Below are 72089 nucleotides of genomic sequence, written 5' to 3'. Positions count from 1 at the left end.
TTTAGCCAGATTTATAAATAAAGACACCAGGAAATGTTATCAGAGAAACCCGCTCAACGGCAGAACAATGTGAGGAAATGCGCCAGTAATGTGATATAATACAGCGCTCTCACCAGCTACGTTCTGCGCAACAAATCAACACTGACTGCATGGATGCCATAGACACCGTTTCCTTATCCTCCCTGCTGGACTTCTCTCCCCTTCCCCCTCTCCCCTACCCCTTACCCTCTCTCCCCATCCTTCTCTCCCCTATCCCCTACCCCTGTGAGGTTCTGTATTTGTTCTGGACCCGGGGTGGTGATAGGAGCAGACACAGAAGCAGACTTAAATGAAAAAGTAGAGTTTTTAATAAGTGACTTAGGGCTCTATTTACTACAATCCGCATATTGAATGCGGATTGTAGTGTGATATTACCGAGTGAATTCGCATTGCGAATTCAGGTAATATCACAGGGATTTACTATAAATCCCTTGCAGGGACAGAGCTTGCGATAAACCTCTGTCCCTGCGGATCCCATCCGCACTCTAGTCGCGGTATTTTCGGAAAAAATACCGCGACTAAGAGCCCGCGCATGCGCCGACCGACCACCGCTACTACCCCCCCACCGACGCTAAGCCTCGCCCCCGGCCCTAAGCCCCGCCCCCCGTGATTGCGGACCCCCGCGACCCCCCCTCCACCCCACGACCCCCCCCTCCCTTCATTACACTTACCTGCATCCTCCTGGCCTCCGGTGGTCTTCTCCGGGCTTCCCGATCAGGTGATCTCCCATACTGCACTGGGGCCCGATCACCTGATGACCGGGCCCCAGTGCACTGTGGGAGACCAGCTGACCGGAGAGGAGCCATCACCGGAGGCCCGATCACCGGTCCCTGCATTCAGGTGAGTAAAAAAAAAAATTTTCAATTTTTTTTTTCTTTTTTTTACAGCAATCAGCTTGCGGTCTATTTAGACCACATAGCTGATTACTGGTACCAGCTCCCGCCTCTGCTCTCCCCGTTAGAGCAGAGTGGGAGCCCGGTAACCGGGGGAGACCCTGGATAACGCCACCTCCAGGTGGCGTTATTATCACAGGGCTTCCCCCGGTATTTTTTTACAATTTATTTTTAGTAACTTGCACACAGATCACATTTCCCATTACAATTATGGGAAATGCGATCTGCTTTACTAAAAATAAGTGATACTGGGGGTTGGAGTAGAATTTTACTAATTCTACTCCAATTGCCCTGTAATAAATACAGGTGAAACTAAAATAATGTGAAAAGGGTGTGAAAACACCCTTTTTCACTTTATTTTAGTAAAAATAATGTTAATAAATAGAGTCCTTAGAAGACATGGGAATGGCAAATGAAAAAGTCCAGGTATAGCACTAAAGTGCACTTGATAACTGTAGTGGGGGTTAATGGGGAAATGTCCAGATAGTGACAGGTAGGAACAGTCCAGTAAATAAGTATGGTGAGCTGTAACAAATGCAGGAATGATGAGCTGTAACAAATGCAGGCAGAGGTAGTGAAGTCCAGCTGGGAGTGAGATAAAGCAAGGTGCAGGGAAACAGCAGGTTCAGGTACTCAGGCAGGTGGGAAGGTATATGGAGGGTGCAGGGTAAGTCCAGCAGGCTGGAGCAGGCAAGGTTCAGGCTAGTAGCATAACAGACAGGCAGGCAGGTAAGGCACAGGTACTCTCTCTCTGCCGCAGCTGAGAAACACTTTGCACTGGCAAAGGAAGGAAGGCTTTGGACCTTCCTAAATACTCAGTGCCGCACTGTGACTGGCTGGAATGAGCACATGACCTACCAGGATTGGACAGCTGGAATCACATGGCCTCAGGCAAGATGTCAGCGCCCATGCCAACGGAATGGAAACACCACCAGACCTCACTAGGCCTAGTGACAATGTGCCCGCACAGAACCATGCGCAGCCAATGCCCCTCGCCAAACACAGCACCGCTGCCAGAGACCCCCCGCCATAACGACCTTACAGATAATACCCGGTGACTACCATGCTGAGAAACCCTGGCCATGACAGTACCCCCCCCCTTATGGGTGGCCCCAGGACACTCACCAGGCTTCTCCGGATGGGCAGTATGGAACCTCTTGATGAGTGCAGGAGCATGGACATCTCGGGCATTGGTCCAACAACATTCCTCTGGGCCGTAGCCCCTCCAGTTCAGTAGATACTGCAAATGTCCTCTGCGGAGATGGGAATCCAAGACCTGGGAGACCTCAAACTCTATGCCCCTTTCAGTCTGGACACGGGGAGAAGCAGGCAGACTCTGAAATTTGTTTAGCACTAGGGGTTTCAACAGGGAGACATGGAAAGAATTGGGAATTTTCAGATAAGGGGTAGTTGAAGGTGATAAGCCATGGGGTTAATGACTTCTATAATGGAGAAGGGTCCGATGAAGCGTGGATCAAATTTCATGGATGGCACTCGAAGTCGTAGGTTCCGGGTGGACAACCAGACCTGGTCTCCAACTTGCATACGTGGTATTTTCCTACGCTTCTTATCAGCTTGAAATTTGTAACGGGAGGACGCCTTCTCCAGGTCAGTACGAACTTGAGACCAGATTGAAGCAAATTTCCGTACAGAGGGCCTGATTCAGAGCCAGACGCTATTAGCAGATGCTCGTTCTAAAAAAAGGGGCCGGCTATTTAAATTGAGCGCTCGCTCTTTGCGGTGTGTTGATGCCTCTATGTCTGAGCGAGCGTACGAAAAATGCGCTCGCTATTTTGTAAAGACGCCCCTATGCTGTTCGCATCACACTCCGGTATTTATTAGATTAATCGGGAACATCAAAAGGCATCTGAACTGCTTGCAGTGCTTGTGGTAGGATTTCTTTCCCCTAATACTGCGAGCAGTTCAGGCTAAAAGACAAACAAGTGACGTGGTCGATGACGCTCCTTTACTAATTATGCACTCCCATTAAACGCCCTTTTGACCCTTAGGCATGCCTGCATTCGGATCTCTACTCCCCCATTTTCAAGCACCTTCCCCTGTTACCACCCACAAACGGTACATTCTGTCAATCAAATTAGCAGCACCTCGCTGTTTTGCAAGCGCACGATTTCCAACCGCAATGACTATTTTGCGCATGTGCATTACGACCCATGCACATGCGCAGTTGTGCGAACATCGCTCAGAGTGAACGAGTGGCTGCTTACGAGCGGCTCTGAATCAGGCCCAGTGTCTTCTACAGCTGGAACATCAAAGATGGGCAGGCTTTGAAATTCAGGGACCCAAGGATGAAGGCCGTAGACCACTTGGAATGGTGTTTGGTTCGTAGAAGAGTGGTAGGAGGTGTTATGAGCAAATTCAGCCCTTGGCAGCAATGCAGACCAATTGTCTTGGGAAGATGTCATAAAAATCCTCAGGAAGGTCTCAAGGTCTTGATTAACCCTCTCAGTGGAACCGTTGCTTTGTGGGTGATAAGCCGTAGAAAAATTTAGCTTTACTTGCAATACAGAACATAAGGATTTCCAAAATTTTGCTGTGAACTGAACACCACGGTCAGAGACTATCTCATCTGGAAGACCATGGAGACGGAAAATATGTTGAACGAACAAGTGAGCCAGGTCAGGGGTAGAATGCAATTTCTTTAGTGGTATGTAATGGACCATTTTAGAGAATCAGTCTACTATGACCCAGATGGTAGTGAACCCTTGAGAATTCATCAGATCCATGACGAAGTCCGTGGAGAGATGCATCCATGGACATGATGGAATAGGTAGTGGCAATAACTCACCAGCCGGTGCCTGACATGAAGATTTATGCTGGGCACATGAAGAACATGAAGAAATAAATTCCGACACGTCTGCTTTCATGGATGGCCACCAATAGCCTCTCTTTAAAAATTCCAAGGTCTTCCGGGTACCTGAGTGACCTGCAAAGCGAGAGGAATGATCCCAGATGAGGAGCTGCTTCCTTAACTCCGAGGCCATAAAAGACTTCCCTGTAGGAGGCTGTAGCTGTAAGGTGGCGAAGACTCTTGACTCCAAAACAGGGGTGTTTTGTTGATTCTCTGATTTGTCATCACAGGAAAGATCTGGACAGGGCATCTGCCTTTTGATTAAGGGCTCCAGACCGGAAGGTCAGGGTGAACTGGAACTGAGCAAAAAATATTGCACATCGGGCCAAACGAGTACTCACGCACTGAAGATTCTTGAGGTAGAGCAGATTTATATAGTCCATGAAGACAGTGAAGGGAAACTTGGCCCCTTCCAGCAGGTATCTCCATTCTTTCAAGGCTAACTTTACTGCTAAAAGTTCTAGTTCACCAATGGCATAATTTCTCTCAGCAGGAGAAAACTTCTTGGAGAAGAACCCACAAGAATTATCGTCATAACGCTGGGAAAGAACTGCACCCACGGCCTCTGAAGACGCATCCACTTCCACTAGATAAGGCCTATCCAGATCTGGTTGTCGTAAGACCTGAGCTGAAATAAACGCCTGTTTTAAAAGTTGACAGGCAGTCTCTGCTTCAGGTGGCCATAGGGCAGGGTTAGCATCTTTTCGGGTCAAGGCGGTAATGGGACCCAACAATGATGAAAATCCTTTAATAAAGCGTCTATAGTAGTTGGCGAACCCAAACAATCTCTGGATGGCTTTCAACGTTTGAGGATGGGACCAATCCAAAATCACCTGCACCTTCTTGGGGTCCATTTCTAGACTGGAGCCAGAGATGACATAACCAAGGAATGGCACACTGGGAACCCCAAAGACACATTTCTCCAGTTTGCAGTAAAGGTGGTTCTTTCTTAGACGGGACAATACTTCCTTCACATGGTCATGATGTTTTGTTACAGAAGACGAAAAAATCAATATATCGTCCAGGTAAACTACAACCGAGATGTACAACAGGTCCCAGAAAATCTCATTAACAAAGCCCTGAAACATGGCAGGGGCATTGCACAACCCAAAGGGCATCACAAGGTATTCAAAGTATCCATCTCTAGTATTAAAGGCGGTCTTCCATTCATCGCCAGCACGAATGCAGATGAAATTATAAGCCCCTCTCAGATCCAGCTTTGAGAATATGATGGACCCTTTAACTCTGTCAAACAATTCTGTGATCAGGGGAGGAGGATACCGATTCTTAATTGTTATATCATTGAAGCCCCGGTAATCTATACAAGGTCTTAGGCCTCCGTCTTTCTTGCCAACGAAAAAGAAGCCGGCTCCAGCGGGAGAGGTGGAAGGTCGAATAAATCCCTTTGCTAGGTTGTCCTGGATGTACTCTGACATGGCTTGAGTCTCAGGCATGGATAGAGGATAGGTGCGACCACGGGGTGGCATCTTGTCAGGCAGCAGCTCGATGGGACAGTCCCATTCTCTGTGGGGAGGTAAGACATTCGCCTGTTGCTCGGAAAAAACATCAGAGAACATCTGGTACTCTTCGGGTATAGCTGGAGATGTTAATGAAGCTGTCTTACTTACAGGTCGTATTTTGGGAAGACAGGATTTCTGACAGTCAGTTCCCCATGAAAGAATCTGCATTGAACACCAGTCTATCCTGGGATTATGTTGGCGTAACCAGAATAGTCCCAAGATGATTTCTTGAGAAGCCTACTACTGGTTGAGTTTCCTTGGTGACCACTCCTTTAGCTAGAGGATGTCCATCTACAGAGGTCAGAGAAATTGCTTGCTTGAGAGATGAACAAAGAATCTGTAGTTTATCAACTAGATAGATAGATATATAGATATGAGATAAATATGAGATAGATAGATAGATGTGAGATAGATAGATATGAGATAGATAGATTACATTTAGGACAGGCATCGGAATCAGAAGTCCCTATCAGGAATCTGCGATGTGGAGAAAGATATCCCTTATGGAATATATCATAGAACATTTCCCTATACAGGTTGAGTCTCCCATATCCAAAGTGCTTGGTAGATAGATAGATTTTCCCCGTGCTGCTCCCGACTTCTGGAACTCTCTCCCTCTCCCCATCAGACTCTCCATTTATTTATAATCCTTCAAACGGGCTCTCACTACTTCATCACAGCATCATCCTAACCTGCAGCTCCATGCTCCTTCCTCACTATCTACCCCATCTGTGTCACCCCTGTCTGTCTACCCCTTCCCTTTAGAATGTAAGCTCTCACGAGCAGGGCCCTCCGCTCGTGTGCTTTTCCTTTTCTTTATTATACTATTATACTATTCTCTGCTCCATACTCCATACAACAGCACATATCCCTTGTCTTCTGCCACCCTGCTACTTATATGAGGGTTATGACGCTATTGCAGTAATGTTTATATACCCTGTCCTTGCTCTACATTGTCTTGTACTGTAAGTCACTGTCAGTGGCAAACGCAGGATTTTGAAAGGGGGGTTTTCAAATTCAGGGTTACCAAACCAATGAAAAAACATCTAGCCACAAATAAATAGACAGATAGATAGATAGATAGATAGATAGATAGATAGATAGATATGAGATAAATATGAGATAGATAGATGTGAGATAGATAGATATGAGATAGATAGATAGATGTGAGATAGATAGATAGATAGATAGATAGATAGATAGATAGATAGATAGAAAGATAGATGTGAGATAGATAGATCTATAGATATGAAATAGATAGATAGATCTATAGATATGAGATAGATAGATATGAGATAGATAGATAGATAGATAGATAGATAGATAGATAGATAGATAGATAGATAGATAGATAGGTAGAGCTTACACAGGATTTAGGACCACTACAGTAAAATATACCACTCAGCCTATGACGGGGTACACACACACACACACACAGACACACACTGACTGACACAGACACACACAGACACACACCTCTATCACTAAAAAACATGAATGCAGAAGGTAAATAAATACAGCCACATGATTTATTAAAGACCCACCTCCCCCCAGTTATGACCCCCTCTTTGTAGTGCCCACAGTAGTACCCCTTATGCAGTGGCCCCAGTAGTAACCCTTATATAGTGCCCACAGTAGTAGTCCCCCAGTAGTGCCCCTTATATAGTGTCCCAAGTAGTAGTCTCCCTATCCAGTGCCCCCATAATGGGCCACCTCCCTATTCAGTGCCCCCAGTAGCGCCCCCCCTATACAGTGCCCCTAGTAGTGGCCACCCCCCATACAGTGCCCCCCTATACAGTTCCCCTAGTAGTGGCCACCCCCCTATACAGTGCCCCTAGTAGCGGCCACCCCCCTAACCAGTGCCCCTAGTAGTGACCAGCCCCCCTATACAGTTCCCCCAGTAGTGCCCCCCCTATACAGTGCCCCTAGTAGCAGCCACCCCCCCTATACAGTGCCCCCAGTAGCGCCCCCCTATACAGTGCCCCTAGGAGCGGCCACCCCCCTATACAGTGCCCCTAGTAGTGACCAGCCCCCCTATCAGAGTTCCCCCAGTAGTGCCCCCCCTATACAGTGCCCCTAGTAGTGGCCACCCCCCCTATATAGTGCCCCCAGTAGTGCGTCCCCTATGAAGTGTCAGTGCACCTTACATATACACACAGACAAAAAAAATAACACAACTTAACTGAATCCCCACTCCTGCCGTGACCGCCGCTGTCTGCTGCGGGGGGAGCCGAAAGTTGGAGCTCATGAGTGAGCTCCAGCCGGCTCCCTCTGTTGACGCAGCAGCCAATGAGAGTCTGTCTGACTATTTGGCAGCTAAAATAAACACACTGCCGCTGGGTAGTATGAGTTTACTACCCGTTACCGGCGGCACCGCACTATACTTGTGATTGGCGGGCAGGGGGGCTATCCGGGTACTCAGAAACCCCCCCTCCGTGCGCACCTGACTGTTCTCTTGTTCTGCTCAACTGTTTATGTACTGCGGAAGCTTTGTGGTTCCAGATAAATAAAGGATAATAATAATAATATTCACTGCTGTTTACAGAACTGGAACATACAAAGAGCAAGGAACAACACCAACATCAACACACATCATAAATAACACTGTGGGCTCCATTTTATTTATTTTTTTAAAACTTATTTTTTTTCAGAAAGGAGCAAATAAAAATAATTCAGAGAACGCACAATAACCAATATAATGTACATAAAAAAAATACAATAATTGGCAAATACACAAAATCATAAAACATAATGAAAACAAAATAAAATATCTGGCAATTAAAGAAAAACCAGCAATGTATGCATTTGAAACAGTAAACGGGTTAAATAAATTATATCAAGATCAAAATCGACAGGCGCGGTCGGCAACTCTCCCAGATTGGACTGTAGAAGCGGACCTCGGCAAATTAATTGGGGCGTCTTCTAATATAAATCTAGTTTCATACTACTGAGTGGAGTGAAAACATTTATGTAGTTGAGTCCTTATATCCTCTGACTAGGAATCAATGAACCCCTCCCAAATATGAAAAAGTGTTTCAGTACGTTCCTCCTTATGTAATGAAGCCTCCAACCAGTCCATTTGAAACACATAACATAATTTGGATTTAAATAAATGTATAGAGGGAAGTTCTTTATGAATCCATTGGTGTAAAATACATTTACCAGCAGCAGCAGAAATGATAAGAATCAATTTTTTACTAACCAGCAACATTTGTATTGTAGAAGGTACAAACCCTAAACCTGCCCATTCTGCAGTCAAGGGTAAATAGTTAAGGAGGTAGGTTAATGCGAACCTCCCAACCTGTCTCCAAAAAAAGGTTATTAGGGGCAGTCCCACATGCATTGCATGAACGTAGCATTTGGACTATTACATTTAGGACAGGCATCGGAATCAGAAGTCGCTATCAGGAATCTGCGATGTGGTGAAAGATATCCCTTATGGAATATATCATATAACATTTCCCTATACAGGTTGAGTCTCCCATATCCAAAGTGCTTGGGACCAGGGGTATTTTGGATATCGGAATATTCCGTATTTTGGAATATTTGAATTAGGGGTGTGCACCGGCCACTTTTCGTGTTTTGTGTTTTGGTTTTGGATCTGGATCTTTCTTCGTGTTTTGGATCTGGATTGGTTTTGCCAAAACCACCCTTCCGTGTTTTGGGTTCTGGGTTTTGTGTTTTGGATCTGTATTTTTTTGAAAAAAAGCATAAAAACAGCTAAAATCACAGAATTTGTAGGTTTTTCTGTTCCTATGCTATTATTAACCTCAATAACCTTAATTTCCACTCATTTCCAGTCTATTCTGAACACCTCACACCTCACAATAGTGTTTTTATGTCCAAAAGGTTGCACCAAGGTAGCTGGATGACTATGCTAAGCGACACGAGTGGGCGGCACAAACACGTGACCCATCTAGGAGTGACACTGCAGTGGCAGACAGGATGGCAGTTTGAAAAACTAGGCCCCAAACTGTACATAATGCAAAGAAAAAAAAGAGGTGCAAGATGGAATTGTCCTTGGGCCCTCCCACCCACCCTTATGTTGTTTAAACAGGACATGCACACTTTAACAAACCAATCATTTCAGCGCCAGGGTCTGCCACACAACTGTGGCTGAAATGATTGGTTCGTTTGGGCCCCCACAAAACAAGCTGGCAATTAATGTGTCCCTGCACAAACTGGCTCTATGGAGGCAAGATGTCATCCTCATCCTCCTCATCCACCGATTCCTCACCCTCTTCAGTGTGTACATCCTCATCCTCACAAAGTATTAACTCGTCCCCACTTGAATCCACCACAGGTCCCTCTGTACGTTCTGGAGGCTGGTCTCCCTGGAAGAGCTGATAATTCATTTTGATGAACATCATCTTCTCCACATTCTGTGGAAGCAACCTCCTACGCCTTTCGCTGACAAGGTTCCCGGCTGCACTAAACACTCTTTCGGAGTTCACACTGGAGGGGGGGCAACTCAGGTAAAATAGAGCCAGTTTGTACAGGGACCTCCAAATTGCCTCTTTTTCCTGCCAGTACAGGTATGGACTGTCTGACATGCCTACTTGGATGCTGTCACCGATGTAATCCTCCACCATTCTGTCAATGGTGACAGTATCATATGCAGTGACAGTAGACATGTCAGAAATTGTTGCCAGGTCCTTCAGTCCGGACCAGATGTCCAAACTTGGTCCTGCCTGCCCTGCATCACCGCCAGCGGGTTGCTTAGGATACCTAAGTTTTTTCCTGGCAGCCCCAGTTGCGGGAGAAAATGAAGAAGGAGCTGTTGACGTGTCACGTTCCACTTCAGCTGACAGTGTGTTCACCAGCAGGTCTTTGCACCTCTGCAGGCTTGTGTCGGCCGGAAAGAGAGACACCACATAGGCTTTAAACCTAGGATCGAGCACGGTGGCCAAAATGTAGTGGTCTGATTTCAACAGATTGACCACCCTGGAATCCTGGCAAAGCGAATGAAGGGCTTCATCCACAAGTCCCACATGCCGAGCGGAATCGCTCCGTCTTAGCTCCTCCTTCACTTTCTCCAGCTGCTTCTGCAAAAGCCTGATGAGGGGAATGACCTGACTCAAGCTGGCAGTGTCTGAACTGACTTCACGTGTGGCAAGTTCGAAGGGCTGGAGAACCTTGCACAACACGGAAATCATTCTCCACTGCGCTTGAGTCAGGTGCATACCCCCTCCTTTGCCTATGTCATAGGTGGATGTATAGGCTTGAATGGCCTTTTGCTGCTCCTCCATCCTCTGAAGCATATAGAGGGTTGAGTTCCACCGCGTCACAACCTTTTGCTTCAGGTGATGGCGGGGCAGGTTCAAGAGTGTTTGCTGGCGCTCCAGTCTTCGGCACGCAGTCGCTGAATGGCGAAAGTGGCCTGAAATTTTTTGGGACACCCAAAGCGTCTCCTGCACGCCCCTGTCGCTTTTCAGAAAATTCTGCACCACCAAGTTTATTGTGTGAGCAAAATATGGGACATGCTGGAATTTGCCCAGATGTAATGCCCGCACAATATTGGTGGCGTTGTCAGATATCACAAATCCCCAGGAGAGTCTAAGTGGGGTAAGCCACTGGGCGATGATTTCCCTCAGTTTCTCTAAGAGGTTGTCGGTGGTGTGCCTCTTACTGAAACTGGTGATACACAGCGTAGCCTGCCTTGGAACGAGCTGGCGTTTCTGAGATGCTGCGACTGGTGACGCTGCTGCTGTTGCTGCGTAAGGTGATACATCTACCCAGTGGGCTGTCACAGTCATATAGTCCTTAGTCTGCCCTGTTCCACTTGTCCACATGTCCGTGGTTAAGTGGACATTGGCTACAGCGGCATTTTTCAGGACACTGAGGACACTTTTTCTGACGTTTCTGTACAGTCTCGGTATCGCCTGCCTAGTGAAGTGGAATCTAGACGGGATTTGGAACCGGGGACACACTACCTCCAGCAATTGTCTAAATCCCACTGCACTAATGGCGGATACCGGACGCACGTCTAACACCAACATAGCAGTCAAGGCCTCAGTTATACGTTTTGCTTCAGGATGACTGCTGTCGTACTTCATCCTCCTCGCTAAGGACTGTTGGAGGGTCAATTGTTTAGTAAAAGTAGTGGTGTTCCTACTTCCTCTCTGGGATGATGAACGACTCCCAGCAGCAGCAACAGCAGCAGCGGCAGCAGGAGGCGTAGCAATGCAGGATCCTCCGGAGGAATCCCGCATAGGAGAGTCAGTCATGCCAGTGACATGGCCTGCAGGACTTCTTCCGATCCTGACTAAGGAGGAAATTGACGAGGAGGGAGTTGACGGTGTGGTTTGCAGGCGCTTGGATACAACAGGACAACGGGATTTAGGTGTCCCTGGACTGCTTACGGTCTTAGCCAAAGTTTCTGAACTTGACAGTAACTTTTTATGAACGCGCTGCAGGTGCCGTATAAGGGAGGATGTTCCTAGGTGGTTGACGTCCCTACCCCTACTTATTTCACCTTTACATATGGTACATATGGCAAGACAGTTGTTGTCTGGATTTGGATAGAAATATTGCCAGACCAAAGAGGTGGAATGTTTGGTCTTCTGCCCAGGCATGACCGTGATGGGCTTTTTCATCCCACGGACAACAACTGTCTCCCCCGGAGCCTGATTTAAACAAACCACATCACCATCAGAATCCTCCTCGCCAACTTCCTCCTCAGCGCCAGCTACACCAGTATCCTCATCCTGTTGTACTTCAACAGTGACATCTTCAATTTGCATATCAGCAAGTGGACTGTGGGTGCTCCTTTCAGCACTTGCAGGGGGCGTGCAAATGGTGGAAAGAGCCACCTCTTCCCGTCCAGTACTGGGAAGGTCAGGCATCGCAACCACCACCACACTTGGACTCTCCTTGGGGATTTGTGATATCTTCTTAGAAAGCACAGTTCTTCACTGTGCTTTTGCCAGCTTAACTCTTTTGATTTTTTTAGTGGGAGGAGTGCTTCCATCGTCATGTGAAGCTGAACCACTAGTCATGAACATACTAGGGATCGACCTTAGCCGTTCCTTGCCACTCCGTGTCGTAAATGGCATATTGACAAGTTTACGTTTCTCTTCAGCTGATTTAAATGTCTTTTTCAAGGTCATTTTCCTGAACTTTGCCATTTGGGATTGTATGTGCCCTCTACTATGACATTGGGCATCGACCTTGGCAGACGACGTTGATGGCATGTTATCGTCTATGTCATGACTAGTGGCAGCAGCTTCAGCACTAGGAGGAAGTGGTTCTTGATCTTTCTCTATTTTATTTTTATTCAGAGAAAGTTTGGTCCTCCATTTATGTTATATCGATTTGATATATACGTGCGGCTAAACACAGAAAATATTTTTTTATTTTTGCTGGAGAGCAGTGCACTTTGTGGGTTACACCAGCCTTTAAGAAATGAGCCAGCCGGCTCTTTACTTATGGGACACAGGCGCACGCTTGGCACTACTTTGTTGATGCACGTGCGGCTACTGCGCACACAATTCACAAACACAGAAAATATTTTTTTTTTTGGTTTGGACTGGAGTGTACTTTGGGGGTTACAGCACCCTTTAACGGTCAAGCCAGCCGGCCCTTTACTTATGACACAGGCGCACGCATGGCACTACTTTGTTGATGCACGTGCGGCTACTGCGCACACAATTCACAAACACAGAAAATAATTTTTTTTTGGTTTGGACTGGAGTGTACTTTCGGGGGTTACAGCACCCTTAACGGTCAAGCCAGCCGGCCCTTTACTTATGACACAGGCGCACGCTTGGCACTACTTTGTTGATGCACGTGCGGCTACTGCGCACACAATTCACAAACACAGAAAATAATTTTTTTTTGGGTTTGGACTGGAGTGTACTTTCGGGGGTTACAGCACCCTTTAACGGTCAAGCCAGCCGGCCCTTTACTTATGACACAGGCGCACGCTTGGCACTACTTTGTTGATGCACGTGCGGCTACTGCGCACACAATTCACAAACACAGAAAATAATTTTTTTTTTGGTTTGGACTGGAGTGTACTTTCAGGGATTACAGCACCCTTTAACGGTCAAGCCAGCCAGCCCTTTACTTATGACACAGGCGCACGCTTGGCACTACTTTGTTGATGCACGTGCGTCTACTGCGCACACAATTCACAAACACAGAAAATTATTATTTTTTTGGTTTGGACTGGAGTGTACTTTGGGGGTTACAGCACCCTTTAACGGTCAAGCCAGCCGGCCCTTTACTTATGACACAGGCGCACGCTTGGCACTACTTTGTTGATGCATGTGCGGCTACTGCGCACACAATTCACAAACACAGAAAATATATATTTTTTTGGTTTGGACTGGAGTGTACTTTCGGGGGTTACAGCACCCTTAACGGTCAAGCCAGCCGGCCCTTTACTTATGACACAGGCGCACGCTTGGCACTACTTTGTTGATGCACATGCGGCTACTGCGCACACAATTCACAAACACAGAAAATAATTTTTTTTTGGTTTGGACTGGAGTGTACTTTGGGGGTTACAGCACCCTTTAACGGTCAAGCCAGCCGGCCCTTTACTTATGACACAGGCGCACGCTTGGCACTACTTTGTTGATGCACGTGCGGCTACTGCGCACACAATTCACAAACACAGAAAATAATTTTTTTTTGGTTTGGACTGGAGTGTACTTTGGGGGTTACAGCACCCTTTAACGGTCAAGCCAGCCGGCCCTTTACTTATGACACAGGCGCACGCTTGGCACTACTTTGTTGATGCACGTGCGGCTACTGCGCACACAATTCACAAACACAGAAAATAATTTTTTTTTTGGTTTGTACTGGAGTGTACTTTGGGGGTTACAGCACCCTTTAACGGTCAAGCCAGCCGGCCCTTTACTTATGACACAGGCGCACGCTTGGCACTACTTTGTTGATGCACGTGCGGCTACTGCACACACAATTCAAAAACACAGAAAATATATTATTTTTTTAGCACTTGGGGGGAGCACCCCTGATGGACAGAGCACCCCCTGGACAACACTACAGCACCCCTTTAGGACTGGGACACTGCACAGGACTTTGGAGTGGACACAGCCCCTATGGAGAACTGACTGCACAACACAGTCCAGCCAGCCCCTATGGACTTTGAAGTAGTGGACACAGCCCCTATTAACAACAGCAGCACAGCACAACACAGCCAGCCCCTATGGACTTTGAAGTAGTGGACAACAGCAGCACTACACTACACTACACTACACAGCCCTAACTCCCACCCTCCCTCTTCACTGTCCACAGCCGAGTGAGAAAATGGCGCCGACGCGGGTACCTTATATAGGATCCAAAACCCGCGAGACTCGGAAGGCGGGATGATGACGTTTTGCCTCGATTTCAGATCCGAGTCAGGCGGGAAAAGTCGAGCCTGACTCGGATCGGACTCGGATCGGGGGGGCTCGGGGGGGTTCGGATTTCAGAAATCCGAACCCGCTCACCCCTAATTTGAATACTATAATGAAATATCTTGGGTATGGGACCCAAATCTAAACACAGAATGCATTTATGTTCTATATACACCTTATACACACAGCCTTCCAGGTCATTTTATACAATATTTTTAATAATTTTGAGCATCAAAAAAAGTTTGGGTACATACATGAAATTAATTTACGTTTCATATACACCTTATACACACAGCCTGAAGGTTTTGTATACTGTATATTAATGATTTTGTGCTTTTAAAAACAGTTTGTGTACATTGAACCATCAGTAAGCAAAGGTTTCACTTTCTCAGTCATACTAAAAATATTCCGTAATTCGGAATATTACGTATTTCGGAATATTTGGATGTGGGAGACTCAACCATGGACACAGATAATGTTTGAATGGAATATGTGAATGTATTTAAAAGAAGGTCAATTGTTATATGTGGAAAAATTTGTGTCCAGGAAAATATACCAGTCTCTAATTTTGTCAAAACTAGGGGGTCATGTATTAATTGATAAAATATTGAAATAGTTTTCCTACCAGACGAAGACCTTGCTAGTGTAACGTCTAAGGGATTGGACCAATCTTGTGTGGATAAATGCTTACCAACTAACCTGGCGTAGTGTTGAGCTTGATATAGAGTATGAGAACGAGGTATCTCAAATTTGTCCACGAGTGCCTGTACTTGGTGAGGAGATTTAGCAGTAGTATCCACCAATGCACTGATATGGGAAATGCCCCTAGATTTCCAAGATAGAAAAAGTTGTGGTGCCCGCCCATGTTGAAAATCCGGATTAGCTCCCAGGGAAGAAATGGTGAGTGATGGTTATTGAGACCCTTCTTATGTCTGGTAAAATGCCAAACAGTCCAAGAAGACATTAAGAGTGGATTTTCGGATATTGAAGGGAGTATTTCTGGTTTATGATTGTGAGTAATGAGAGTAAATGCTGATGCGGTGAGAAGGACTGGTCTATGACCGCATTTGTGTGAAAATCTGTGCCGTGAATCCAGTCACGAATGTATCGGAGGATTCCAGAATGATTGTATAGTTTCAAATTTGGTAGGTCTACACGCCGTTGGCCACAAATTGCTGCATCTTGAGTATACTAATCCGTGGTCTTTCATTCTGCCTAATAAATTTACGAAACGTAGTATAGATTAATTTTTCGTCCGATGTGGATAACAGAACCGGGAGCATCTGAAGTGGGTAAAGAACTTTCGGGAACATGATAATTTTTAATAGGTGGATACGCCGCAAATAAGACAACATTAGGTGATTCCATTTATCTAATTCCCCTAGTGCTTCTTTTATTATTTTGGCTATATTAAATGTATACATATTATGAATGTTATGTGGGAGAAGGATTCCAAGATATTTAATATAGCCGGTAGCCCATTTTATCCGATAGCCTGAACAACCAGGAGGGGTGGCCTTGGGGACCCAGAAGCATACCTTGTGACTTGTCATGGTTAATGGTAAAACCAGAAACCACTCCATAGTCTTCTAATTTGTGTAATAAAGGAGGCAATGTGGTCTCCGAATACGGTAGGTCATCAGCAAAGGCCACAATCTTTGTTTCGTGGGGTCCTAATTTTATGCCCTGAAAGGTGGGCCAGGATTGCAACGATCTCAAAAGGGGGTCTAGGGCGATATTAAAGAGGAGTGGGGACATACCTGTCTCGTACCTCGTGGAATAGTGATCGGGGGTCCGCGCTCTCCATGAATTAATAATAAGGTAGAAGGCGCAGAGTATAAATATCTAAATAGTTGAGAGAAGACATTTCCAAATGCTCTGATCTGAAATATCCGCAATAAGTGATGCCAAGAGACAGTGCCAAAAGCCTTCTCAGCATCTAGGCTAAGAAGCTTAGTAGGAGCATCAACAGTATTATTGGAGGCAGAAATTATTGCAGCCAAGGCGGTGCGAACCCCTTTAACGGAGTATCTATCATGAGTATACCATAGCTGGTGTGGAGTTAGGATGTCTGGTAGAATAGACTGAAGATCGTTAGCCATTATTTTTGATAATATCTTAAAGTCCTGATTAAGTAGAGTTATGGGCCTATTAGAGGCTACAAGCTCTGGGTCTCTGTCCGGTTTTGGAAGCAAAATAGTGTGAGATTCAGTGAAAGAGGGAAAAGGAATATGATCCTTGTGAATTCTTCTACAAAATGAAGTAAGAATAGGGACTATGGACCTTATTCAGAGTCGTTCGTTGCGGCCGCACGGTCATACGCCACCGATATTCGCTAAACTGCACATGCGTAAAATTCGCAGTGCGCGTGCGCAAACTAGCTATTACGATCAGAAATTGCTCTCTCCTTCAACTTGGCCAGGTCGTTAGTTTGAGTGACAGGATGAGGCGTTTGTGGGTGGTAACAGGGGAAGGTGCTTGTGAACGGGGGAGTGGAGATCTGGACGCAGGCGTGCCTGACTATGCAAACGGCGTTTTATGGGAGTGCATAATTAAGTAGTGTCATGGCACATGTGACATGGGAGGTTTTTACACTGACTTGATCGTAGAGCTTAAGAGAGGGTATGGTCAACCTTAAGCTCTACGACCAGCTCCGATGGTTCCCGATTAATCCTTATATGCCAGGAGATGACGTGTAATGGGAACGAGAAGGGGGCGTACTTTTAGTCTTACGGCCGCAGCGTCCCCTCGCTCGTCCAGCTAACGATCCCATCTTAGCGACGCAACTTGCGAGCGCTTCATTTACATATCTGGCCCCTTTTTCCTTACGACCGTGCCGCCGCAACGACCGACTCTGAATGAGGTCCTATATGTGGTTTTAAGAGTTTGAAATATTCTCTGGTGTAGCCATCGGGTCCCGGGGATTTATTGTTTGGAAGTTCAGATATCACCATAGAAACTTCCTCTTCCTCAATGTCATTTTTAAGGATTTCCCGAGCATCGGAAAGTCTAGGTAGCTTCGCTTCATCTAGCAAGCAATCGTGTAAAAGGTGGGCTCTATTTGTAAACATTATATGTACTAAAATAAAGTGCTAAAGGCTGTTTTGTGTTGTCACACCCTTTTCATATTATGTTAGTATCACCTATAGTTATTACAGGGCAATTGGAGTAGAATTCGTAAAATTCTACTCCAACCCCTAAGTATCACTTATGTTTAGTAATCAGATCTCATTTCCCATAATTGTAATGGAAAATGTGATCTCACCAAAGTTACTAAAAATAAATTGTGAAAAAATACCGGGGAAAGCCCTGTGATAATAACGCCAACTGGAGATGGCGTAATCCAGGGTCTCCCCCGGTTACCGGCCTCCTGCCCTGCTATAACGGGGAGAGCAGAGCCCGGAGCCGGCCCCAGTGATCAGCTGTGTGGTCTAAACAGGCTGCAAGCTGATCACTGCTATAAAAACAAAACACTTACCTGCATCCAGGGATCATGGATTGTAGTAAAAAAAGGCTTGTATCATCCAGTACTTACACTGACACCCTACATACATCCATATACCATACAGTCACCCATTACTTACACTAACACCCTACACCCCATATACTAAACAGTGTCACCCATTACTTACACTGACACCCTACACCCCATATACTAAACAGTGTCACCCATTACTCTCTATACTAACACCTTACACATCACTACACCCCATATATAACACTGTGTCACACACTCTCTATACTAACACCTTACACATCACTACACCCCATATATAACACTGTGTCACCCATGCCCTACACTAACACCCTACACATCACTACTCCCCATATATAACACTGTCACATACTCTCTATACTAACACCTTACACATCACTACACCCCATATATAACACTGTGTCACCTACTCTCTATACTAACACCTTACACATCACTACACCCCATATATAACACTGTGTCATCCACTCTCTATACTAACACCTTACACATCACTACACCCCATATATAACACTGTGTCACACACTCTCTATACTAACACCTTACACATCACAACACCCCATATGTAATACTGTGTCACCCACTCTCTATACTAACACCTTACATATCACTACACTCCATATATAACACTGTGTCATCCACTCTCTATACTAACACCTTACACATCACTACACCCCATATATAACACTATGTCATCCACTCTCTATACTAACACCTTACACATCACTACACACCATATATAACACTGTCACCCACTCTCTATACTAACACCTTATACATCACTACTTCCCATATATAACATTGCGTCACCCACTCTCTATACTAACACCTTACACATCACTACACCCCATATATAACACTGTGTCACCCATGCCCTACACTAACACCCTACACATCACTACTCCCCATATATAACACTGTCACATACTCTCTATACTAACACCTTACACATCACTACACCCCATATATAACACTGTGTCACCTACTCTCTATACTAACACCTTACACATCACTACACCCCATATATAACACTGTGTCATCCACTCTCTATACTAACACCTTACACATCACTACACCCCATATATAACACTGTGTCACCCACTCTCTATACTAACACCTTACACATCACTATACCCCATATATAACACTGTCACATACTCTCTATACTAACACCTTACATATCACTACACTTCATATATAACACTGTGTCATCCACTCTCTATACTAACACCTTACACATCACTACACCCCATATATAACACTGTGTCATCCACTCTCTATACTAACACCCTACACATCACTACACCCCATATATAACACTGTGTCATCCACTCTCTATACTAACACCTTACACATCACTACACCCCATATATAACACTGTGTCATCCACTCTCTATACTAACACCTTACACATCACTACACCCCATATATAACACTGTCATCCACGCTCTATACTAACACCTTACACATCACTACACCCCATATATAACACTGTGTCATCCACTCTCTATACTAACACCTTACACATCACTACACCCCATATATAACACTGTCACCCACTCTCTATACTAACACCTTACACATCACTACACCCCATATATAACACTGTGTCATCCACTCTCTATACTAACACCTTACACATCACTACACCCCATATATAACACTGTGTCACCCATGCCCTACACTAACACCCTACACATCACTACTCCCCATATATAACACTGTCACATACTCTCTATACTAACACCTTACACATCACTACACCCCATATATAACACTGTGTCACCTACTCTCTATACTAACACCTTACACATCACTACACCCCATATATAACACTGTGTCACACACTCTCTATACTAACACCTTACACATCACTACACCCCATATATAACACTGTGTCACACACTCTCTATACTAACACCTTACACATCACAACACCCCATATGTAATACTGTGTCACCCACTCTCTATACTAACACCTTACATATCACTACACTCCATATATAACACTGTCACATACTCTCTATACTAACACCTTACATATCACTACACTCCATATATAACACTGTGTCATCCACTCTCTATACTAACACCTTACACATCACTACACCCCATATATAACACTGTGTCATCCACTCTCTATACTCACACCCTACACATCACTACACCCCATATATAACACTGTGTCATCCACTCTCTATACTAACACCTTACACATCACTACACCCCATATATAACACTGTGTCACACACTCTCTATACTAACACCTTACACATCACTACACCCCATATATAACACTGTGTCACCCACTCTCTATACTAACACCTTACACATCACTATACCCCATATATAACACTGTGTCATCCACTCTCTATACTAACAACTTACACATCACTACACCCCATATATAACACTGTGTCACCCACTCTCTATACTAACACCTTACACATCACTATACCCCATATATAACACTGTGTCATCCACTCTCTATACTAACACCTTACACATCACTACACCCCATATATAACACTGTGTCATCCACTCTCTATACTAACACCTTACACATCACTACACCCCATATATAACACTGTCACCCACTCTCTATACTAACACCTTACACATCACTACACCCCATATATAACACTGTGTCACACACTTTCTATACTAACACCTTACACATCACTACATCCCATATATAACACTGTGTCACCCACTCTCTATACCAGGGGTTCCCAACCACGGTCCTCAAGGCACACCAACAGTCCAGGTTTGAAGGATCGTCATACTTGAGCACAAGTGTCTCTTAATTAGTATTGCAGTTAATTTGATTTGACCATCTGTGTTCAAGCATGGATATCACTAAAACCTGGACTGTTAGTGTGCCTTGAGGACCGAGGTTGAGAAACGCTGCTCTATACTAACAACTTACACCCTATATTTCTCTTTCATCCACTAGGGAACACTGGAGGTGCTTACGCTGGGGTATAGAGGCGTGGATAACTGGAGCCGGCACTTTAAATAATTTAGAAGTGTGAAGCTCCTCCCCCTCTATGCCCCATCAGCCCTCAGTTTAGAAAATGTGCCTCTAGGAGCTGGTCACTGCAGCAAATACATTTATTTTATTTAATTTTATTTTAAGACATCTTTTACACACCTATAGGTACCCTTCGCCACCTATCTAAAAGGTGGGGCCCGGGTACCTGGCACCCTGGTGTTTTAGCAAACACCAGGAAGGAGTGCACAGGGCTCATTACAAGAGCTCCTGACAGCTCCTTACCGCCACAGCAAGTCTTCACCCAAGAACAAGAAGACTCTGCTGACCTGCCGAGAAGCCTCTCCGGGGACACGCAGTGAGTAACAAGCTGCGCATCCCCCGGCTCCTGCCCCCGCTGCCCCGCACTGACACAGCAGGCTGCGCTGTGTGGCTGTGTGCATAGCGCTGCTAGACAGCGCTACTATTTCCCGATGTCAGCGCTGCCCTGGGCTGTGTTAGATACACTGCGCTACACGCTGCTCCCTGCTTCTCCCCTCTCCCCGCTGATACACGCGGGTAGCGCGGAGGGGAGGGGGGGGGGATGGACATAGCAGCCATATTGGACCCTTAGGGCATGAAGAAGGGGGCGGGGCCTATTTAACTCAGGCTCTCTCTCTATATTCGGCAAGCGGCTGTAGATAACAGCGTGGCTACCGTTTATTAACTCTTAACTGCCTGCATCTCTCCTTTATACAGGAGAATTGCAGCAGACCTGAAGGCTGGATTCTTTGGATCCCCCATTACTGGCTACAGCAGCTACAAGTTAAGCAGAGGCTGTGTATAATACACTGGGGGTGCAGGGAATCTGATCTGTGGGAAGGGAGTGGGGTGTATCTCCTCCTCTGTGTCCCAAGCCAGCCTTCTGCTTTCTTTACTTCTGTATATACTCTGTCCCTCTGTATATACTCTGTCCCTCTGTATATACTCTGTCCCTCTGTATATACTCTGTCCCTCTGTATATACTCTGTCCCTCTGTATATACTCTGTCCCTCTGTATATACTCTGTCCCTCTGTATATACTCTGTCCCTCTGTATATACTCTGTCCCTCTGTGTGTGGTGACTGTGTGTATCTATGTCAAACAGAACAAAAGCGTCTCAAAAGATGTTTGTTTGTTCTAGGTGTAACAACAAACTATATAAGCCGCATGCGGCTGGGTCCACGTTATGTGATGCTTGTATAGCAATTGATCCACCTGTGGCTAATACTGCCTCACCTGCGCCTACATGGGCCGCTGACATGTTAGGAGTAATGACGGACTTAATGTCTGAGTTAGTTGAGGCACGGAAGTCTCAGCCTCCCTGGGTTGCTGGGCTAACCAAGTCTCTAGACACCCTGGTACAGGTAATGGGTACAGCTGTGTCCGCACCCTCCACTTCCTTACAAGGACCGACACAAAAGCGTCCTTTATCGGCTATTCTCCAGTCAGAAGAGTCTGACGAGGAATTCCTCGCTACGGAGGATACTGAGGAAGGGGAATTGGAGGAAGCATTACAGGACGATACCCCTCTAGAGTTAGAGTCCACCTCTCCCGGGGTGGAATCTTTAATTTTGGCGGTCAGAAAAATCCTTAACTTACCTGAGGATGTTATTCCTGCATCCCAGGAGTGTGAATTATTTCATGAACAACCAAAGAGTTCGGCGGTTTTTCCGTTCTCACTGCATCTTCAACAGCAGCTCTCAGTGGCCTGGAAGCAACCGGATTAACGGTTGCAAATTCCGCGCCGGTTTCCTTCTAGCTACCCTTTTCCATCATCCATGATGGAGAAGTGGGAAACACCCCCTCCAGTAGATGCGTCCATCTCCCGTCTTTCTAAAAAAACAGCACTCCCAGTACCGGGAGTTACAGTACTAAAAGATCCTTCGGATCGTAAATTGGAGACAACACTAAGATCTATTTATACCGCAGCGGGTGCTCAACTTAGGCCCACCCTTGTTACCGCTTGGGTTAACAAAGCGGTGGTTTGCTGGGCTGACCAGTTGATTACAGGTTTGGACTCTGGTACTTCTAGAGCAGAGTTACGCTTACTAGCTGAACACATCCGCGAGTCTGCAGTTTTCCTGGGAGAAGCGTCAAAAGATATCAGTCAGATTAGTGCTCGCATATCTGCATCTGCTATTTCCGGCCGCAGAGCCCTCTGGTTGCGCACCTGGCATGCGGACGCAGAATCCAAGCGTGCGGTGGAGGGTTTACCATTCAATGGCGACATGCTGTTTGGCCCGGAATTAGACAAATGGATATCCCAGGCCACGAGGGGTAAGTCTTCCTTCCTCCCGTCTCCTGCACCGGCTCCCAGACGATCTTATACTGGACCTTCCTTTCATTCCTTTCGTGCACCACATTCCTTTCGTGGTAGAGCCAGAGGTGCTCCCTCCCAAGCAAGAGGCGGCAGAGGTAGAGGTCGCCCACACTCGGTTGCACGTAGACAGGAGCCTAAGCCAGCTGAAAAACAGGTGGCATGACGGTCTTCCGTCCCACCTGGGACCACCTACAGTGGGAGGCCGCCTGCAAAGATTTCAACAAGTTTGGAACCAGACATCTCCAGAGCCGTGGATCCGCAGACTAATTTCCCTGGGGTACCGAATAGAGTTCGAGGTCCCCCCTCCACCTCGGTTCTTCACTACAAGTCTGCCCATACATGCAGACAAGGCCAGGGTTCTACAGGAGGCTATCCAGTCTCTAGTAGTATCATCTGTGCCAGTCCCAGTTCCAGAACATCAACGAGGTATGGGGTTTTACTCAAACCTGTTTGTAGTACCCAAACCGGATGGATCGGTCAGGCCCATCTTGAACCTCAAGTCATTGAACCTGTATCTGAAGATGTATCGGTTCAAAATGGAGTCTCTGCAGTCCGTTATTGCGAGCTTGGAACCAGGAGAGTTCCTATTATCCATGGATATCAAGGATGCTTATCTCCACGTTCCCATTTGGGAACCACACCAAGCCTTTCTGCGTTTCGCCATATTGAAGGATCATTATCAGTGGCCCTTCTCTGGTGGACACAATCCAACAATCTTCTTGCGGGCCGGAGATTCGGAGTGTGGGACTGGATCATCGTAACAACGGATGCCAGCCTTCGAGGATGGGGTGCTGTAGTCCTCGATTATCATTTACAGGGTCGATGGTCCCCTCTAGAACAAAAGTGGCCCATAAATGTGTTGGAACTCAGAGCGATCTACAATGCTCTGATAGAAGCAACAGAGTTTCTAAGAACTCGTCCGGTAACAGTTCAGTCTGACAACGCGACGGCCGTCGCATACATCAACCGCCAAGGAGGGACTCGGAGTCGCATGGCCATGCGAGAAGTAACTCAGATTCTCAGGTGGGCCGAGAGCCAGTCAGTAATCCTGTCAGCGTTATTCATCCCAGGTGTGGACAACTGGGAAGCAGATTACCTAAGCCGACAGGATATCCACCCCGGGGAATGGATGCTTCATCCAGACGTGTTCAACGCGCTGATACGTTGATGGGGATGTCCTCAGGTGGGCCTCATGGCATCACGATTGAATCGTCAGCTCTCGGTATACATGTCAAGAACTCAAGATCCGCAGGCAGTGGCAGTAGACGCTCTGACAGTTCCATGGAACTACGACTTGGTTTACCTCTTTCCTCCGATTCCACTTCTTCCACGACTGCTAAAAAGGATAAAACACGAGTCAGCCTCTGTCATTCTCGTGGCTCCGAACTGGCCTCGGAGGAGTTGGTTCGCGGACCTTCGGTCTCTATTGTCAGACGATCCGTGGCCCCTTCCTCTGCGCCCGGATCTGCTACAGCAAGGTCCTTTAGTACACCCCAACCTAGCGCAACTGCGTTTAACGGGGTGGCTCTTGAAACCGATATCTTAAGACGCAGAGGAATCCCAGACTCTGTCATTCCCACCATGCTACGCGCCAGGAAACCAGTTTCGGCTGCGCATTATCATCGCATCTGGCGTTCTTATATCTCGTGGTGTTCCAGTCGGGATCTTCCATCTAGGACTTTTCGGTTGTCCCGGTTTCTGCTTTTTCTTCAGACGGGTCTGGATTCTGGCCTTCTGCTTGGAACTTTAAAAGTGCAGGTTTCTGCCCTTTCCATTTTCTTTCAACTGAAATTGGCCCTCATTCCTGAGGTGCAGATGTTTCTTCAGGGGGTCTTGCGGGTGCAGCCTCCTTTTGTACCTCCGATTGCTGCCTGGGACTTGAACTTAGTGCTTTTGTTTCTTCAGTCGTCCAGGTTTGAACCTTTGGAAGAGGTTGATATTAAGTACTTATCTTGGAAGACGGTCCTCCTTCTGGCTCTAGCTTCGGCTCGTAGAGTTTCGGAATTGGGTGCTCTGTCCCATAAGCCACCTTACCTTGTGTTTCATGCTGATAGGGCGGAACTCCGGACGGTAGCCGCCTTCCTTCCCAAGGTAGTGTCGGCTTTTCATATTAATCAGCCTATTGTGGTACCGTCTTTGGTGGAGGACTCTGGTGGTTCTTCTACCTTGGATGTGGTTAGAGCTCTCCGCATCTATGTTGACAGGACTGCTTCCCTCCGTAAGTCTGTCACTTTTTGTCCTCTATGATCCGGTTCGGAGGGGTTGGCCAGCGTCTAAGCAGACTTTGGCACGTTGGATCCGACTGACTATTCATCAGGCTTATGTTGGTGCCGGACGCCGGCCTCCTTCGTCCATTTCAGCTCATTCCACACGTTCTGTGGGTGCGTCCTGGGCGGCTGGTAGGGGAGCCTCCACGTCACAGTTGTGCCGTGCGGCCACTTGATCTTCTGTGCATACGTTTGTCAAGTTTTACAAATTTGATACGTTCGCGGTTTCGGCATCCCGTTTTGGCCGTCTTGTTCTGCAGGCCCCGCAGAGCGCTCCCGCCCGTGGGGAAAACTTTGGGACGTCCCCAGCGTAAGCACCTCCAGTGTCCCCTAGTGGATGAAAGAGAAAATGGGATTTTGGTACCTACCGGTAAATCCTTTTCTCTGATTCCACAGGGGACACTGGACGCCCACCTCTGCGCTCTTCGCCTGCCTGTTCGGTTTGTTCCGTATGTTGTATGATTCAGTTATTGTGTGTTCTTCTCTCCCTTTTTACTCCGCTTGTTCTCCATCTCCTCTCGGTCTTCATTTTCTAAACTGAGGGCTGATGGGGCATAGAGGGGGAGGAGCTTCACACTTTTAGGATTTACCGGTAGGTACCAAAATCCCATTATTACACTGTGTCATCCACTCTCTATACTAACACCCTACACATAATATTGCTGCTTATTTTGCCAGGTACCAGTTAATATAAAGTTTTGCCCCTGCTGCCCTCTCCCCAGTTACAGCCGTCTGTGGATCAGGGCTCCAGGATGTCCGCCATCCTGTTCTCAGTACTTTTGCCTGATGGATTTGCTACCAGTAGAGCTCCAATGCTGCCACCCTCCTGTCCTGACCTAAAGATATAAAATACACTGGTCGCTCACATCAGCTTAATGACATTGCACAGGTGCTTGTAAAGGACGGGGTTTACTCTGATTCACAGAAGAAAGGGGATATTCCCTGCAGAACACTGCGACAATATCAGCAAAAAATACTTGAATCCTACATGGTAATAGAAATTCAGAGGTATTAGTTACCTCTTGATGGTTCGCGCACACTGCGAACCATCACCAGCTACGAGCAAACGCTTCCTGGCGAGCGGCTCTGAATCAGGTCCTGTGCTTGCTTAATTGACAAAACAAAAGTTGGGGCGAGTGATGTCACAGCAGATTGCAGCCTCAGCTGTTGGATCAGTGTCAGATCCCATCGCGAAACTGTACTAAAAATGTGGGAGGAGCTAAAGCTGTTGGGGGGGGGTCATAATCTTCTTTGAACAGAGTGGCAGTAGAGTATGGGGTAACGCTGGACAGTGGATATTATCCGGGACTTTCAGTGTTGCAGTTCAGTCCCTTAAAGGACTTTGAGCCACATGTCCTAACAGGGACCAATGTCAAAGGATTGAAAACCAGAAAAGAGCAGCCAGGTATGCGACCGGCCTGATAGGGAGCGGAGGTCCTGCCTCCAGCCACCTAACACCTGAAGTAACTCTAACCTGCGTACAGCGGAGCTGAGGTCTCTTTAAGCAGAATATTAAACATGAAACTGAATCTCTCTCTGTCTCTTTTTTTTCTTTACTAATTCCAACAAGACTCCTGCCAAGCTCAGGAATTAACGCTGCAATGGAAATAATAATACAGGTGCATGTCCCAGCTCTATCTACCCCCGGGGGTTATTATTTTCTCTACCGTTTTGCACTCAAAGGATTATATATATATATGTAATTAAAAGCTTCTCAGTTACTGTGTAAATCCTCAGCATGTAGAGGTTCCAGCCCGGTCGCTGGAGCCTCAGATGGCGAATCTGGGGCCCTGTAAGGACATTTTCTCCATAATATCAAAAATCGCAGAGCCTGGAGAAATACCCAGGACCCAGGCAGATGCCCCCTTCTCTGTTTGGAGGTGCCCAGTGGTACTTTAATCAGAGACTCTAGTGCTGGAGAGGATTATAGCGTATATAAGGGAGCCATAACCCTACCAAACTCTCTTTGGACCTGATTCAGAGACGCTCGCTCGCTAGGAGCGATTGTCGCCCGTCTGCTCATGCATCTAAGTCGCAGTGCGTGTGCGCAAACTAGCGTCTGCGATGTACAATTGAGCGCTCTTAATACACACAGGACGCTACTTTGAGTGACAGATTGGCGCCGTTTGTGGGTGGTAACAGGGGAAGGTGCTTGTGAACGGGGGAGTGGTTGTGCGAACGCAGGTGTGTCTGACTGTCAGAACGGCGTCTAATGGGTGTGCATAATTAGCAAAGTAGCATCACTGCACACATGACTGGGTTGTTTTTTAGACTGAACTGCTCGCAGTGCTTGGGGTAGGTTAGGTGAACCCCAAGTGCTGCGAGCAGCTCCGGTGGCCCGCGATGTTCACGATTAATCAGACACTTCCCGAGATGTGGTTTTATAGTCCAGCGTATGCTAACTGCCGTCGCTCACTAAGACATAGAGGGCATCCTTACAGCGCAAAGAGCGATCGCTTGATTTGCCTACCCGGCCCCTTTTTGCAAGTAGCGATCGCATCTTGCGAGCGGCTCTGAATCAGGTCCTTTGTGTTACAGGGACGTCATATCTAGACACTGGCTTTTCTTACTGACGGATGAAAATGTAACCTTCTTTTACTGACGGTTAGAACATTACACAACAGCTGTGCCAGGTATAGAAGTGGTGCCCGCCCGGCTGGCCGGGTGACTTATAGGGACGCCCCAGACAAGTCCTTACAGGGGGCAGAGGTCACATAATAAGAGTCCCTAATAATGGAACCTGAACAGGGGGGGGCGGGGGATTTATATAATACCCTGGTGCCCCAGGAAGACACAGAGGGGAGTCTGCGCTTAGTCGCGCTGATCCTCAGACCTTGCGGGTCACATCATGGGATATGTAACCACCTGTCGGCCAGGTCAGACCCTAGCCAACCCCTAGAACGCTTCTGAGAACCCGCCATGAAGTCCTACACTCCCCTGTATACGCTATGACCTTCACTCCTGGGGAGCTGGCACCGGCTGGCTGTTTCCATGCTATAAAATAACACTGGAAAGTCAATTAAATGGGCAGAGACTCAGGTAAGTGTCTAAATAATCGCAGATCTTCTCCTAATCTCTGTGGGTTTTAAACATTGCAAAGAAACCGAGCACACACAGAGGCCGCACCACAAACACATCGTATTTACCACCTGCAGCAACGCCTGGGGCACAGACAAAGGTGACTCCTTGTGACGTGTGTTGCAGCACAGAGTACACCGTGTTACATTGCACGCTCCAGGGCCCCACACCAGGGACTTGCATTAAAGGTGCAACTACAGACACAGACGGGGGAACTTGTTCCTCCTGTTACTGACAGGCCATGAGAGAGCGATTAATGGATTGTGATATTGGATCTATGCAGCACGCTTACTACAAGCACATAATTAGCCTTAATTCAGCCACTATAAGTGCAGGGAGAACGCGCTGGCGCTGGCGTGACACAGACTTTTATTGCTGCATGCGCATTTCTGAAAACCAGAAGGGTGACTGCCCAAGGGCTACATTTATAGGAACACGTGCAAAATAAAATAACCCCCGAGAACACTTTGTACATTACACGATGCACAGTCATCATATAGGTGGGAACGTCTGCCTGTTACAGACAATGTGCATCTTTACTGGTCTGGCTCAGGCCCGGTTCTAGGTGCTCCAGACTTCCGATGGTGGCTCATTGTGCAGACTGACAGCTGTGGGTTATGGGCTGGGGGCGCAGCTCAGCCAGCGGCGTGCACCCAGGAGAACCCCACACAATTGCTCTCCGTGGGGGGGCGGCTTTTGTTACCATTGAGGTGGCTGCAATAATATGCATGCTCAAGCAGCCCCTGATATTACAGTTCTTATAGGTGACCCCAGTACCGCAACAGAGGCTAATACAGCCTAACGCTGGTTACACACTGCATGATCATCGTACAAACCGCCCCAATTAATGACTGGTTCATACTGGTCTACTCTCCCAAAAGGTGCAGAAAACTCACGATATTTATTTTTTGTGGATAGTTCCCTGGATCCCCGATTTCCTACGCACTTCCTAGTGAAGCCAAGAATTGCCATTCTATAGGGAGAGGACAGGGACAAAATAACCCAAATCTCATCACTTTCGCCCCACTCCCTCACTTTGCGGTGACAGGGAGGGGCCTAGTGTCGGGGAAACGTCCGGCTGCATCTCCTCTGCGTACTTCTCAAAACCCATTTTGCATAATTTGGTTGTTGAACCTGTGCAATCCACCTGCCCGTTGTCCAGCCAATGACAGAGTGTGAGCGCAGAGGGACCCCAACCTTCCGGCTGACCGTTCCCCCCCCCCCCAGCTACACAACGCAATGTGTATGGGGGATCTGCAGCCAACAACACCCAGTTACTCAGTGGTTTGTGACACTGAACATGTACCGGGAGAATCCTGCACAGATCTTACAGCAGGGGCTCCTAAACTCCACCATCAGGGATATTTCACACACAATGGATTTGTCCGTCTGGCAAAAAGACAAACAGACACTTTTTTAATTTTTTTCCGATGTTTAATTTCAGCGGAAGTTACAAATACATTAGGGCTTTCACACTGCGCGAACACAGTCGCCATGTCACAGCCGTGATTACCCCGGACTAGGACGGCTGCCGACCAGTTTTCAGTTTTACAGATTGAAGAGCGATTCTAATGGTGCATACAAACGGTCAGATTTTTCTTCAGATCTAAACGATAACTATTTAAAAAATCGTTCAATCACTCATATCTGAAGGAAAATCTGACATGTCTGAACGATGAACGATCCCGATGGTCAGATAACGATATCCGACATCTGATGTGTTTGCAGTCAGATTTGGACGATTCCATTCGTTTTAATGCAGTCAGAAATCGTTTGTAGTTCAAATCGTTGGTCAAATCGTTCATCTGACAAATCTGACCGTGTGTATGCACCTTAAAGCTGCAGACACACGTAAAGATTTTCTGTCCAACCATCCAACTAGGTGATTGGTTGGAATGAAAATCTGGGAACGTATGAGAGTAAATGACGATCAGCAATTTGCTCCTAAATGCCAGAAAACAGATGAAAATGATGTCAGACAAGTTTGTTAAATGTTTGATCTAAACAATTTGTTCAAACAACAGTTTTTGTCCATTTTCCGGCGTTTGGGAGCAAATTGCTGATTATCAGTTACTCCCATAAGTTACCAGATTTTCATTCCAACCAATCACCTAGTTGGATGGTTGGACAGACAATCTTTACGTGTGTATGCAGCTTTACACACAGCACAAAATCATCGCTTGTGAAAGGGACTGAAAAGAAAACCAGACTTACTGTACTTGCAGTCTGGACACAACTGATGTGTGTATATATGTGAAACTAGCCCAGAGGCTCTATAACAGGCCACGTTTTGGAGATATCCATGGATGAGCCCAGATAGTTAAATTAAATTAACTGCTGTGCTAATGAAGTCACCTGTGCTTAAGCATGGATATCCATAAAACCTGGACGGTAATAACAGTTTGGGAACCTGGCCCCCATACACGGTAAGATCCAAAGTTGGTAAGATCAGTTTTACGATTTCCCTTGAAATCGTTCATAAGATGTGGTGAAATGGTGTACGATTGGTCGTTACGATCATAGGATAAGATGTGGTGAAATGGTGTACGATTGGTCGTTACGATCATAGGATAAGATGTGGTGAAATGGTGTACGACTGATCGTTACCATCATAGGATAAGATGTGGTGAAATGGTGTACGACTGATCGTTACCATCATAGGATAAGATGTGGTGAAATGGTGTACGGCTGATCGTTATGATCATAGGATAAGATGTGGTGAAATGGTGTACGATTGGTCATTACGATCATAGGATAAGATGTGGTGAAATGGTGTACGATTGATCGTTAGGATCATAGGATAAGATGTGGTGAAATGGTGTACGATTGATCATTACGATCATAGGATAAGATGTGGTGAAATGGTGTACGATTGATCATTATGATCATAGGATAAGATGTGGTGAAATGGTGTACAATTGATCGTTATGATCATAGGATAAGATGTGGTGAAATGGTGTACGATTGGTCATTACGATCATAGGATAAGATGTGGTGAAATGGTGTACGATTGGTCGTTACGATCATAGGATAAGATGTGGTGAAATGGTGTACGATTGATCGTTACGATCATAGGATAAGATGTGGTGAAATGGTGTACGATTGATCGTTATGATCATAGGATAAGATGTGGTGATATGGTGTACGATTGGTCATTACGATCATAGGATAAGATGCGGTGAAATGGTGTACGATTGGTCATTACGATCATAGGATAAGATGTGGTGAAATGGTGTACGATTGATCATTACGATCATAGGATAAGATGTGGTGAAATGGTGTACGATTGATCATTATGATCATAGGATAAGATGTGGTGAAATGGTGTACGATTGATCGTTATGATCATAGGATAAGATGTGGTGAAATGGTGTACGATTGGTCATTACGATCATAGGATAAGATGTGGTGAAATGGTGTACGATTGATCGTTATGATCATAGGATAAGATGTGGTGAAATGGTGTACGATTGATCGTTATGATCATAGGATAAGATGTGGTGATATGGTGTACGATTGGTCATTACGATCATAGGATAAGATGCGGTGAAATGGTGTACGATTGGTCGTTACGATCATAGGATAAGATGTGGTGAAATGGTGTACGATTGATCGTTATGATCATAGGATAAGATGTGGTGAAATGGTGTACGATTGATCGTTATGATCATAGGATAAGATGTGGTGATATGGTGTACGATTGGTCATTACGATCATAGGATAAGATGTGGTGAAATGGTGTACGATTGGTCATTACGATCATAGGATAAGATGCGGTGAAATGGTGTACGATTGATCATTATGATCATAGGATAAGATGTGGTGAAATGGTGTACAATTGGTCGTTACGATCATAGGATAAGATGCGGTGAAATGGTGTACGATTGGTCATTACAATCATAGGATAAGATGTGGTGAAATGGTGTACGATTGATCGTTATGATCATAGGATAAGATGTGGTGATATGGTGTACGATTGGTCATTACGATCATAGGATAAGATGTGGTGAAATGGTGTACGATTGATCGTTATGATCATAGGATAAGATGTGGTGATATGGTGTACGATTGGTCATTATGATCATAGGATAAGATGTGGTGAAATGGTGTATGATTGATCGTTAAGATCATAGGATAAGATGCATAGAAGTGTATCACATCGTACCCAATCAGTTAAGATCTCTCTGCAAAACCATCTGATCTGCGATCCAACTAGACAACGGCGGGGACGCGCATCGGGGTCGCAGAAGACTCAAAATGCAACTATTTGCAAACGATTGGTCTTTCCAACCTGTAGAAAATGCCCAAATCGTGTTACAAACCTTCCAGTGTATGGCCACCTTTAGTCCACAGGTTCTCAAACTCAGTCCTCAGGAACCCAAACAGTACATGTTTTCCAGGTCTCCTTACAGATTACCAATTGAAATAACTCCACCTGTAGATCTTTAGAATGTGTCAGTGAGTAATGATTACTCCTGTCCATCTGCTGGGTGACCCACAAAACGTGAACTGTGTGGGGTCCTGAGGACAGAGTGTGAGAACCACTGAGTTAGTCTCACTCTGGAGGAACGCACCATGCAGATTGGTGGAATTAGGGGACAGGACTAAGACTGAACTATATTACATACAGCAAAAAAAAAAAACACATTAAAAAGCTCTTTAAAAATTTCACGTTTTAGTCCCTTGTTGGGGATGTACTAAGTCCTGGAAAGTGACAAAGTACCAACCAATCAGCTCCTGTCATGTTACAGGCTGTTTGAAAAGTGACAATAGCTAATTGGTTGGTACTTTCTCTCTCCAGCGCTTGGTACATCTGCTCCTGTATAACCTTTAGCAGACTGTTGGTATGAGATTGTAGCACCGTACAATGTATTCCTGCCCCTGTGTATTTGGGGTCCGGTGGCCATACAAGGCTGAGCCCGTTCTATATTTGCTCTGCACTGTGGCAGCACAGAGCCTGATAAAGGAATACACATTCAATCTGCAGCTTCCACTGACCACGAAACGCTGCTGCTGAGAGGTATACAGGACACACATTGTATAGTAGTTACCATTGTCAGGGCCTCTGATAGCAAGTCCAGGTCCTGCTACTAGGATTTTTTTTGGGGGGGGAGGGGGAACCAAAAATGGGGGGCATGACCACAGCTGGGTGTGAATATCAGGTACCGAGTGCAAGGAGAATGACTACATGCCTGGCCAATCCACCCATCAGTAAGTTAGTTACCCCATTTGCCCCCTCGCTCAGTAATAACCCTTTCTCGCACAGCCTAAAAACCCAGGTTTTTGCTGGTGCACGCACACTGACCCAGGTAGACTATGTGAAAGGGGCTGACCCACGTCGGCATCCCAGGCCCACGATCCGGTTCTGTACCAGGGTGAGAAACTAAGACCGGGGTAATTCACAGTTTGATAGACCCATGTGTTTTCCAGATCTTCTCTGAAAGGGGGTTAAAGCAGTGCCACAGCTCTTACAGGAAAGAACCCTTCCTGCACGCCTCATGTGCTCCTACCTAAAGTATGGTGCTTGGAGGGAACACACCAACGGGGAGATGTACAGAGCCTCTGAGAGATAAAGGACCAGCCAATCAGCACCCATCATGTTACAGGCTGTTTCACAGTAAGGCGATGATTGGTTGCTAGTCACTCCAAGGCCGCATACATCTCCCCCAGATTCCTATAGTAACCCTGAATACAGGAGTACATGTGGGATTTCCAAGTGTATGCGATGGAGAAACCTATTAACAAGCATCCTGCCCATACTCTGACTGGTGCCATGCCAGCTCTATATTGGTCATCAGGGATAGATTGTGTTTGGAGGTAGACTTCCCTTTAAATGGCTTTTTTAAACATAGGTGGGGCACAGTTTAAACAGAATGGCCCCATGCCAGCCTTCTTTACAGCACATAGCCCTTTACCCCATTTATAACCACCCACCAGCATGCCCTCACCACCCTCCTGACCAGTCAGCTAGTTGAGGTTTCCCACCGCAGCAACACCCAACCGCATCTGTCCCATTGGGCACGCTTCTATTCCATGTGAATAGCGCCGGGAGTGAGCTCTCGGCGCTATTCAATACACCGCGCTGCCAAGTCCAACTAGGATGTCTTCTCGCATCCCCCGGGGATGAGAGCAGAAATCCAACAAAAGTCCCAGCGCGAAGCTGTTTTCTGCCCTTAGCGCCGGGAAGTTAAGTCAGGGAATGCCCGTTATCACGCCTTAAACAGGGTGTTTAGTCGTAAGAACGGGCATTCTCCGACTAAACACCGCGCACAATTGAATAGCTCCGGGAACTATCTCCCAGCGCTATTCACATCGCATAGAATAGAATCGTGCCCCCTGTTTAAGGCGCAATAACGGGCATTCCCCGGCCTAACTTCTCGGCGTGATGCTGTTTTCCCGGCGCTAAGGGCAGAAAACAGCCTCGCGCCAGGACTTGTCGGATTTCTGCTCTCATCCCCGGGGGATGCGAGAAGACATCCTAGTTGGACTTGGCAGCGCGGTGTATTGAATAGCGCCGGGAGCTCACTCCTGGCGCTATTAACATCGCGTAGGACAGAATTGTGTTGAACTAGGGGGAGGAGGAAAAAAAAAAACTGCCACTGCCCAGCCCCCCATGTAATCCCTCCCAGTACCATGAGGCCCCCCATGTAATCCCTCCCAGTACCATGAGGCCCCCCCATGTAATCCCTCCCATAACCAGGAACCCCCCTCCCCATGTAATCCCTCCCATAACCAGGAACCCCCCCCTCCCCATGTAATCCCTCCCATAACCAGGAACCCCCCCCTCCCCATGTAATCCCTCCCATAACCAGGAACCCCCCCCCTCCCCATGTAATCCCTCCCATAACCAGGAACCCCCCCCTCCCCATGTAATCCCTCCCATAACCAGGAACCCCCCCCTCCCCATGTAATCCCTCCCATAACCAGGAACCCCCCCCTCCCCATGTAATCCCTCCCATAACCAGGAACCCCCCCCTCCCCATGTAATCCCTCCCATAACCAGGAACCCCCCCCCCTCCCCATGTAATCCCTCCCATAACCAGGAACCCCCCCCTCCCCATGTAATCCCTCCCATAACCAGGAACCCCCCCCCCTCCCCATGTAATCCCTCCCATAACCAGGAACCCCCCCCCCCTCCCCATGTAATCCCTCCCAGTACCATGAGGCCCCCATGTAATCCCTCCCAGTACCATGAGGCCCCCCATATAATCCCTCCCAGTACCATGAGGCCCCCCCATATAATCCCTCCCAGTACCATGAGACTCCCATAACCAGGAAGCCCCCTCCCATGTCTCACCCCACACTGCACCAACCCCCCCCCCATGTTGTGTGTTGCCCACAGACAGCACCCGGCTCCCCTATGATGAGCTGGATATGATGTCATTACCGGCTGCGATGCACTCAGCATGGTGAGGAAGGGGTTGGGGGGATTTTTATTGGGGGGGGGGGGGGGGGGGGACACGACTGTGCTGGGGTGGGTAGCAGTAGTGCCTTTAAAATTAAAAATCAGGATTAGCTCACACGCCTACAGTAACTGTTACTGTACAAGCAGTGTGAGGGATTAATACTTAATATTTCATTAACTTAATGAATCCAGACAGCTACAGAAGCGTCCCAGGACGGAAGCTAAGAGGGAGCGAGTTCAGCTGGCACAGAGCATGAATCAGGGCTAGCAATGGAGTCTCCTGGATTCACATCTATAGGGCCAGTAACAGCAGCGATCCAGGTCTGGATTCTATACAGTCTACCACATGGGCCACATTCTGCAGGAGTATTCAACCTCATCCTGTATAGCTCCAGGGTTTAGTGAGGGGCTGGGGAATATAGAGGGTCTACACATGGGGATAGCCAAGCCAGGCTGGGGAATCCAGGGGTTATGAGGTAATTGTCCCTAGCCAGCCACGCAATCTGCGTGAGGACACCATAGTCTGTACGAGGGGGGGAGAAAGTTAGGAAGACCTGAGGACACCATAGTCTGTACGAGGGGGGAGTTAGGAAGACCTGAGGACACCATAGTCTGTATGAGGGGGGGGGGGGGGGGGGAGGAAGACCTGAGGACACCATAGCCTGTATGGAGGTGGTGGTGGGTGGGGGGCAGGGGGGATAAGAAGAACTGAGGACACCATAGCCTGTATGAGGTGGTGGTGGTGGGGGGGGGGGGGGGTAGGAAGACGAGGACAGACAGCTGTTTAAAATAAATCTTTATTTTTCAACAATAAACTGAAGACATTTCACATTAAAGGCATAAACAAATCATGAAACACCAATGCAAACCATTCCAGCCACCGGTACAGCAATACCTATTATTAAAGGCGGGTAGCCTGTGGGACTACAACTCCCAGCATGCACTGCAGGCCACAATGGAAGCTGTAGCACAGGCTTCCCCTGTCTATTTCATCCTGACTAAATATATACATCACATTTGCCAAGTGCAGATATGCCAAGTACACCTGGCACCAGAACCTGCATAAAATGACAAAGTTCAATACACCCCGACCTGCCGTTCACAGGGGACAGTGACCAGGTCAGCGAGTGCCAGCTGCAGGAACACTATACACCCATTCCTGGGCAGTTCTACCAGATCGGAGGGTGCCAGCGCCAGTGTGAATGTCACCTGTATTATTAATTCAGTGTATTTGTAAGACAGACACAGGGGGCTTATTGCAGGAAGTCAGGGTGGACTGGAGAACAATTGTAACTGCGATGGCACAAATCAAACAGGGACACAAATACATGGCATTACCCACAATATTGGCCTACACCCTGTCTGTGCTTGTGGCCGGCACCTGTGGCAGAACATTGCGCCTGGATGACCCCATGCAGGTTCTAAGTCAGATGACATCCAACCACGAGAGACTTACTCTGGTTCTCAGCTCAGACTAAGGACATTCCTGCCAGACACCATCCATACACACAAGGCTGCACTGGCAGAGGGCTACCAGCTGCTCTAGCAACATCCACAATGCCAAGCGCAGGCCTATACTACACATAGCAGGCACAATGCTCACAGGGATCCCTGCCAGGTACAGACCCTACATCCAGCTAACAGGGGTGCAGTGGGCAAAGGACTCCAGCAGGTATATTATAAAGATTAAAGGAAGCAACATGGCACAGGACCAGTACCTGAGCTATATTACATGCCAGCAGTGTACTTGGCACAGGGCATCCCAGAAACCAGGACATTTATATTAACCCATTCACTACGCCCTGTAAATGTGGGCTTAGGCTACGCATAAATAGGCACCGAGAGAAATCTGAGGATTACAGGAGACAAGCGCCCTTATTCTCCATGCCACCTAGACGTCACACCGTATGCTCAGCATCAGGCCTCACAACAAGCCGTGTCACACCTCTGGCTGGACAAGAGCTTGGGACACATCGATTGCGGCTTGTGTAGTGGGAAGGGGAGCACAATCAGGACAGTTACAGCCACCTACACACACGGCCCCCAGCACCGGCCAATACAGCCCTTATTGGGCATCACAGGTACATACTGAGCCAGTCACGTCTTAGAAGGGAGCAAACATCAGAAACCGTTCAGAGCTCTCACTCACACTTATTGTAGGTTAGAGACAGGGTGACCACTAATAACCAGAGCTGTAAAGTCCAGTTATGTCAGCAAGACCCCAGTCCTTACAGACCAACGGGAAGAGACCCAGAGCGGTGTCCAACACCCTTTCCAGCCACTAGACCCCAGTGTTAGGACAAGAGGGAGGAGAAGCTGCCGCCTCCGGAGTGCCTGGAAGCACAGCAGCAGCTCAGGCTCCTATCAGGCTGTTTGTTTTTCCACTGCGGCGCTAGTGATCTAGATTAACTCCATGTGCACCGGAGACGCCAGGTTATGTACCCAGCTGCTCTAGTGCAGGCTGGCGTTACCCGTGAGATAAGCAGCGAGGCGCAGCGTGGAGTAAGAGGCACATGAGGCTTAGACAAATCTGGATCAGGTTTATTTGGTTTGTGCAGCATTAATACAAGAAGCAGATACCTGAGCAGCTTCTAAGAAAGAGGACAGACAGTTGTATTTTAGGAATGAGGGGTGGGGGGACACATTAATGGGGCAATTCAGTCATGTGAAACGTGCACATCAAATACAGGTTAGTTATGCACCCCCAATAATGTGCTGCATTATTGGGGGGTTCCCACAGCGATGCACCATCATTCACAACTGAATTGCCCCCAAGAGCTGGTGCGTCGCCTTCCGGCAGGCGGCACATTGTAACTGGATATACTGCTACATGGAAGGTTGGTGGCGAATGTAATGCAGCCGGTTCCACCATATACAGGCTCCAGGAGGGGGTTAATATTAAGGCACAGAGTACAGAATGCTCCCCATTACATGCTGGAGTATTCTGCGGGCCGGGAAAGGGGAACTCCCAGGACTAAATCAGCCACCGGCACCAATCATGGCCCTGACTATCGCCACAGGCAGCACCGACACCTGGAACAGGCCCCTGAGCACAGGTGGAGGCTGGTCTACAACATCTAACTTCAAGCAGGAATGTGCGTCACTAGCAGCTCAGTGGTTACCTGCCCAGCTTCATGCTAGTGGGGGGGGGGGGGGGGGTTAATAATAGATTACACATCTGGAAAACCAATTCCACAAGTGCAGAATCACCAGTGTACACACCAACATACCTACAGAGAGCCGGGCCCTGGCCGTAGGAGGACCCAGCCTGTGGCCAAGCTTATGCGCTGAGGATCTACATTTCCCATTACTACATGTGAAACTGCCGGGGGGGGGGCAAAAAAACCCATGTAACAAACTGCAGTCTTATCAAAGATAAATTAAAGAGAGTCGCTGCACTTGCAGAGAAAGGGTACACCGTAGCCCCAGGGGGTCCGCAACACTTACACACTGTGCAGCAAAATAAAAGCATTTATCCTGTCTTACAAACCACAACAAACAGCATTTCCATGTCAGAACAAAAACATCCATGGCATAAACAGGACCCTCTCCCACACACACACTAAATTAACACTTTTAATACTATTTTTTTCCTCCTTCATTTTCGTACCATTTCTGGTCATTTTATAATCTTAATAAATAAACAATTTTAGCTCATTTTTTTTTTTTTTTTTCCTCCATTTTCTCTTCCTCCATTTTTTTTTTTTTAGCAGACTATGCTGCAGAACCCCCCCCCCCCCCCCCCTCAGCCCATGGTGAGTCTGGAGATGAGCTACACCAGCAACAGTTTGCGTCACACGGACGGAGTTGGGCTTGTCCAAGCAATCAACACTGATAGGTTTAAAAAGTCACTGCAATCCTGCAGAGAGATTAGAGGATCACCGATCTTCATCAGACAGGAGCAATCTCAGTAATGAGGTAATGGATTGACGTTTGCATATCTTACGTCTGTCTGGGGCAGCAGAGGCTGGTGCCCACCCCACAGCGGCTTATAATTCAGAGAGACCAAGGGGGGCACAGATCTCTTTACTATTTCTTTTGCAGTGGAGTGGGCTAGGCTGCATTCCAGTAAATTAGGCTCAAAGCTGTGGAAGTTACTTATTTCTAGAAGTCAACTAGTGTCCACAGGCTTTGAAGACGTGGGCCCCACTGACCCAGAGTCCATGGCAAGGCTCGATCTAACTACATGGAAGCCATGTTGGATAGGACTGACTGTAAGGGACGGCAGCATTGGCAATGTAGTAGTTGCTGAAGTTGGCATCGCTGACGTAAGGGGCAGGCTGGTAGTAGCAGGTCACGTTGGTGGCATTCGGTATAATGTTCTGTTCGGCCAGTACTCTGAGGGCCAGCAAGGAGATCAGGTTGAGAGTCTGCCTGCGCTCATGCCCCATCAGGCAGACCGTGCTCTCGTTCACCACCTTCCGCAGGATCATCAGGTAGTCGTACTTGCTCTTTTCCTCGCCGATGAAGTGGTTCTGGAGATAAGACTCCAGCTTGCGCTGCTGTTCGAAGATATCGGAGAAGTCGATGAAGAAGCGTGAGCACATGTAACGCTCCAGCGACTTGATTTGCTCCTTGTCGGTGGGCTTGAAGTCCCGCACCAGCAGGTTGCTGTATTTCATGAGGCCACCACCGCGAATTTCCTCTGGGTTCTTTGTGGCAATCAGCTTGTTTTGAAGATGGTTCAGGGCGGCCTCAAAGTCCCCATACACGCTCTCCCCGATGACGGTGGGATGGAAGTGTTCAGACATGGGGTTCTCCGAGCAGTCGTGGTAGAAGAGCAGAGAATCCAGCATGATTTGGAAAGAATCCACGCTGAACTCAAACTGACGGCGGATGGAGTGGACGAACTTTAACTCAATGTTCCTCCCGTCTTTATTGGAGAGGGATATCAGGCTCCAGCGGTCGTTCTCCGTGAACACCTTTACCAGCTTCTGGACGTACGCCTCTTTCAGAGTCACCGGACTGATCTTCTCTTTGTTCACCCCCTCCGGTAAGAAGTTCAGGAGCAAACCAATTACAACGTCTTTGACCAACTGGAACGATGCTTCCGAAGAGACGGTTACCCCAAATATTAAGTCCAGGTCTTTGTATCCTAGACCATTGTCTTTCACCAAGACGTGACTGGCCGCCGAGCCATTCAGCCGGACGTCCCTCACTTTGATCCCGGCATCCTCCAGCCGGCTGCGGACCATCTGCACAATATCCTTCAGCGTGATCTTTAGGGTGGGAAAGTTTCCGCGCCCATGGATAGGAACCACCTCCGTCAGAAAGCTGTTCAAGCGGCTGACTTGCTCCCAGGTGAGGACACTTTTGGACTTGGAGGAGGTGTTGGTGCCACTTGCTTGTTCAGCCATTTTCTCAATCTGTTTCTTCTAGGATTACTAGAAAAAGAAGAGACTTAGTCAGTGATACATACAACAAAACCTGCATGATTATATATCTAGTATACACAATATACCAAGCAAAAAGGGCCCAGCGTTGCTCTTAGTGGAGACATTCTACAGAGGACCGACCGACACACTGGGCTACATTCCTTTACTAGGTGCCCCTCAGGCTTCTATGTCAGACGGGTGCTATGGTGAAGTGTTCACCCCATGCATATTAGACAGTGTGCCAAAAGCCGCATGGGTCTAGCGGAGTAACTAACGCTGTATGGGAACTTCTATTCCAAGTACTATGGCCAGATACTAAAGTAGGGAGTACGTACATAGTGTAGTCCTGACAGCTTGTACAAAGCCTTAGTGACAGTGCGCAAAATCCAGCATCAACTTCATGAATCTATTACTACACAGCAAGCTCTGTGCTGGGGTGAACGTTACCACTGATCCAGGTGCAAGACTGAAGAGGTTAATGCATTAGATTAAAAAAAAAAAAAAAAAAACCCTGGAACCTTGTGACAGTAAAGGTTAAAGAAATCTGACTTGCAGGGGGAACTAAACTTTATTTCGGTAGAGGATTACTTAGGGCCAGTTGCCCCATGACAAATACTTTCAGATAAATGATCACTTTCAGGAGACAATTTATATATGAATATTGAAGTTTGGGTTTGTAGTATAAACTCTGAAAGGCATCTTTGTGTTATGACAAAGTCAGCAGTACAGTCACTAGAACAGGAAGCCCTCCCTGTGTGCATACAGATAGTTAATGTCCAGGGTCTGCTGTGAAACTCAGTTTTCATCAACTACCAAACAGCTAAGAGGGGTGGCACAAAGCAGCATTCAGAATAAGGACAGCGGGCATACATCGACACAGGAAGTCTTATGGTGTATGCCCATTACAGAGGGGGCACACTACAGAAAGGGGCAACACTAACAGTATGGAAGTTCATTTACAAGCCTGGCACAGACTACAGGCAGCTGGGCATGTCAGGTCTCTACGCTGGCTACAGGAGAACCATCTCATCCCAAAGCAATGGGCGATCTGCACTGGCTGTGCCCGACAGGCAGGTCTTATCTGAGAGCACACAGGCAGGAGACCCCCCCTCCCCTACAGACAGGTAGCCGGGTCTCACAGGCAGGAGAACCCCCCCTCCCCTACAGACAGGTAGCCGGGTCTCACAGGCAGGAGAACCCCCCTCCCCTACAGACAGGTAGCCGGGTCTCACAGGCAGGAGAACCCCCCCTCCCCTACAGACAGGTAGCCGGGTCTCACAGGCAGGAGAACCCCCCCCCTCCCCTACAGACATAACAAGCCAATAGCAGCAATTACAGGCTATGCAGACCACCAGCATGGATGAGAATACCTGACCAGTCTGTTTCCCTTACAGTCAGACGGTCTCATGTGGCTCTAGCACAGCTGGTCGGCCCATCTAGTTTCTGCACCTGGGCACAAGTGAATACTGATGCCGAACGCATTAGACCAGATTACTGACCTCATTGGGCACATCAGTACACAGCCATGTCAGGTCATACACCCAGGGATGACAGCAGAGTCACGCTACAGCCCGACAGCAGGACCCTCACACTAATGCTATAATCAGTTTCTCCAAAAAGACTGATCTAATCTGCATTTCATTGTGGTGAGTGAAAGCGCAGAGCTGATCGTTTTGTATTGTTTGCGTTATGCGTTGCTGACAATACCGGACATATTGTATGATAGCATCAGAATCATTAAATACATATAAAAATACCAGTGTGGGTGACAGACTACATAATGCAGGCAGAGATAGTGTAGCATAGGCACTGCCATGTGCATCACAGTGCCAGGCTCAGTGTGACCAGTCCATACCCAATATGCCCCAAGTTACCACCTTTCATCTACCCAGGCTGGGAGTAACAGTCATTAGCAGGTCAGTGTGAGGACGACGTCCCAGACCCACGTTACAGTCAGAGGGAGCCTATGGGACGTTTGTCCATGTCAGCAGCTGGTATTAGGGACAGGTCATGTCTCCATTCCCTGTGCTGCAGCAGCAATAGCCTGCAGGCTATCACCCATGCAGAACGTCTCAGAAGACAGATCCAACTTCACACATGTCTGCTAGACTCCTGCAGCAATAAAGCAGCACTATCTAGTTGCAGTCAGGCCAGTAGTCACCAGGGTCAGCACCCCTATACTCCCAGCTATAGTTAGGTAGGTGTAGGGAACCCGGGACAGGCCATTCCCTGTGCAGGATGAATACACAGTCACTGCCTGAGCGCAGACTGTTACACCTGCGCATGGTAGACGTGTCAGTCTGTGGAGAGCGGGCACTGACCCATGTAAGACACCGCAGCACCTTACCCCATTCTCAGAGATCAGATTGGAGCAGCTCCTGTACTATACAGCCAGTTATATATACAGAGATTGTCAGAGCCTACAGCACGATGCAGAACAGCTCCATCAACAACTATGTGTCATGTCCAAGTCACAGCAACAAGTTATGTAACCCAGCAGCTCCTGGTGCAGAGTCACCCAGATACTCTGAGCAACATGGTGATAAGGCAACAATGGCCGTCATGGCTGTCCCTTACAGGAGAGGTTCCTAGTGTCCTGCCACCCCCATCAGGAATAGGGGGGAGGTGGAAGGTCCTTCACAATCTATGCAGAGTCCCCCAAATTCAGGCTACAGGGAGCCAAGACAGTGCATGTTTTCTATACCCCCTTGCTGGAGATCCAGAGCCAATTAGCTATAGTCTCTTGTGAAGAGACCAGGAAAACATGCGCTGTCAGCGTACCCAAAGGCTTGGATTCAGGAGACCTTGGACCAGGCCACACTTATGTATCTGGCAACCTGCACATACATAGCAAACCCATGCTTATGCACACAGAGTGCCAGCTCAGGATATCAAGTCTGGGCCAACAAGGACTCTACATGAGAGATTACATTAAACACCCCCCCCCCCCCCCCCCCCCCGGGACGGCTGGGACCCTTCTTTCTGTAGAACAGGATGGTTGATAACACTCCCAGGGGACAACCATATCTCACATCACTTCTCACTTTCCCGATGTGGATGTCTGGCTCACACAACTGTTTGTCCATCCTTTAGCTTGCAGGTCATGCTGGGGCTTGTAGTGCCATTGTCATACCACACTGCAGCAATGGTAATATACAAGCTCCACGCCAAGGACAGCTCCTGATATAGCACATACATGTTACCCTGGAGAGTACAGTATGTTACAGGGCAGACGGTTCCCAGCATGCACTGCTCTGGTGTCAGGAAGCCGGTCTCATTTTTCCATGGAATGAGAGATCCCGGGAGCACGAGCGCAGGACAGCTGGCTGCAGGGGCTCACACTGCTGGCTTCATGCAACCGCCTGCCACAGCCAATAGTGACACAAATGAGCGGATTCCCCACAATGAGACAGGATAAGTATATAGTATTCGCAGAGTCTGGACCCAAAGGCCAGGACGCTGCATTCCCAGGGACAGACCGCACAGGCTCATTACTACACAGACTATTTTAACAAGTCTGTATCAGCATTACTAGTATGAGGGGATCCTGCTAAATATAGAGGTCTGGCGGCACCACTACAGTGCTAATAAGGGCATACGCCATGTCACGGACCAGCCACAGCCCCTTGTAGTAGGGGGGGGTCATTACAGCCACGCTACTCTTACAGGAGGGTAATGGGGAAACTTACACCAGATGTAGGGTGAGGAACCCCAGACGCCCCCACCCCAGGCTTCATGTTACCTTACGTAAGACTTTCTAGCTAGGTCACATTAGAGGCTGCGAGTGTCATGACGTCAGTGGGTAACGACTATCACCCAAATCAGCACCTGCAGGCGATAGACCGCCGCCCTCCTAGTGCCTCCTAGTTACACGCGGATATTTCACGTGCTTTACCAGCAGGTTTGGGGGAACGCGGTCAACGGGCTCGGTTACTGGAAAGGTACAGGGAGATTACAGGTCTCCCAGCCCAGGGCCTCACACTGGAAGCAGAGGTCAGTGTGTGGGTGGAATGAGAATTCCAAAAACCGGCAGAGCACTGTAACTGTACATTATGTATGTGACCTAGCACACAGCAGCCAGGTGGTTATACAGCAGGTGCCACCACCCACAGAAGTCACCTGGGCACCAGCCCGCATTAACCCTTACCTGGCACAGTGCATAGCACAGAATGGATGCCCCCATAGAACGTATCACACAACATGCATGGTCCAGGAACTGGCAGGTATTTACCCTTCAAGGAAAACACCTGAGAATACAGACCCCCCCCCCCCCCCCATATATCCCTGCTGCAGAGGCCCTCAGGCAGGTCACAAACACCAGGGTGGAGAGCGCAACAAGTTCATCACAGGGTTCAGGTGTATCAGCTATACACCTGCATCTATAACTATCACTGACAGCTGCTAATGCATCACCCTGGGCAATCCTGAGGACCTGGCCTGCCACCACATAGGGACACAGAAGAGCTGCTAGTATATTACTCCGCACCTGACCACTGTACTATCCTGAGCACCTGGCCTGCCACTACATAAGGACACAGAACAGCTGCTAGTATACCAACCTGTGCAAATTCAAGCGCACACTCTGGGTACCAAATACAATGATGGCCAAAATAATTCTGATAAGCTCTACACAATTAACACAGAGTGAGGGCCACAGTCCACGTTTGCCCATCCACCGCATCAAGGTGAACCCCATAAGATGGCTCCCTAACAATCTAATACCAACATACACAGCAGCTGCAAGTATATGATACTATGCTAATCTGAGGAGCAGGCCTGCCAGCACATGGCAATACACAACAGCTGCTAGTAGGACCCTGTGCTATCCTGAGGAGCTGACCTGCCAGGATATGGGAACACACAGCAGCTGCTAGTATATAATGATATGCTAACCTGCCAGCACATGGCAATACACAGCAACTGATAAAGACCCTGTGCTATCCTGAGGAGCTGGCCTGCCAACATATGGCAATACACAGCAGCTGCTAGTAGGACCCTGTGCTATCCTGAGGAGCTGACCTGCCAGCATATGGGAATACACAGCAGATGCTAGTATATAATGATATGTTAACCTGAGGATATGACCTGCCAGCACATGGCAATACACAGCAACTGATAAAGACCCTGTGCTATCCTGAGGAGCTGGCCTGCCAACATATGGCAATACACAGCAGCTGCTAGTAGGACCCTGTGCTATCCTGAGGAGCTGACCTGCCAGCATATGGGAATATACAGCAGATGCTAGTATATAATGATATGTTAACCTGAGGAGATGACCTGCCAGCACATGGCAATACACAGCAACTGATAACGACCCTGTGCTATCCTGAGGAGCTGATCATCTAGCACATAAGGACACAGCAGCGAGTATGACCCTCTGTTAGCTTGAAGTGCTGGCCTGCTAGCATATCAGCACACAGAGCAGCTAGTAATAATCCTGTGCTATCCTGAGAAGCTGGCCTGCCAACACACAGGAGAGTGTCACTTTGTTTCCAGTGAGAGTTACATACATCACCTACAGCAGAGCAGTCAGTGAGGGAGGGAGGCGCGCTGGGACTTGTGGTACTCACCTGACAGAGCGGGAGATGCAGGTGTGTCTGTATAACCGATGACTGCAGCGTCTCTCCGCTGACAGACTGCTCCCTCCTCCGCTCTCCCCTTATATAGTCCTGTCACTGCCTCACCTCCGCCGCGTATCCCTCCACCGCTCACTATACCTCACCCTCCTCCTGTCACCTCCGCCACCACCGAACCCCTCCCGGACACACAGACATCACAGCGCCTTCACCGGCTCCCCCGCTCCCACCATGCGCCCCGGAACCCGCGGACTCCCGGGACTATTTCTCACTCTCCCACTGACGGGTTTACCGGACGGATTGCTGCGCCGGGTGACGGAGAGATCGCTCCGCCTGTAAGTAGCTCACGGCATGAATGGTCGCTAGGCGACGTTTACATAGTGGGCGTGGTCTGTGTGTGACGGGGCGGGGCTGTCCTAGCCCTCACTATGGGGCCTATATATAATTGGAAAGATATAGTTCCCATTCAGGTACTGTACCTGGAAGTGACGTCAACTCAGGGCGGAAGTGCAGTTTCCTGCCCACATAGTCCCCCAAAATAAGGAAGGTGGCTGCTCGCCACGCTCTCCGCATGGTTATATGCCTCCTCTATGCCCACTTGGATGGTAGGGAATGACGTTGGACACTGGCTGATGACGTCAAGGGCGATCTACGGAAGGGGATCTTGCTGCTTCCATTTATAATTAGGTGTTAGCGGCATGTCCCCCGAGAGCACGCAATAACTCCGGGGATATCCGCAATATTATAGATCCCCCGGATGTGGTACGGAGGGATTGCAGAAAGTATCTCCGATATATGTGGTAGTTCCTCCGTTCCTGACAGCAGCCGCTTGGCGATTCAGTTCAGCGCAATGTGAATAGTGACAGGAAGGGGTTCCCGGAGATATTCAACTCACCGCGCTAAGTCCGACTAGAGGATTTCCGCTCGCACCCTCCGGTTTAGTGCGGTGCGAACAGCATCGCAGGCAACACCTAAGTCAGAGAATGTCAGTCACTGCGACCCGACAGCCGGCTTACGGCGCGGTAACCGGCATCTCCTGACTAAGTGCAGGACGCGATGGGGACAATTGAATAGCTCTGGGAACTCCTTCCCGGCGCCATTCACACTGCGCTGAACTGAATCGCCCCCTATGGGGGATCCCGCTAGATTTACCAGGCTCCCGCAGCTTACGCCGTTTCAAGATGGAGATTTGCTTCACTTTGCAAATTTTCCAGGGAGAGGGTGAATGGGCGCAATGCATGCGATACAGGAGCCCACGAGACTACTGATGCGGTCACTCCGAGCACATCGCAGGGACGGGATCCTTTCACTGCATGTGCTAATTGGTTACATGCAGACGCTATCATCTGATATCGCAATGCGACTGGATCATCGGCACTAATATCACGCACAGATCGCATTGAGTCTGTGATTATTGATAAATGGGCCCTAAGAGAGACATAGGTGTGTATCCCCACCCTATACCCAAAGGTTAGTTCCCCTGTCCTGTGTCTAAAAGTAAGTACACCTACACAAACCCCCTGCTCAAAGGTAAGTATTACCACGTGCTCAAAGGTAAGTACTCCCACCAATTGCCTGCACACCCAAAGTTTAGTACTCCCACCCGTGCACTGCTAATCTCGCCTTATGTGCTGCAGATGTGTTATGGTGACATACTGTAGGGATTTATATAGGGATCATTTATATGGACGAGGCTGAGCATCTCCTTTCCTGGCTGGAACCTTTTCCTGAATAATTTGGAGGAACCTGCATACATGAGCCCAGGTGAAGTGGTAAATACGGGGAAATATGTCGCTAGAGGAGTGGCCAGCTATCGCACGTCCTGAATTCCAGCTGTGATGATCTAACTACACAGCGAGGAAACGTCTCTGAGCTTCTGGTACTAATCACTGATCCCTACAATGGCGTCTACCAAGTATAATAACTCTGTGAGGGTCTGATAGAGAGGACGCAATGTCCATGTGGGTCGCAGTGGAGCTTTTTTTTTTTTCTTGCCATTGTGCATGCGTCATAGCAGTGCTGCGCATGTGCGGCAATTAATTAGCGATAGCGGATGCAATGAGGATTTATTTGTAAAGTAAGTGACAGGAAATGACTGGTTGAGGTAGCATAAGGGTGGGAAGGGGGGTCAGCTACAAAACCGCAGGCGTGTCGCCACCGTTTCTGGGCATCTCATAGACACTGCCAATTAGTTCACAGTTGGGCTGACCCCGGTGTCTTAGATTAGACCAATATTCTGAGACACCACAGGGACGCTCAGAAGTTTAATGGTGCGACTAATGTTCCTGATGTTGCGTCTTTTGTATGTAAGCGGCGGATCTGAGATGCTGGCAGTGAGCGTCTGTACACAAAATGCAGTAGCCAGCCAGGGTCCAAAGACACATGCAGCCCTGTCCTCACTAACATATCACTCATCTCCTGATATATTCTGTGCTGCTGGGGACCCTGCTCCTCTCACTATATAACTCTCAGTCTGTGGCTTCCTGCTGCTCCCATTCCCCTCCTCACATCATGTCACTGCCCCTGTCACATGCAGCCCTGTCCTCACACATAACTCATCTCCTGATATACTCTGTGCTGCTGCCTCCATTCCCCTCCTCACATCTATCACTGCCCCTGTCACATGCAGCCCTGTCCTCACTAACACATCACTCATCCCCTGATATACTCTGCTGCTGCCTCCATTCCCCTCCTCACATCTATCACTGCACCCTGTCACATGCAGCCCTGTCCTCACTAACACATCACTCATCTCCTTATATACTCTGTGCTGCTGCCTCCATTCCCCTCCTCACATCCTGTCACTGCCTCTGTCACATGTAGCCCTGTCCTCACTAACACATCACTCTGATATGCAGACCAGTAGATGAGATGTAGATGTCAATCAACATCGACGTCAATCAATCAGTAGATGTCAATCAACATCGACAGCACGCCCCCTTTGGTGCGAGACCCAGAGCGACAGAGCGGGCATACCAACATACTAACAGTCTAACGAACTGTGCAGATAACTAACAGCGTTCTACATGGCTCAGCTTTCTCAGTTGTCACTAACAGCCGTCTGTATGTCTCATTCAGGGCCTGATACATTACCGTACGCAACTGCGAATGCAATGGCGATTACGCACGCAGTCTCATATTATGCTAATCCATTGCAATCACAATGCCCTCGCAGCATAACATAAGGACGCCCGCTTTACTTACCACACATCCGTAATGTTTAGCAAGACTGCAAAAATATCGGTACCATCGCAGCCTGACGCACACTTGCACAAGCCCTGATCTTACTCAGAAAGTGCGAACACCCACGCACGCTATCAGGCGTCAGGCTGCGCAAGCCATCGCAGTGGATAATTTATACATGTCTCTGCAACAGCGTTAAAACACACTGGCACCCCTGCGTTCCCCGGAACCCTCACACCCATCCACATTACAGCCCACAAACCATACATTCCTACCCTCCTGGTTTTCACAGGAGGCTCCTGATTTTTCGGGTAACCCCACACACCCCTGGAAGGGTAGGCATTTCTCCCGCCTTCTGCCCACTTCCTAGTGAATTGGGGAGAATTCCCACGCCGATCGCGGGTCCCTGTGTAGGGGGCGGGGCTTAATGATATGATTCTCAGCTAATTGCGTAATTTAGCCGCGCCCCCTATTTAAATTTAAGCCAATCGTGAAAATTTACCTCCAAGGTGGCGGGGCTTAATGAGGCGAACCGTTAGGTCCCGCCCCCATCACAGCCCACCTGTTTCTCCAACCAAGGCTTCACAAACGGCCCTTCCTGTCAGTCACTCTGCGATGGGTCTGCGTAGTCATTGCGATCATAGTCCCAATCACAATGGCTAGTTTGCGCACTGTGATGCATACACATGTGCAGTACGCAACAATCATCCGATTGCGTGCAAATTAGCAACTGCGTTCCTTGCTGAATCAGGCCCTCAGTTGTCACTAAGCCTCTATATGGTCCTGTTATCTCAGTAGTCACTAACAGCCTTGTACTATATATGGTCCTGCCATCTCAGTTGTCACTAGCAGCCTCCTATATGGTCCTGCCATCTCAGTTGTCACTAGCAGCCTTCTATATGGTCCTGTTATCTCAGTTGTCACCAGCAGCCTCCTATATGGTCCTGTTATCTCAGTTGTCACTAGCAGCCTCCTATGTGGTTCTGCTATCTCAGCTGTCACTAGCAGCCTTCTATTATATATGGTCCTGTTATCTCAGCTGTCATGTTTTTGGGGTCCAGGATGGTGTCCCCACTTTGTTTATGCACTTCTCCCAGATCGCTTTTTGGAGAAGAATTGCGCAACCTCGCAGTGAGTAACGTGAATTGGCATTTCTAATTAACTCTCATATTTCTCGGGTGCGCGCATTCTTGTGATATGTGACTTTCGGAAAACAAACCCTCTTTGCCAAACTTGCTCCTAGTTGAACTGACCCCATAGAGCAATGTCTCTCAGACGTTAAGATGGCATGTAGCTATGAGACTGGCGATGCCGCTGCTCTGAGTACTGACAAAGGATTGATATAGGCGTCGGTATTTCCAAGCCTATCTTAATCCCGACGCTGGAACGCTGTTGGGGAGCATTGTGGGATTAGGTTTTGGGGGGAAGTTAGGGTTAGGCACCCCCAGGGGGGAGGGTTAGGCACCACTAGAGGGGGGTTGGGCATGAAGTGGGGGAGGGTTAGGTTTAGGCACTATTGGGAAGGGTAAGGGTAGGGTTAGTCTACAAAAAGGGAGGGTTGAGGGGGAGGGTAAGTATACTCACCCCACCTCTGTCGGGATACTAACCATCGGGATGCAGCAGTTATGGGACATAATTACAATTGTGGGAAGGAGGGGTCCATTCTGTGACCTAATTAAAATTGTAGGAGGGGGCAGTTATGGGACATAATTGTGTGAGGAGGGGGCAGAGTCTAAATACCGCAGTATAGCTTAGTGGCCCTCGGGCTTCATTGATTTTTTTGTTAATGTTGCTCACACTTTCTTACAGTATGTCTTTACATGAATGACCTCCTGGTGCTGCAGCGGCCATATGTGCTTCTAATGAAATAGTTTGAAAATACATTGGTGCACCTTCCCCCCCCCCCCCGTGCACCGCCGTGCTGCCCATTTTTGCCATTTTGGGGAGGGAGGGGAACCCGTCCTCGCTAACCCTCTGTAACCGCACAGACTGGTAGAGTGTCTGACATAGTGAAGGTGATTAGTGAATATTGGGCTTGATTAGAGGTGGACGCACACGGAACGCAGTGCCAATGCTGGAGGAGGTGAACAATTATTTGCTACTGTAATTGCGCGCTGAAAACCCCATACAGCGCATGTGTTCCAAAGAGGCTACGCTGTTGCGCATGGCATTAGGAACAGAGAGGCAAAACCATGGGCATTCCTGGGTGGTGACTGGGAGGCGGCGTGAAGTGTGCGCAAAAAAAAGTCAGTGTCATGGGCGTGTCAGTGACCGCGGCTGCATTCTCTGGTGCAGAGCCGCAGCCACAGAGGCCATGTTTATATGGCGTTCAGAAGGAGACACTGCGTCTGCCATATGCTGGTGTAAAGGTCGATGGTGGATGCGATGATGGGGTGTTCCGAACACAATAAGCATTAAAAGTGGGCGTCTCATGGGTTGCACATTTCGGCGCGCACTAGTACACAAGGGGACAGCTTAATCTCGCATGTGCATATTACATATATATCGATGCTGCAATGGCGTCCACCTCTGGCTCACGCCCTTCGCGTCTTCGCTGTTGGCAGACGGACGTGTGTTATTGTGGTGGTGTCGAGCTGACGTGGTCACGTTGGACATACTGATACCGTGTAATGTAGGTTACAGGAGGAGAGTTCCCGGGCGTGTGCGACACATTCTACACATTCATGGCTCAAAAACACTTCTACAAATATTTCAAATGTGACTAAGAATATAAAAATACTTGTAGTGACCCTGAGGTAACTGTGAGGCACCTTCCGCAGCGGCCTGAGTCATAGTAATCCCTCCGGCATGCGCACATCGCCTTCATCTTCTGCATCGCTAATTATGGGGCCTATTTGCTAGAAAGCGCTTCCTTCTGTGGCAGAAAGTATAATAGTATGTCACCGTGATCAGTAATGACAGCCGCTTTACGCCACCGCTCGGTAGTAGTTTAGCGACGGGACAGTCTGCGCATGCGGGAAGCGGTCTCTCGGATCCGCAGTGTAAATAAATCATTGTGAGGAAGAATTTAAAATGAAACAAAAGGATTTTTTAAATAATTTATAACCAGATTGTATTAATAAAATGACCCTCAGCGTCCGTCCTTTCTCGTGTCTGCGATGGCCTGTCACCCGTGCCCTATGATGTTACAGCGTTTCCCAGGTCCCGGCCGCCACCTCTCCTCCCCTGTCTGCTGGTAGCATCACTCTCTCTCCTGTTCCCCGAATCTGCTGCCTCAGTGTCACCCTGGGGTCCGCGCTCTCCGTCACTCCCCAGGCATCAGACCACAGCCCACATCTCCACAGACGCCCGTCTCCTTCCTTCTGAGCACCAGGAAAGTAAGAGATCCGCAGTTAATCACTGTGCAAGTTACACACATACTAAGGGCCGGAGTAAGGTCTGTGCCAGTCTTGTACCCACCCTATACCATGTCATCTGTGTTCCTGCCCTATACCATGTTAGCTACACGCCCTCCCTATACTATGCCAGCTGTACACCCACCCTATACCATGTTACCTGTACACCCTCCCTATACCATGTCACCTGTACACCCTCCCTATACCATGTCACCTGTACACCCTCCCTATACCATGTCACCTGTACACCCTCCCTATACCATGTCACCTGTGCACCCTCCCTATATCATGTCACCTGTGCACCCTCCCTATACCATGTCACCTGTACACCCACCCTATACCATGTCACCTGTACACCCTCCCTATACCATGTCACCTGTACACCCTCCCTATACCATGTCACCTGTACACCCTCCCTATACCATGTCACCTGTACACCCTCCCTATACCATGTCACCTGTACACCCACCCTATACCATGTCACCTGTACACCCTCCCTATACCATGTCACCTGTACACCCACCCTATACCATGTCACCTGTACACCCTCCCTATACCATGTCACCTGTACACCCTCCCTATATCATGTTACCTGTACACTCACCCTATACCATGTTACCTGTACACCCTCCCTATACCATGTTACCTGTACACCCACCCTATACCATGTTACCTGTACACCCACCCTACATCATGTTACCTGTACACTCTCCCTATACCATGTTACCTGTACACTCACCCTATACCATGTTACCTGTACACTCACCCTATACCATGTTACCTGTACACCCTCCCTATACCATGTTACCTGTACACCCTCCCTATACCATGTTACCTGTACACTCACCCTATACCATGTTACCTGTACACCCTCCCTATACCATGTCACCTGTGTCGAAACTGGATTATTGGCTGAGACAAGATCAGTTTAAAATTTAATTGCAGCGACCCCATCTTGCGACTGGCCGCAGGACACCATTTTGCGAAATGGCCGCCTAGGCGCCATTTTAGATAAACTCACACTTTAGTACATGTGGTGATAATACTATTAGCATCATGCGAATGCATCTGTGACCATCGCCATAGGTTACAGAGATTCACCAAAAGCCCATTTCATTACTTTACGTATTGTAAAGGATATATATTTCAGAAATGGCTTTACAGTATGCCAAAATTGCATTAGCTGAATAGAGCAAATGGCTACGTGACAACTAGCTTGTGTAGATAAGCTTCCTGGACAGTGTCTGCCCTCACTACAGGTGGTCTGGCTCGAATACACACCTTACATTAACAAGCTTCCTGCAATGACATGATTTCAAAGACTAGAGTGTCATCTTAGGTCTGTCTCTTGTAGCTGGGTTATTTGCATTTCACACAAGAGACTGGGAGAATAAAGAGTTTTTCTTTTGAAGCCTGGGACAGGTGGGGGGGCTGCTGACAGAGGGGGCATGTAGAACTATCTGGCTCAGCATGTCACACTGCTAAGATGTTCACTTAGTGAGAGTTAAGTGCACCCTTCCTCATACATAGATTAATACGCACAATTGCGCTGTTAACTAATCGCATATTAGCGAATGCATAAGACTTTGTATGAAACCACTGTTTTTATTAAGCTTTGTGCGCACGCATCTGCCCCAAGTTATCTAGCGTCCTTATATCAAACCCGCATACTCACACACTACATATTCACACATAAGGTTTAATAAGCTTTAAAATATAAGATTTAAGTTGGTTCAGTTAGTTTAAATGCTGTGAAATAAAGATATTTGATAACTTAGGTTCTGTACATGCTAAGACAGCCGTGTTTGGGTTCGTACTGATGCGTACTCTTTCAACAGAATTCCGGTACTATCGGTGTGGAGATCGCATCATGCATTCTCAACTTATGGACCGCAGAAACTACAAGCAAAAAAATGTATATGAAAAGACCCTCAGTTGTTAGAGGCTGGGCGAGTCTATTTGAACCAGCCTGTTAAATGCTCTGTAACATATGCTTCTCCCCTGGGAACCAATGGCATAAGCAAGATACTTCTCTATTGTCCTGTCTATTCTGGGGGGGTATAAACATGTGTGCTCAAACACTGGGTCTTTAGTCTTCTTGCTGAATGCTGAGGGACGAGGGGTTTCTTGCTGATGCCTAACATCTGGACCAGAATGCGCTGCGTATGTATACTGTACTTGGGTCTGTATAATTCCTTTGCATCTAATTGTGTCTGGATCAATAGTGTGTAACTGACTGTACTTTTTACTTGAATAACACTTTGTGCTTTGGAACCACATGTTCTAAGTCTGGAGTCTCTTTACTGGATGACTGCGTACGCAAATTAGCGTCATCCTTAGAGGTTTATAGGAAGGATTTTAGAAGGTATAGGCAGGGGTATATAGAGGTTCAATTTTAATATCGTCACCTGTACACCCTCCCTATACCATGTATACCTACCATTTACCATGCCAGCTGTATAGTCACCCTATATTTTCCAGCTGTATACCCAACTTCTACCATGCCAGATACCACCATAGTTTCCATTGGTTACTTACACCCCATGTTACACCCCATTACACCACACCCTCCGCCTGCTGTTATTGGAAAGACATTCCATCGGCTTCTGCCTGCGGCCAGTAGATGTTTATTTCCTAGGTAACCAGAGCAGCCATTGTCAGCGATTACACAGCTACTTGTAATGCACCGACATGTAAGGGTTATGGTTTTACAGAAATATGTCACCTAAATATTGTAACGTCATTGAGGAATGTAAGTTCCATGACGTTCAGCCAACACCTCCGGGGCCTTATTGTATAACTAGTGCCAACGTCACAGGTCTCGCAGCGCAGGCGCTATCAGGGCAGCAGGGAGATAGCGATCATGTGTGTTAGTCACTGGGCTGCAGCTAGTGTGACTCTCATACATACATGTATACATACATACAGTGCATACATGTATACATACATACAGTGCATACATGTATACATACATACAGTGCATACATACATACATGTGTTATCTGCAGCATTACTAGGATCCTCTTCCATCAATGTTCAGCACATCACAGACCTGGGAATCCGATGTTCTGCCTCCTGCTACACATGGCTGTGATGGGACAGACTAGTACCTAGTGTAGGGGGAGATGTCGTTGGTCCTCTCTCACGTTCCAGAGTTATTTTCAGACCATTATATATTGTCTCCTGGCTGTTTGGAGGTAATTGAGCTGTGGATGAGACCAGGCAGGGTGATACGTGCGGACGTCATGTAAGAAGGCCCCAGGGTGTCCCAGCCGCTCAGTAATAATAACACCTGTCCCAGGTGAGCGCAGGTGCAGGTACATAGTGCAGGTGTGATGTCATAGCGCTGCTCCAATTACCAGACTAACACAGGGCGCTGTACTGACTGTAACTGTGCTTGTAACGCCAGTGGCCTGAAGAGCGTCATATGGTAGATTTGGCCCCAAATTTTCTTTTCTGAAAATCCCCCCCTAAAACATTACTCTGTTATTTAGGGTTTCCAGCACAATATCTGCCTGAAGGTGGGGGGGTGATACATTTTTTTTGGGGGTGTTTTTTTTGCAGTCACAGGAGCCTAATGCTAGGCCATCAGAGAGACTCATTATGCGAGAGAAGGAACCAGCGAGGCCGCCTGTCTGACTGGTGCAGCCCAGGAGTCTCAGCTTCCAGAGAAGCTAGCGAGGGAAATGCCTCGGGGGTAATTCCTTTCTGTGACAGGAGGGTGAACTCTTGTCACACTGTCCTACTCTTCTTTATTTGTGGTTTTACATTCACATCAGTCCCTGTGGAGCTTACACTCTGTGCACCTGAATCAGACCATGCTCGCTAGATGCGTTCACTCGCTCGATGCGTATGCAAATTCAGCAAGACAGGCGATCACACGGCAAGGCATAAGCACGCCCACTATGTCCTGGTGTGCGATCGCTCTATGTATGCAGACACCCACCAGCCTGTCTTAAGATGCCCACTTGCGCACGTCATCTCCAGGGAGTGTATGCAACCATCGGTAACATCGGATGCGCTTGTGGCTGACCATACCCTGCCGCAAGCACTGCGAGCACTTCAGTGTAAAATCCAGCCAGGCGCTGCGTACTATGATGCTGCCTCTTAAATATGCACACCTCAGAAACAGCGCTGAGACGCTCAGGCACGCCTGCGTTCGCACCTCCACTCCCCCGTTTCTAGTGGCCAGCCCCTGTCACTCTCCTGGGCTGTCTATGCGCAGGGAGCGACCGCTGCCTGATCTCTCACACCGGATTGCGCACACGCACTGCGATCCATGCGCAGAATGCAAACAATCGCTGGCTGCGAGCAAATGCTTCCTAGCGAACGGGTCTGAATCAGGTCCTGTATTCCCTACCACATACACATATATACTAGGGTTATGTGGGAACAAACAGGAGCACCCGGATACGTGAGGAGAGCGTGCAAACTCAGAGCAGATAGGGCTGACAGCGAGGTATGAGGCTGGGAGATTTAGGGGTAGATTTACTAAAGAGATCATCGGCGGCTTTGATAGTTTTAAAATGGCAATAGAAATAAACACTAAACAAGCTGGTTTATAATGTAATATATATATATATATAAAATTTTAAAAAAATATGTTTATATTTAGCACACAATTTTTTTGGGCTTTAGAACGCAGCTTCTGGTGCTGAGGAGATAGTTTGTTGCTAGAGATGCCCGCAGTGCATGGTGGGGACCGCTCGGACATATGCAGGACTGGAGGGGTTGCACAGTGAGGAAGATTGAGCAGTGGTGGGCATCCTGTCTGCTGCTCTCAGTCCCGCCGAGTACACAGTGCAGATGGCTGGTGCAGTCAGGGCCGGCTCTACCATTAGGCAGCTGCCTAGGGCGCCGAGGATCTGGGGGGAAACATAAAATTAGGGATGTCTCTGAGAGATGTATCCTTCTTGTACTTAATGTAGGTGGCGACTATGGAACTTCTAAGACACCACCTCCACACTTTCCACTTTCACCTGAGGAGCTGGAAAGTGAGTATTAATGTGTTTGTGTGGGGGCGGCGGGGTCAGTAGGCAGAAGTTTTACCTAGGGCAAACATGCCTACCCTCCTGGTTTTTGCAGAAGGCTCACGATTTTTTTGGGTAACCCCCCGCACCCCCAGAAAGGTAGGCATTTCCCCCACTTTCTGCCCTCTTCCTAGTGAAGTGGGCAGCATAGGGAGAATTTCTGCGGCAATCGCGATTCCCCAATGTAGGGGGCGGAGCTTAATGACGCGATTGTTCATGAATCACGTCATTTAGCCCCGCCTCCTATGTAAATGTGCACCAATCGCAGCTATATCCCGCGAAGGGGGCAGAACTTAATGACGCGAACCGTCAGGTCCCACCCCTGTCACAACTCAGTTGCTTCTCCCTGGACATCTCCCGGGGAGGGGAAATTAAAGGTAGGCAACTATGGCCTAGGGTGCCGAGAAACCTTGCACCAGCCCTGGGTGCAATGTTACTGCATAGGCAAATGCAGGGAGGGTTTCTGGTTACCTGGAAACCCCCTCCCCAACCTGCACCATGACCACAATAAAAATATAATACACTCCCCCCGCAGGGCGCCATGTACTGTAAATGTATACTGTAGACAATAAATGTATTTTAACATATTTAAAGCGCTGTGCGCAGTTGTGGCATTGGGGAAACACGTATGACTGTACAGACTAAGCACCTATGAGGAATGTACAGTATCAGGTACAGTCATTTGTTCTAAAAGGTATTGACATTTGGAGACAAATTGCGCACATAGGAATGTATATAGTAATGGTAAGCTGGACAAGCCTTTCTGTCAGCGTAGTCCTGTGTCCCTTGGTGTAACATGTCCCAGCAGCAGCTTTGGAGGAAGACAATGGTTGTTTTTCAGAAATAATCTCCTATTGTGTGTAACTTCCTCAGCACTTAGAAGGTGTAAAGACTGGGAAGGCCAAACTGGTTTTAGTCATAGATAGAATGTATGAAAGGATGAATGCAATTGAAATTTGAGTAATATTTACATTTTGAGAGACAGTATATGCTCCTGTAACTAGGTTTGTGTTTTTGGGTGGTAATGAGGAAATTGAGTTAGGGCCTGATTCAGAGCTGAACGCTCTGACCAGAGCGCTCGCTCTGAATCAGGGCCCTCCTACCTTTTTGTTACCACCCACAGCTATAGCGAGCGTCCAAGACCATCGCGACCATCGGGCTTGCGACGGAGACCCTGCGGTAGGGTCTCGCAGCCGCAAGCCCTGGAGTGATTTTGGCTCTATCAGAGCCAAAATCACTCCCACTGACATCACTAGTGATGTCAGTGGGGCCGGCTTCAGACGGTAGGCGTTCCCATGGGAACGCCTCCGTCTGGCGGGCACGCCCCCGGCACGCCCACCAAAGGGGGCGTGCTGTCAATCAACATCGACAGCACGCCCCCTTTGGTGCGAGACCCGGAGCGACAGCTTGGCTGTCGGTCCCGGTCTCGCGCATGCGCACGACGGAGCTCCCTCCGTCGTGCGCATGCACAGTGGGGCAACATCGACCCATTTGCGAGCATCCTTTGCTCGCGAACGGGTCTGAATGACCCCCTTAGTTCTATATAATGTGAGATACTATAATAGGTTAAAAGTAGGGGTGAGCGTGTTCGGATTTCTGAAATCCGAGCCCCCCCGATCCGAGTCAGGCTCGACTTTTCCCGCCTGACTCGGATCTGAAATCGAGGCAAAACGTCATCTTCCCGCCTTCCGAGTCTCGCGGGTTTTGGATCCTATATAAGGTACACACGTCGGCGCCATTTTCTCACTCGGCTGTGGACAGTGAAGAGGGAGGGTGGGAGTTAGGGCTGTGTAGTGTAGTGTAGTGTAGTGCTGCTGTTGTCCACTACTTCAAAGTCCATAGGGGCTGGCTGTGTTGTGCTGTGCTGCTGTTGTTAATAGGGGCTGTGTCCACTACTTCAAAGTCCATAGGGGCTGGCTGGACTGTGTTGTGCAGTCAGTTCTCCATAGGGGCTGTGTCCACTCCAAAGTCCTGTGCAGTGTCCCAGTCCTAAAGGGGTGCTGAAGTGTTGTCCAGGGGGTGCTCTGTCCATCAGGGGTGCTCCCCCCAAGTGCTAAAAAAATAATATATTTTCTGTGTTTGTGAATTGTGTGCGCAGTAGCCGCACGTGCATCAACAAAGTAGTGCCAAGCGTGCGCCTGTGTCATAAGTAAAGGGCCGGCTGGCTTGACCGTTAAGGGTGCTGTAACCCCCGAAAGTACACTCCAGTCCAAACCAAAAAAAAAATTATTTTCTGTGTTTGTGAATTGTGTGCGCAGTAGCCGCACGTGCATCAACAAAGTAGTGCCAAGCGTGCGCCTGTGTCATAAGTAAAGGGCCGGCTGGCTTGACCATTAAGGGTGCTGTAACCCCCGAAAGTACACTCCAGTCCAAACCAAAAAAAAAATAATTTTCTGTGTTTGTGAATTGTGTGCGCAGTAGCCGCACGTTCATCAACAAAGTAGTGCCAAGCGTGCGCCTGTGTCATAAGTAAAGGGCCGGCTGGCTTGACCGTTAAGGGTGCTGTAACCCCCGAAAGTACACTCCAGTCCAAACCAAAAAAAAAATTATTTTCTGTGTTTGTGAATTGTGTGCGCAGTAGCCGCATGTGCATCAACAAAGTAGTGCCAAGCGTGCGCCTGTGTCATAAGTAAAGGGCTGGCTGGCTTGACCGTTAAGGGTGCTGTAACCCCCGAAAGTACACTCCAGTCCAAACCAAAAAAAAAATTATTTTCTGTGTTTGTGAATTGTGTGCGCAGTAGCCGCACGTGCATCAACAAAGTAGTGCCAAGCGTGCGCCTGTGTCATAAGTAAAGGGCCGGCTGGCTAGATCGTTAAAGGGTGCTGTATCCCCCGAAAGTACACTCCAGTCCAAACCAAAAAAAAAATTATTTTCTGTGTTTGTGAATTGTGTGCGCAGTAGCCGCACGTGCATCAACAAAGTAGTGCCAAGCGTGCGCCTGTGTCATAAGTAAAGGGCCGGCTGGCTTGACCGTTAAAGGGTTCTGTAACCCCCAAAGTACACTCCAAACCAAAAAACTATATATTTTCTGTGTTTGTGACTTGTGTGCACTGTTGCTGCACGTGCATCAACAAAGGAGCAGCGCCAAGCATGCGCCTGTGTCCCATAAGTAAAGAGCCGGCTGGCTCATTTCTTAAAGGGTGGTGTAACCCACATAGTGCACTACTCTCCAGCAAAAATAAAAAAATATTTTCTGTGTTTGTGTGCGCTTTAGCCGCACGTATATATATCAATATAACATAAATGGAGGACCAAACTTTCTCCGATAAAAATAAAATAGGGAAAGATCAAGAATCACTTCCTCTTAGTGCTGTTGCTGCTGCTGGGAGTTGTTCATCATCCCAGAGAGGAAGTAGGAACATCACTACTTTTACTAAACAATTGACCCTCCAACAGTCCCTAGCGATGAGGATGAAGTACGACAGCAGTCATCCTGAAGCAAAACGTATAACTGAGGCCTTCACTGCTATGTTGGTGTTAGACGTGCGTCCGGTATCCGACATTAGTGCAGTGGGATTTAGACAATTGATGGAGGTAGTGTGTCCTCGGTTCCAAATCCCGTCTAGATTCCACCTGCATCCTCAAAGCAGCAGCGACAAGCGTGCGTCTGTCTGTTAAAGGGTGGTGACACCCTCAAAGTGTGCTACACAAACAATTAAAATATTGTTCTTTTTTTTTCTGTCTTTGTGAATTGTGTGGGCTGTAGCCGCACCTGCATCCTTAAAGCAGCAGCGACAAGCGTGCGTCTGTCTGTTAAAGGGTGGTGACACCCTCACAGTGTGCTACACAAACAATTAAAATATTGTTCTTTTTTTTTCGGTCTTTGTGAAATGTGTGGGCTGTAGCCGCACCTGCATCCTTAAAGCAGCAGCGACAAGCGTGCGTCTGTCTGTTAAAGGGTGGTGTAACTCTCAAAGTGCTCCAAAAAATAAAAAACTATTTTTTTAATGTGTTTGTGACTTGTGTGCGATGTAGCCGCACTTGCATCTTTAAAGCAGCAGCGACAAGCGTGCGTCTGTCTGTTAAAGGGTGGTGACACCCTCGAAGTGTGCTACACAAACAATAAAAATATTCTTCTTCTTTTTTCTGTCTTTGTGAATTGTGTGGGCTGTAGCCGCACCTGCATCCTTAAAGCAGCAGCGACAAGCGTGCGTCTGTCTGTTAAAGGGTGGTGACACCCTCAAAGTGTGCTACACAAACAATTAAAATATTCTTCTTCTTTTTTCTGTCTTTGTGAATTGTGTGGGCTGTAGCCGCACTTGCATCCTCAAAGCAGCAGCGACAAGCGTGCGTCTGACTGTTAAAGGGTGGTGTAACCCTCAAAGTGTGCTCCACAAACAATAAAAATATTCTTCTTCTTTTTTCTGTCTTTGTGAATTGTGTGGGCTGTAGCCGCACTTGAATCCTCAAAGCAGCAGCGACAAGCGTGCGTCTGTCTGTTAAAGGATTACATCAGTGACAGAATCCAAGTAGGCATGTCAGACAGTCCGTACCTGTACTGGCAGGAAAAAGAAGCAATTTGGAGGTCCCTGTACAAACTGGCTCTATTTTACCTGAGTTGCCCCCCCTCCAGTGTGTACTCCGAAAGAGTGTTTAGTGCAGCCGGGAACCTTGTCAGCGAAAGGCGTAGGAGGTTGCTTCCACAAAATGTGGAGAAGATGATGTTCATAAAATGAATTATCAACTCTTCCAGGGAGACCAGCCTCCAGAACGTACAGAGGGACCTGTGGTTCCTGCAGGGACGAATTAATACTCTGTGAGGATGAGGATGTACACACTGAAGAGGGTGAGGAATCGGTGGATGTGGAGGATGAGGATGACATCTTGCCTCCGTAGAGCCAGTTTGTGCAGGGACAGATAAATTGCCAGCTTGTTTTGTGGGGGCCCAAACGAACCAATCATTTCAGCCACAGTTGTGTGGCAGACCCTGGCGCTGAAATGATTGGTTTGTTAAAGTGTGCATGTCCTGTTTATACAACATAAGGGTGGGTGGGAGGGCCCAAGGACAATTCCATCTTGCACCTCTTTTTTTTCTTTGCATTATGTACAGTTTGGGGCCTAGTTTTTCAAACTGCCATCCTGTCTGCCACTGCAGTTTCACGCCTAGATGGGTCACGTGTTTGTGCCGCCCACTCGTGTCGCTTAGCATAGTCATCCAGCTACCTCGGTGCAACGTTTTGGACATAAAAACACTATTGTGAGGTGTGAGGTGTTCAGAATAGACTGGAAATGAGTGGAAATTAAGGTTATTGAGGTTAATAATAGCATAGGAGCAGAAAAACCTACAAATTCTGTGATTTTAGCTGTTTTTATGCTTTTTTAAAAAAAAATACAGATCCAAAACACAAAACCCAGAACCCAAAACACGGAAGGGTGGTTTTGGCAAAACCAATCCAGATCCAAAACACGAAGAAAGATCCAGATCCAAAACCAAAACACGAAAAGTGGCCGGTGCACACCCCTAGTTAAAAGGAACAGATTTGCGGCCTGTGGTATTGTGTATAAGAATGGGATATAAAGAGGACATATGAGCCCTGTGTGTATCTTTTTGGACATCAAGAAGTAATATTGGGAAATAGTCGGGAAGCCAATGGACGGAATCCCGATTGTCGGCTTCCTGATTGTCTAATCCTGGCAAGGGTTAAATGACAGGTGTCAACATTTTTCGACGCCTGTCATTTTCCCTACGCTGGGAGCCCGACGCCCTGCTTACTGATCGAAGGTAAGCCGGGCGTGGACAGCCGCGGGGGGGGAAGGGTTAGGTTTGGGGTTCACGGGGGATACTTATGGTAAGAAACCCTCCTGGGAAGTTAGGTTTAGGCTAGGGGAAGGGAGGGTTAGGCACCCACGGGGGGAGGTTAGGCACCCCCCGGATTAGGGTTAGGCACTTGGCGGGGGGGAGGTTAGGGTTAGGCACCCCTAAGGAAGGGTTAGGGATGGGAATTAGGTTAGTGAATACTTACACTAGCAAAGGGGAAGAGTCTTTTTGAAGACTATATGGGCGGAATTCAATTGATTTTGCGGCCCGCATCTCCCGTCTAAAGTGACAGGAGATCGCGGGCCGCTATTCAATTGTGCCAGCGTTTCACGCTGATCGCACCCAAAGTGGTCGGGTTTAGCCGCGTAAAACGGCTAACCCCGACCAAAATGCTGGGCGCGATCGCGAAAAGTGCGATTTGGGCGCCCAAACAGGACACTTTTCGCCGATTTCAGCCCGCACCCCTCTGGGGCTGCGAGCTGAAATTGAGCGCCAGTAGTTGATCGCACCCGACAGGAGCAACAATAGAATAGCTCCGTCAGGTGCGAAGGGGGGAATAATCAATTGAATTCCGCCCTTTGAACAATAAACATCTTGCTTTTAAGACGACTGCATCTATATCCTGCGACAACAGAATTGCGCCAAACACTATTCCGTTCTCCGGCGGTTCTGGATTGAGTCCAGTGTCTCCAAGCTCAAGCTCGCTGCCAGCTACCATGCAGGGCCTGGTCCATTGCGAGAGACCAGGGGGAATTAGCCGACACCAATCAGGAGGTGTGGCCGCAGCTTGTTTACACGTACGCAGCAGAGGCGGTTTCAGGTGCCGACATCGGAGCCTGGGGTGAAATAAGTGGTTCCAAGTGCCAGTGAAGGAGCTTGGTGGTGGCAGTGTGTTACCCGTCCATGACACAGTGGGCGTAGTCAGTAACAGGTGGTTACTGACAGTAAGAGAGAAACTTCTAATAGCCCAAGATCCAGCGGGATCAAAAGTTTATCTGTGGCCGCTTGGCGGAAGCGAGGACATCCGGTCACAATTAAAGATGAGCGAGTTCGGATCTCTGAGATCCGAACCCACCAAAAATTTAGCAGATCAGAGTCAGATACAAGCAGGCTCGATTTTTCCCGCCTGACTTGGATCTCAAACAGAGGCTAAACCATAGAGTCTGAAATCTCGCGGTTCACTAGCTTTCGTCTCTATGATCAATGTAGTATATAAGGGACCACGTGACAGACGCCATTTCACTCCGGCTGTGGAGACGGAACAGGGAGGATGGGTAGTGTAGGGCTGGGAGAGGTGCTGGTGCTGTCTGCTGTGTCCTGGGCTGGTGCTGGTGCTGTCTGCTGTGCTGTCTGCTGTGTCCTGGGCTGGTGCTGGTGCTGTCACTGTGCTGTCTGCTCTGTCCTGGGCTGGTGCTGATCCATTCTGGGCTGGTGCTGTCACTGTGCTGTCTGCTGTGTCCATCTGGGCTGTCTGTGCTGTCTGCTGTGTCCTGGGCTGGTGCTGCTGATCCATTCTGGGCTGGTGCTTTGCTGTCTGCTGTGTCCATCTAGGCTGGTCCAGATACATCTGGACTGGTGCTGTGTCCATCTGGGCCCAAGTTCTGGACTAAAAAAATAAAATAATATATATATATATATATATATATATAGTTAAAAAAAAAATCAAAGTATCTTATATTTTTCTGTGTGTGTGTGTGTGCGTGCGTATTAGGCTTAACCGCAGTATCGCACAAGATCCTGCCAGCAACTCAAGTTGTAACCTAGTGCTACCCTGACTCCAGTCATGCTAAAAAAAAAATCAATAAAAGTGTCTTTTATATTTTTGTGTGTGTGTGTGCGCGTGCGTGTTAGGCTTAACCGCAGTACCGCACAACATCCAGCCAGCAACGCAAGTGACAACCTAGTGCTGCCCGACTCCAGTCGTCATCAATCGGTGCTCTGGCCTCAAGTTCTGGAGCTGAAAAAAAATTAATTTTTTTTTTTTTGTCTAATATTTGTCTGCACTGCACTGCACGTGTATGAATTTTGTAAGCGTACCTTAGCTACACTATTGGTGCTTGTGACACTGCTTCAAGACCACAGAAAATATGGAGGGCTGTCACATGACAGGAGAGCCAGTTCAAGAACCACATGTTGTAGCTGCCTCCAGCAGTGCAAGGCCGTCAACTTCCTCGTCCTCTATGAAGGCCCATGCCCCAGGGCTTAAGTCACGCCATCGATTTGGTAAAGCAATTTTACTGAAGTTAAGAAAAAAAAATTGAAAGGATATTTACTTTTAGATAAACAAAAAATTTACAATATGCCCTTCACTACACGAAGTGGCAAGGAAAGGATAAGATCTCCATTGGCTTATTGCTAATGAAATACCTTAACCAACCTTAATTACCTAAGCACTTATCTAATAAAGAAAGAGACGGACACCATAACAGCTTGGATAAAAGGTCACAGCTTTTATTTCTGAATTAATTAATGAATGAATTCACCTAACCATGGTGGTCAGGAGACGCTGCATACTCAGTTCTAGCTTTCAAGCTGACTTAAATGGGGAACGACTAAAACGTTCCCCCTAAAGACGCACTTACGGCGTGAAGGTCTCGCCTCCCTCCTGGGCAAGTCTACTCCGAGCGCTTCCGTACAAAAGCGCTCGGGTCCCCTCGTACGAGGACAGACTCGTCATGTTACATCGAGGTCCAGCGCCCTCACAACGCTCTCTTGCGTCACAATAAAGCCACTGAGATGCAGCGTTCTCCCGCCAAAGCCAGCCTCAATTTGAGACTGGCCCGCCACCAAAGGAAAAGACCACTAATCCAAAAAGGCAAGCAACTCATTCATAAACAAACCTAAACCCAAATTATTAAAATGAACCCCGTCTAGGAGAAAAAATCGAGGTAAATCCGAACCCCAAAAGCTATGCCTGACTACCAAGCCACCAAATGACAGGACATGTTTATTCAAAGCTCTGTTGACCTTAAGTCCAGCCCTATCCAAAGCCTTGTGATCCCGCTCACCACGCCAAACCAGCCGCGGCACTATGTCAGACCATACAATGCGCACATTCGGCCACAACAAGCGAACTGCATCAACCAAGTCTCTCAGCTGAAAGGACAACTCCAAACCTTTCAATTTGCACAGATCATTCCCACCAACATGCAGGACCAACCAATCAGGAACACCCCATTTCGCTGCAGACTCCTCCAACAAATCTCGCACAGAAGCACAAAGCAAGCCCACGCACACCTATCCAGCGAACATGCCTGCCACCCAACAATTCACTGGCCCATCTAGCCAAACCATGCCGTTCAGCCCAATAAATATAGGAATGGCCGACCAGCCAAACCTGCTCTTCTCCAAAGTCTTCCCCTGTAAGGAAAGAACACCCTAACCGTGAGTCACCGCACCGAAACCAAACTGCACACAACAAAATTAACACACAGCAACTAACCTAGCCAGGATGCAATGGGGAAACAAGTAACCCGAGTGAAGGAGAAAAACTAAAAAACCTTCCCCGTGAACCAAGTTGGGCCAGATGATGGCTCCCGGGAGGAAAAACTAAAAAATTCCTTCACACCCCCACTTATTGAATGCTAACCATTCGTTAACTGGACGGCAAACAACATATTCGGGTTGTCGCAGGAGTGCACCTACAGCTTATCGCAAGGAACATACGTTTTATATGCAGAGGACCTCCACCTCACGATCTTTTGAATATCACTGCCGGACGCTCCTGCTACTGCTGCACTAGTGGCGGCACCAATCCTGAAGGAATGAGTCCCGTAACTAGCGCCATCTAAGCCTAACGCCATTAAGCTACGCCGAAGAACAGCAGCGAATTGAAATTTAGAAAGAGGGGAGAGATTTGAGTGCACCAGCCATTGGGCACCACCTGCTGGACGACCAGCCATATATAAAGCGGCAAGTCGCACCGGGCAAACCGAAGCGTCATCCTGTTTATGCAAGTTAACCCACCTGCCCCGGCCTAACTGATCCGTCTTGGAAAACCGCAGTTTACACAAAACGGATGACTCCTGGAACACGATATCTCCCATCATGAACCCTGAGGACACCGAGGACTTACTGGAAGCTACAATCTCACTGACCCTAAAATCCCCAAAAAACGCGACTGCAAAAGCTAAACGGAATAACGAAGCCTCAAAAGAATCCGAAGCCACACTATCCATCACACCCAGCGAGCGAACAAGGAGATGGAGATCGATAGGCCTGTGGGAGTCAGCCCTGGCGGGAAACTCCTTGGCCCAACCTTTAAGGGCTTTAGAAAGGATGAATGATTTGGTGGGATCTGGTAAACCTTTTAATTTACTGAAGAAGGAAATCCCGCCAGAGCCGAAGTCATGGAAGCCTTGGAACGACCTTGCTGGTAATGTCCCCAAACAAACCTAGACATCAACTCCGAGGAAGACTTACCCAGCTGAGGGCTTTGTGAACAGAAAGCCTGCCAATCCTGCCACGACGCAGCACAAGCCCTCCGAGTTGCTGGAGCCAGCGACCTCTGCGCCAGGCCCTCTATTCCGGCCTGATAATATGCCATACAAAAGGAGGGCAAGGTAACCCAACTGCAGAAGCTGCCGGCGCCAGCAAACGGAAACGGGAGAATTGAAATCGGGACAATGCATCAGCAATCGCATTATGCACCCCAGGGACGTGGCACGCGCGGAACCTAATGTTGGACTCTAAGCAACGCAAAACCATATGCCTAAGGAGACGCAAAGCCGGGGGGGAGGAAGAACGCTGATTGTTGATGGCCTGAACTACGCCTAGATTGTCGCACCAGAAAACTACATGTTGACTGGCCAAACGCTCCTTCCATAGCTCGACCGCCACTATAATGGGGAAAAGTTCCAACAAAAGCAAATTACTAGTAAGACCTTCTAAACGCCAATCAGGAGGCCAGGACGCTGCGCACCACTCCCCGTTGAAAAAGGCCCCAAAACCGGAGGACCCAGCCGCATCGGTGAAAAGCTGCAAAGTGGCATTCGACACTGGAGCAGCCGGCCAAATGCGTTCACCGTTAAAACGAACTAGAAAACTGGACCAGGTTCGAAGATCCTCCTTGATCTCAGAAGACAAACGAACGTAGTGATGCGGCTGGCTCACCCCGGCCGTGGACCTCTCCAACTTTCTGCAAAAAACCCTACCCATGGGAATTATGCGACAGGCAAATTAAATGACCCCACCAAAGATTGAACCACGCGCTATTTTACACTATCTGTTCCTAAACAAAACGCAATCTGATTGAGCAATTTTTGAACCTTATCGTGCGGCAAACAACAACAACCAGCCAACGTGTCAATCTCAATACCCAGGTAAGAAAGACAAGAAAGGGGGGTCCTCTGTCTTGTCATGCGCAACAGGAACCCCCAAAACTCTAAACAAAGCTGTGGCGGAAAATAGGAGATCTGTACAAACCTCGCTCCCTCCTGTACCCATAAAGAGAAAATCGTCAAGGTAATGCGCAACACCGACATGACCAGTGCCCGCCACTATGCACCAATGTAAAAACTAACTGAACTTCTCAAAATAGGCACAGAAGACCGCACAGCCCATAGGCAGACATTTATCTACAAAGAAATTACCCCCAAGTCTAAAACCCATATACTGAATTGCATCTGGATGTAACGGTAACAAGCGAAATGCGGACTCAACATCTAACTTCGCCAGCAAAGCGCCCACACCAAAACTATGGACTAAACCCAAGGCATCATCAAAGGACTGATAAACCACACTGCAGGCCGAATCGGGTATAGCATCATTAACCGAATTACCATGGGGGTAGGATAAATGCTGAATAAGCCGAAACTTCCCGGGCGCCTTCTTAGGGACCACCCCCAAAGGCGAGATGCAAAGATTCGGCAAGGGAGAAGAAGGGAAAGGACCCTCCATTCCTGCCCAGCAAAACCTCAGAATCCACCTTAGATCGCAACACCTGAGGGAATTCCCGAGCGGAACGTAAATTGCGGGGCGCATTAATGTGCAGAGGACCGGAAATAGGTAAACCGAAGCCAAATTTAAAACCGTCCAACAGAAAGGCAGCAGCCTCTCTATCAGGATAACGAGCTAACCACTTAGTAAGCTCCGGCAACAAATGGGTGACCTAGCTTTAACTAGCCGCCTTGGAGCTATCGACCCTATCAGGCCCTGCGGCTCCGGAGTCACGACGGCAATCCTTGGCCGGATGCTCCCCGTTGCAAATGTGACAGGAGTGTCGAAAACGACAAGAGGCGCCACGAGAACACCTCGAGTCATTGAAAGCGAAACACTTCCCTCTCGTCACCCCCGACGCACCAGTCCTAATAGAGGCAACCTTGCGGGGGGCGCTGCGTCCGAAGGAGGCCGCCGCTGCTGCGAAACTTCGAGCCAAACCTCGACATCTTTAACACCAAAAGGGACTATGCGACTACCCTCATGTTTATGCCTGAACTGGCAATCATAATCCTTCCACGATGTACCCCGTGACCGAGCGAACATCATGCACCAAGTAAATGTACCTGATAACATTCTGATGTTCCTCCGGACGCGTTTCTAAATAAAACGCTGCAAAAATAAGCATGCCTATTAGCCAGGAATTGTAACCACAGTAACTATCCTCACCAATCCCTCCTGGCTTCTTAGCCTGAGTTAGGCCCTTCTTCATCTCGTCCGTGAGGGTGAAGAAATCAACAAACTTACCCCTACGGATTCGCTCTCTAACGCTTTTGCGCAACCCCCGGAGAACCGCAGTATTCGCGCAATGTACAGAATCCGATCCAGGCGGTGGTTCAACATGGACGGAGGCCTCAACTGTCTTATTCTTGCCCTGAGTCTTCTTAGCCAAACGCCGTGCCACTAATCTAGCAATCTTCCGCGTGCACCCCGGGGAACCACACGAATGAGAGGATGATGCAGAAAAAGAAGAAGACGAAGATGTGTCATACTCACCAGCACCTGGATGTGGAACCGAATTTCCCGACACTTCACGCGGAGGGTCCACCAGAGCCTCCTCCGTGTCCACCTCTACGCGCGCAGGAACAGGAACCGCGACAGCCCCCATGAGATCCAGAATGATCTGAAACTGGGACAGCAGCGTGAGGAACCGAAACAGTAACTGGTGAAACATTGAGCGGGGGGGGTGGGAGGGGTAGAAGGGGGGACAACAGAAGAGGTGGGGGGCTGGGAGGAAACGGGGGGACGGGGGGGAAGGCAAAGGGGGTGCAGCGATAGAGGAAGAAGGTATAGAAGGAGCAGAAAAAGGGGGGGCAGTACCAGCAAAGGTGGAAATGGGGGGCATGGGCATCAGAGGTAGGTGAGAAAAGTTGGTGGAGTCAGGGTGTTGCATGACTGGAGCAGGAGGAGGGAAGGAGTGCCAGGGAGAAGGGGCTGGAAAAGGGGAAGGTTGCCAATAAGGATAGCCAGGGGGGAAAGAAGGGGAAACATACGGGGGATAAACAGAAAAATGGGGGACAGAGGAAACAGAGGAGATGACGGGCGGAGCAGGGCGAGCACTCCAAGAAGGATGAGCCCAGATAGAAAAGGAAGCAGAGGAGGGAAGAT

At 48.1% G+C, this 72089-nt stretch overlaps 1 protein-coding gene across 1 annotated transcript; it reads right to left on the bottom strand.

Annotated features, from left to right (window-relative positions):
• Nucleotides 1-37044: 37044 nt before the first annotated feature.
• On the bottom strand, nucleotides 37045-47311 carry LOC148453329 (terminal nucleotidyltransferase 5C-like). The gene is made up of 2 exons (XM_088462274.1): nucleotides 47211-47311; nucleotides 37045-41649 (listed from the first exon to the last, which is right to left on the bottom strand). Exon 2 carries the CDS (start codon nucleotides 41620-41622, stop codon nucleotides 40444-40446), a length of 1179 nt encoding a protein of 392 aa, XP_088318400.1. The 5' UTR covers nucleotides 41623-41649; nucleotides 47211-47311; the 3' UTR covers nucleotides 37045-40443.
• Between the last annotated feature and the right edge of the window lie 24778 nt (nucleotides 47312-72089).

This window comes from Taudactylus pleione, unplaced genomic scaffold, assembly GCF_031769625.1.
Source record: "Taudactylus pleione unplaced genomic scaffold, aTauple2 ptg001181l, whole genome shotgun sequence".
Taxonomy (NCBI): domain Eukaryota; kingdom Metazoa; phylum Chordata; class Amphibia; order Anura; family Myobatrachidae; genus Taudactylus; species Taudactylus pleione.
Note: the sequence above shows the minus strand (reverse complement) of the source record. Positions and strands in the feature narration are given on the sequence as shown.

What these genes read in the sequence shown, in the direction of transcription:
- LOC148453329 (XM_088462274.1), bottom strand. Translation starts at nt 41,622, where the DNA reads ATGGCTGAACAAGCAAGTGGCACCAACACCTCCTCCAAGTCCAAAAGT.